Source organism: Panthera uncia, unplaced genomic scaffold, assembly GCF_023721935.1.
Source record: "Panthera uncia isolate 11264 unplaced genomic scaffold, Puncia_PCG_1.0 HiC_scaffold_230, whole genome shotgun sequence".
In the NCBI taxonomy this organism is placed as follows: Eukaryota; Metazoa; Chordata; class Mammalia; order Carnivora; family Felidae; genus Panthera; species Panthera uncia.
Genome location: NW_026059020.1, coordinates 5,698 through 77,786, shown reverse-complemented (window position 1 = coordinate 77,786; position 72,089 = coordinate 5,698). Strand labels below are relative to the sequence as shown.

General features: G+C 36.5%; 1 pseudogene; it reads left to right on the top strand.

Moving 5' to 3' along the window:
* Positions 1-44,370: 44,370 nt before the first annotated feature.
* On the top strand, positions 44,371-46,329 carry LOC125917728 (ferritin light chain-like; annotated as a pseudogene).
* Positions 46,330-72,089: the final 25,760 nt, after the last annotated feature.

Genomic DNA, 72,089 nt, shown 5'->3' with positions numbered 1-72,089 from the left:
CTCTCTCTCTGCCCCTCCTCCATGCTCTCTCTCTCTCTCTCTCTCAAAAATAAACATTTAAAAAATAAATAATTAATTAAACAATTTTAAAATGTAGGAACTACTTTGGAGAGACTGCTACTTTTCTCTCATTGCCAATTCTTCTTTTGAAGTACTAAACCTAACTTTTAACTGAATGAATGTATGGTCACTCATTTGGGAAAAGAAAGAAAGAAAAAAGACAGTTGTCAGACTCGCCTCCTCATAGGTGTGGCTGTATCAGTAAGTTACAGCCAATGAATGTAAGTGGAGGAGATGGCTCTAATTTTTAAGAAGCATTCTTAAAAAAAAAAAAAGAAAAGAAAATACCTTTCTTAATCCTTTTCCCACTTTAACTGGCTGCAATGCAGACATTATGATCTGATCTGGAGCACCCATATTGGACCATAAGGCATGCTTGAGAATAGAAGTCACACCTACTAAAGCAGTGAGACACATGGATCCTGGGTCCCTGACACCATAGAGCATCATGCCTGCTCCTGATGACCACGTCAGCAAAGATTACCCGAGTAGCTTAAATTAGAAAGGATCATTTCTTACTCTTGATACTTTTCCATCTTGGGTCAATAAAAGGCTCTGCTTCATCTTGACCTGAATCAGAGACCAAAGCTGATGAAAACTTCACCGCATTGGACTCTCATCTTCAGAGACAATAGAAAGACAAGAGAATGAAGTATGCATCAGATCTTACAGGGTCCCCCTCCGAAATGACACAATGCTTCCACTCATAATTAAGTGGCTAAGACAAGTCAGGTGGCCACGTCTAACATCAAGGGTATGGAGAGGTATCGTCGTACCCAGTACCTGAAAGGAGAAGAATCAGAAACATTACTGAAGAACACTAATGATGATCACAACCTTCTGCTGTGGCACATTTAAGTGAGAAAAATGTTTCTACTTGTGTAAGTCATTGTTAGTTTGTGTTTCCTACCCCTCATGACTGATTCAATTTAATTAACATACTATCAGACAGTGTTGGTTATGAAGATGAAAGCCGATGGGATGTATGAAGTGCCTCACACAGCCTGGTACGTGATAACCACTGGGTAAAAATAAGCCACATCATCACCATTTTCATTATAACAGAGTATTGCTGTCGTCAGAGATGAATGTTTTAATCTGGGTGTAGAATTCACACTCCTGTTCCATGTATTTGATATCCCCAAGTCAAAAATCATTGTCCAAAAATTAACTGTGAGGAAAGTAATGTGTTTGGCAGTTGTAGTTTTGGCAAGGATGTGGGATATAAGGAAGCTCTCCTGCTGGAACTGTCAATACTTCTCAGCTGGAACATCTCAGGAGCCTGTTTCAGAAGAACATGATGAAGTACTTCTATCTGTGCCAGAATGCAGCATCTCAAAGAATTTCTAGATCTGCTTACAAGTAAAGATGCCTTCCCTAGTACAGTTTCCCAAATTTTCCCACAAGGGAGAAATCAGGCTCTACAAAATCTCAACACATATTTTTGCCTTCATACAGACACGCACAGATTTTCTGACTTAACCCTAAGATCTTAGGTTCTTGGAAAAATTAAAAATACATACTCTTTGAGAAAAATTTGGACCCCAGATTTAATTCTATACCAAAGTGGGTTGATTTCTTTTGCAGACTTTGGGATATCAAGATAGAGTCAAGATATGGGGGAGGAGTTATAATGAGAAAGGCTAATTTCTTCTTTTTATTTAGTTCCTCTAGTAGCATTATTTTCTGTTTTTACTTTTAAATAAACTTTCACTTTTGCAAAAAGAAAAAAGGCAACATGACTCTCTTTCTCATAGGCTAGAATATTACATTCCATTTTGCATCAAGAAAAGAAAGAATGTAAAACCCCACCTCTCACCATGCATGTTATTGTTTATAGTGCCCAAAGCTTTATTGTTTACTAATCCCAAGTTTTTCACCCATATAGCCACATGCCATGATGTTTCGCCTGTCTAGAATACAGTTATCTATAGTAATCCACAATGCTTTCTCTAAAAAGAAAATGTGATCATGATTCATACTTATTTAAAACTCTAAAATGGAATGACAAATAAAATAAACTAGGTCTCCAGTCCTCTTCGTTTGAAAATCTATAGTTCACTTTACTGATTACTGGAGTCTGTTCAACAATTTTTGACTCAAGAAGCACTACTATATTTTAGCCATCTTGAATTATTCTCTCTCTCTCTCTCTCTCTCTCTCTCTCTCTCTCTTTTAATGTTTATTTATTTTTGAGAGACAGAGAGACAGAGTGTGAGCAGGGGAGGGGCAGAGACAGAGAGGGAGACACAGAATCCAAAGCAGGCTCCAGACCAGACTCTGAGCTGTCAGCACAGAGCTCGATGCTGGACTCGAACTCACAAACTGTGAGATCATGACCCAAGATGAAGTCAGTACTTGACTAACTGAGCCACCCGGGTGCCCCATTGAATTATTTTCTCAATACAATTTTCTGATGTGCAAAATCAAATGCATTGTATACTCACACGCATTGGATTAGATTTGTTCACTGATAGCAAAAGTTATTTGCTTTAAAAGCAGTTATATAGAGTGGGACTTTTAAAGCACCTACTGTTCTATATAATATCCATACTAAAGGTGGTGGTAATTTATCCCAGCTTATGACCTTTGTTGTTCATTTTCATCTAAAGTCTCATTGACATAGAATATAAATAACAGGAAACCAAAAGTAGAGAATATGATCTGGAATACTGATTTACTTATTATATGATGTAAAAAGAGCAAAGAAAAAAAGAAGAAAAAGAAAAAAGAAATTCCACCTCCTAATATGATGTAGTAGATCATAGGTCAATGCTCTCCCTGCCACTCCTAGAGATAGCTGGATAAATTACAAAACTCAGGTATTAAAGGTTTCAGGGATTTCTGTAAGTAAGGAGGATTATTAGATGAACTAAAATGCCAGAAAGAATGGAACTTTTTCAAGATAAGCTGGTGATTACCAGCTGTGTCTTTTCTCTATGGGCATTCGGCAATCCTCTGTGTAAGGTTTATGCACTTGTCCACACTTCAGGCTTTCCTAGGCTGAAAGTCTCTAATGGGGAAAAGAGACACTGACAATGTTTTAAGTAGCTACATGGAGCTGTAGAGGATAAGAATGGGGCTTAAAACTTCTAAAGTTCTAGCACTATCGGAAAAATTATAAAATCACATTCTGTATTAAACTGTAATAAGCCAAGGACAATGTTGCAACTTCTAGAGTTACCATACAATAATAGCGATAGAATGTGTAGCATTTTAATGAAATGTTTAAAAATTGCATATTTTTTGAAAATCTGATCAATCTAAAAGAAAGCAAAAGGAAAAGTTGAAAAGGAACATAAGAATGGGCCAAATGCAGATAACTAATGAAATAATAATATATTTCCAAATAAATCAATAATTAAAAGTAATTGGAAAAAATATCCTAATTAACAGAATGGACTACAAGCATAGATGAAAATGAAAAACCCTAGAAGTAACAAAAAAGGGTGGGGACTCACAGCAACTAGTACATAATCTCTATAACTTACTATGGATCCTACTAACTGGTTCAGAGCTCTATTTGTGACCCCATAGTTCTCCTCACCCATGGACCCCCACAAATGGCATATGAGCTTCCACAGAGGGCACTTGTGAGCTCCTAAAGACAGTACATAATGATTATCAGCTGGCTTGACTCTACGACATTGGGAGAAAGTGCAAAATCTTGAAGATTTCAAGGCACTTCCGCAGGAAAAAGAAACTATAAGGCTATCAACACCTGGCCTGGCTTTGTGAGATTAAGAGAAAACATAAAAACCATAAGACTTTTTCCTAAAGAGGGAACAAGAGCAATGGAGCAGACACATCCATAGAAAAGGTCTGAGAGACAGACCACCAGAACCTCTAGTCAGGCAGACTGGTGAAATTCTTTCCTGAAGCCAGTCAAAAAAACTAGAGGAGGTGACTGATTCTTCAAATGTGAAAATAGCAATGCAAGACTTCAAAGTATATGAAGAACCAAGGAAATATGACACCACCAAAAAACAAACAAAAACAAAATAAAGTTCCAATGGTTGATCCCCTCCCAAATGGAGATCTATAAATTTTCTGAGAAAGAATTTAAAATAATTGTCTTAAGGAAGCTCAGTGTTATAATATAACACAGATATATGGCTAAATGAAAAAAAAATACATGAACAGAGTGAGTTTAATAAAGAGGTAGAAATCATAAATAAGAACCATAGAAATTCTGGAGCTAAAGAATACAATGGTTGAACTGAAAAAAAAAATTGTGTAAAGAGCTTTAATAGCAGACTCAATAGAGCAGAGGAATCAGCAAAGTTGAAGGCAGATAATTTGAAATTACTATAATAGAAGATCAACAACAAATAAGAATGACAGAGAAATGAAAAAATCCCACAGGGCTTATGGTAAACCATTAAGTGAATCAACATAAACATTTTGGGAATCTCAAAAGTATCAGAGAAAGAGAAAGGGGTAGATATCATATTTAAAGAAATAATGACAAAATATTTCTCAAAACTAGGGAGGGAAATGAACATTCAGATCCATGAAGACCAAAGAAATCCAAACAGATTGAACATAAAGAGGCTTTCACTAATTATTATTATTATCTTCACACATTATCATCAAATTTTTTAAAGGCAATGACAAAGCATTTTGAAAGCAGGAGAAGACTTATAACATACAAAGGAACCAAGAAAACATATGAACATTTAAAACTCACTGATGAAGTACAGTTAAATTCAGAATACTCTAGTACTATAATCATGGTGCATATCTCACTTTTAGCTCTAATATAGAAAGTAAAAAGACAAAAGATTATAATAACTCTACCCATGATAATTTCTTAATGTTACATAATATAACAAGATTCAAGTTGTTAATGGTTACGTAATATACAAGATGTAAATTGTGACATGAATACTATAAGATGTCAGGAGTAGAGAAAAGCAAAAATGTACAGTTTTGTGTGCAAATTAAACTCAAGTTTTTATAACCTTAAAATAGACTGTTATAAGATATTTAATGTAAGCTTTATGGTAATCACAAAGAAAAAATCTATAGTAAATACACAAAAGATAAAGAAATTAAAGCATACTATTATTAAAAACCACCCAGTAACAAAGTAAGACAGCAAGAGAAGAAAAGAACAAAGGAAGTACAAAATAGTCACAACACAAAACACTAACAAAATGTCAATAATAAGTCCTTACCTATCTATAATCATTTTAATGTAAACTGATCTTCAATTAAATAATATGGAGTGACTGAATTAATAAAAAATATAAGACCCAACTATATACCACCAAAGAGATACTCACTTTAGCTTTAAGGATTCATATAGGTTAAAAGTAAAGGGATAGAATAAGACATATCATACAAATAGTCAATGAAAGTGATCAGATATGGCTATACTTATATCAGACAAAATAGACCTTAGGTTGAAAATGTCAGATACAAAGAATGACACTATATAGTGATAAAGGGGTTAATGTATCATGAATATACAATAATTGTAAACATAAGTGCACCCAAAATCAGACCACCTATGACATATAACTCAAATATTAAAAGAATTAAAGAAAGAAATTGACAGCAATGCAATAATAGTAGACTTTATTACTCCACTGTAAACAGTGGATAGATCATCCAGACAGAAAAATCAATAAGGAAACCATGGAGTGGAACAACACTACAGACAAATGCACCTAACAGACATACAGACCATTCTATCCAAAGGCAGCATAATACACATTTTTCTCAAGTGCACATGCAATAGTCTCCAAGATAGATCATAACAGAACAAGTCTTTAAAAATTTTAAGAAGGTTTAAATATCTCAAGTATCTTTTTGGTCTACAGTGGTATGAAATAACAAGAGGAAAATCGGAAAATTCACAAATATGTGTAAATTAAACAACAACACGCTCTGAAATAACAGGAAGGAAGAAATCACAAGGAAAATCAAAAAGTACCTTGAGACCAAAAAAAAAACCCCACAAAACAGGATGGAAATACAACATACCAAAACTTATGGGATGCAGAAAAAGCAGTCCTATAAGTCCTAAGTTTGTAGCAATGATGATTACATAAGAAGAAGAAGAAGAAGAAGAAGAAGAAGAAGAAGGTGGTCTCAAAAAGCCTAGTTTTACACATCTAGGATCCAGAAAAAGATGAACACACTAAGAACAAGATTAGCAGAAGGAAATGATAAAGATTAAAGCCAAAATAAATTACATAGGGACTAGAAAAACAATAATAGATGTAAATGAAACTGAGTTGGTTTTTTAAACAGATAAATTTAACAAACTTATAAATAGATTAAGAAAAAGAGAGAGAAAACAAAATAAGGAAACGAAAGAGAAGAAACTATAACACCACAGAAACACATAAGATCATAAGAGACTACTATGAAAAATTGTATGCCAATAAATTATAAAAGAAAATAAAAGAAATGGATTAACTCTTAGAAACATACAGCCTACCAGGACTGAATGATGAAAAAATATAAAATTGGAAAAGATCAATTTCTAGTAAGAAGATAACAAGTGCTGGCAAGGATGAAGAAAAGGAAACCCTGATGGGGATATAAATTGCTATAGCCATTATAGAAAACAATATGGAGGCTCCTCAAAAGTTTTAAAATAGAACTACAATATGATCCAACAACCCCACTTCTGGGTATTTATACAAATAAATTGAAATCAGGATTTTGAATAAATACTTGTACTCTCATGTTCAGCGCAGCATTATTCACAATAGCCAAGATACGAAAACAACCTCAATGTCTGTCAACAGATGAAGGGAAAAAGAGATTAGATTTGTGCTTTCAGAAGTGAAGGGGTGGGGGGAGGGGGAATTGAAGGAAGATGGTCAAAAGGTATAAACATCCAGTTATAAGATAAATAAGTTCAATGGTTGTAAAGTACATGATGACTATAGTTAACACTGCTCTATGGTATTTTTGAAAGTTGTTTAAGAGCATAGATCCTAAGAGTTTTCATCACAAAGAAAAAAAACTTTTTTTTAAATTTTTAAATTTTTTTTGTGTGTGTGTACCAATATGAGATGATAGATGTTAACTAAACTTTATTGTGGTAATCACTTCACAATATATTTAAGTCAAATCATCATCCTGTACACTTTAAACTTAGACTAACAACCCAGTAGAAAAATGACAAAGATCTTGAAGTATATTTTATAAAAGAAGATATACAAATGGCTAATAGACCTGTCTAAGGGCAGTCATAGGGAAATTAAAATGAAAATCAGAATGTTATATCAGTACACATTTATCATAATGGCTAAAGTTTTTTAAAAGACTAAAAGTACATGTTTGGCAAGTATGTGGAGTAACTGAAATTGTCATAGATTCTGATACAAATGTAAATCAGTAAAACTTCTATGGGAAACCACTTGTATACTACTGCTCAACTTGTACATACCACATGACCCAATGTAACATATAACAGAAATGTGTACATATGTAAACCAAAAAAAAAAAAAACAAAACCAAACGAACAAGTACTAGAATGTTCATAGTAATACTATTTATAAGAGTTTGTATTGGAAACACCAAAAAATACACCAATAGTTTAAAGGATAAACACATTTTGATGTTTACACAATTGGACAGTATTACAAAAGCTCGAAATTATGTTCAAAAGCATAATGTTGAGTGATTGAAAGAAGCCAGACATAAATAAACAAGAACTGGATGCTTCCACTTATAAAGTCCCAAAACCAACAAAATTAATGTACACCATTAGAAATCCTGGAGGCAGTGTCTAGATGGAGCTTCCTCTGATTACTATATGGGCTTGTCTGCATAGTGAATGAAATGTGCATTACTTCAATAAAAGTGTTTTTATAAAGCAAAAAAAATTTTTCAGAGTTTTCAATATCTTTATTGAGGATTTTCTATAAATATCTCTTTATTTTTCTAGTTTAATAATGGCAGATTTCCTTTCTTCCTTTCTTCTCCCAATTTCTTTTCTGTATAAGAAAATGGATATGATAGGGGAAGCTGGGTGGCTCAGTCGGTTAGGCGTCTGACTTTGGCTCAGGTCATGATCTCGCACTCTGTGACCTTGAGCCCCGTGATGGGCTCTGTGCTGACAGCTCGGAGCCTGGAGCCTACTTCTCATTCTGTATCTCCCTCTCTCGCTACCCATCCCCTGCTCACTCTCTGTCTCAAAAATAAATAAACATTAAAAAAAAAAGCTTAAAAAGAAAATGGATATGATATTCAAAAAGATAGTCAAATGGGGCACCTGGGTGGTTCAGTCAGTAGGGCATCTGACTTTGGCTCAGGTCATGATCTCACAGTTCATGAGTTCGAGCCCCGCATCGGGCTGTGCGCTGACAGCTCAGAGCCTGCAGCCTGCTTTGGATTCTGTGTGTGTGTGTGTCTCTCTCTCTGCTCCTGCCCTGCTCGTGTTCTGTCTCTGTCTCTCAAAAAGTGAATAAATGTTAAAAAATAAAATAAAATAAAAAATAAATAAATAAATAAATAAATAAAAATTTAAAAAAGGATAGTCAAATGATAAGGAGACTATAACACCCTTTAGGGAGAAGAGCAGGTTGGGAAGCAGTCGATGTGGATTTAATAATACAGGTGAAGGGTCAAGGACAAAAAAAGAAAAGGGAAATCTCAGGAAAATGTTCAATAACCCTATAGTAAGTTCTCAGCGTTTCATTTTACCACCCAGCATATAAAGTAGACATTATGGCAACTCCTCTCACTATTCTGAATCCTTCTGACTGTAAAAATCTCGCAGTTCTCATTTCAATTTTAACTATATTATTCATTGATCTTAAATTATTTGCCAAGAATTTCAGTTCCATCATCATTTCAGCCTTGAAAAAGTCTGTGATTTTACTAACAACAATAAACCTCTTTTGAAAGCTATCTTTGTTTCTAAAATTGCAACAGAGAAACAAGCTATTGTAATAATATATTTAGCACCATAGAATTCATTTATTCCCAATGCATTAAAAACCTTAAGATCTAGTTCCTATTTATTATTAGAAGTCATAATTTTTCACATTGCGGATGTTCAAGAATTAATATAGCAATGTTTGGATGATCTGAATGTATTTTAAGTGAATTGTTCTCCATTTTCCACCTTTCATGCCTCTGTTACATGCATCGCTTTCATTTTCTATATATGTTCCCATGATTTGTTTTATACATAAATATATAAATATATATATTACATTTACTAATATTTATTCCTTAATATAAAAATCCACATTATTTGTGATAATTCTTATAAATTATTGTAAACTTAGAAAATACACAGACAATTTTACATGTTTTAGCTCTGTGCCTCAGTTAACTGTTTTTGTGACAGGTGTCAAATGCACCCTAAATTAAGTAATTCAGATACCATGAAGATAATCTGTCTTAGCAAACTGAGTTTCCTAGAAAACCAAAATATAATTTTTCCGTAGTTGTTTCATTTTTTTCTATTTTTTCTTTTATCTCTGTTTATTTTTTCATTTTTTAAAAATTTTAATTCAAGTTAGTTAACATATAGTATTGTATTGATTTCAGGAATAGAATTTAGTGATTTATCAGTTACATTATAATACCCAGGACTCATCCCAACAAGTTCCCTCCCTAATGACTATCACCCAGTTAGCCCATCCCTCCACCAACCTCCCTTCCAGCAACCCTCAGTTCTCTGTATTTATGAGTCTCTTATGGGTTGCCTCCCTCTCTGTTTTTATCTTATTTTTCATTCCCTTCCCCTATGTTCATCTGTTTTGTTTCTTAACTTTTACATATGAGTGAAATCATTTGATATTTGTCTTTCTCTCACTGACTTATTTCACTTAGCATAATACATTCTTGTTCCATCCATGTTGTTGCAAGTGGCAAGTTTTCATTCTTATTGACGGCTGAGTGATAATTCCATTTTGTGTGTGTGTGTGTGTGTGTGTGTGTGTCCAAATGTATATATGTGTATATACACCACGTCTTTATCCATTCATCAGTCGATGGACATTTGGGCTCTTTCAATAATTTGGCTATAGTTGATAGTGCTGCTAAAAACATTGGGATGCATATGCCCTTTCAAATCAGCATTCCCATCAACAGTACAAAAGGATTCCCCCTTTCTCCAAATCCTCACCAATACATATTGTTTCTCGTATTGTTAATGTTAGCCATTCTGACAAGTGTGAGGTGGTATCTCATTGTGATTTTGAATTGTATTTCCCTCATGATGAGTGCTTTTGAGCATCTTTTCATGTGTCTATTTGCCATCTGGATGTCTTCTTTGGAAAAGTGTCTATTCATGTCTTCTGCTCATTTCTTAACTAGATTATTTGTTTTTTGGGTGTCGAGTTTGAGATGTTCTTTATAGATTTTGTACTAACCGTTTATCTGATACATCATTTACAAACATCTCCAATTTTGTCAGTTGCCTTTTGTTTTGTTGACTGTTTCCTTCACTGTGCAGAAGATTTTTATCTTGATGAGGTCCAAATAGTTCGTTTTTGCTTTTGTTTCTCTTGCTTCTGGAGACATGTCAAGAAAAAATTGGTGTAACTGAGGTCAAAGAGGTTGTTGCCTGTTTTCTCCTCCAGGATTTTGATGGTTTCCTGTCTTATTTTAGGTCTTTCATCCATTATGAGTTTATTTTTGTGTACAGTGTAAGAAAGTGGTCTAGTTTCATTCTTCTGCATGTTGCTGTCCAGTTTTCCCAGAACCATTTCCTGAAAAGACTGTCTTTTTTCTATTGGATATTCTTTCCTGATTTGTTGAAGATTAGATGGCCATACATTTGTGGGTCCATTTCTGGGTTCTCTATTCTGTTCCATTGATCTATGTGTCTATTTTTGTGATGATTATAGCTTTGTAATCCAGCTTAAAGTCTGGCATTGTGATGCTTCTACCTTTTGTTTTCTTTTTTCAATGTTACTTGGGCAATTCAGGGTCTTTTCTGTTTCCATACAAACTTTAGAACGGTTGTTCTAGTTCTGTGAAGAATGCTGGTGTTATTTTAATAGGAATTGCATTGAATGTGTAGATGGTTTGGGGTAGTACAGACATTTTAACAATATTTGTGGGGCGCCTGGGTGGCGCAGTCGGTTAAGCGTCCGACTTCAGCCAGGTCACGATCTCGCGGTCCGTGAGTTCGAGCCCCGCGTCAGGCTCTGGGCTGATGGCTCGGAGCCTGGAGCCTGTTTCCGATTCTGTGTCTCCCTCTCTCTCTGCCCCTCCCCCGTTCATGCTCTGTCTCTCTCTGTCCCAAAAATAAATTAAAAACGTTGAAAAAAAAAATTAAAAAAAAAAACAAAAAAAACCCCAATATTTGTTCTTCCAATCCATGAATGTGGAATGTTTTTCCATTTCTTTGTGTCTTCTTCAACTTCCTTCATACGTGTTCTGTAGTTTCAGTGTACTGATCTTCTACTTCTTTGGTTAGGTTTATTCCTAGGTATCTTATGGTTTTTATATGCAACTATAAGTGGGATTGATTCCTTGAATTCTCCCTCTACTGCTTCATTAGTGGTGCATAGAAATGCAACAGATTTCTTTATGTTGATTTATATCCTGCGACTTTGCTGAATTCATGCATCAGTTCTAGCAGTGTTTGGTGGAGTTTTCCATGTAGGTTGTCATGTAGTCTGGGAAGAGTGAAAGTTTGACTTCTTCCTTGCCAATTTGCATACCTTTGGTTCTTTTTGTTGTATGATTACTGAGGCTAGGAGTTCCAGTACTATGTTGAATATCAATGATGAGAGTGGACACCCCAGTCGTGTTCCTGACCTTAGGGGCAAAGCTCTCAGTTTTTCTGCATTGAGGATGATATTAGTTGTGAGTCTTTCAAATATGCTCTTTATGATGTTGAGGTACGTTCCTTCCATACCCACTTTCCTGAGGGTTTTTATCAAGAAAGGATGCTTTATTTTGTCAAATGCTGTTTCTGCATCTATTGACAGGGTCATATGGTTCTTATCCTTTCTTCTACTAATGTGATATTTCATGTTGATTGATTTGCAGATATTGAATGACCCCTGCAGCCCAGGAATAAATCCCACTTGATTGTGGTTAATAATTCTTTTAATGTGTTGTTTGATCCAGTTTGCTAGTTAGTATCTTGCTGAGAATTTTTGTATGCATGTTTATCAGGGAAATTGGTCTGTAGTTCTCCTTTTTAGTGGGGTCTTTGTCTGGTTTTGGAATCAAGGTAATGCTGGCTTCATACTATGAGTTTGGAAGTTTTCCTTCCATTTCTATTTTTGTAACAGTTTCAAAAGACTAGGTATTAATTCTTCTTTAAAGGTCTGGTAGAATTCCCCTGGGAAGCCATCCGGCCCTGGACTCTTGTTTGTTGGGAGATTTTTGATTTACTGATTCAATTTCTTTACTGGTTATGGGACTATTCAAAATTTCTATTTCTTCCTGTTTAAGTTTTGGTAGTTTATATGTCCCTAGAAATTTACCCATTTCTTCCAGATTGCCCAATTTGTTGACATATAATTGCTCATAATATTCTCTTATAATTGTTTGTTTTTCTGCAGTGTTGATTGTGACCTCTCCTTTTCATTTGTAATTTTGTCTATTGGGTCCTTTTTCTTTTTGACAAGTCTGGCTAGGGGTTTATTGATTTTGTTAATTCTTTCAAAGAAACAGCTCCTAGTTTTGTTGATCTGTTGTTTGTTTGTTTATTTCTCTGATATCCCTGATTTCGGTTCTAATCCTTATCTCCCTTCTTCTGCTGGTTTTGGTCTTTATTTGCTGTTCTTTTTCCAGATCCTTTGGGTATAAGTTGTGTATTTGAGACCTTCCTTCCTTCTTTAGGAAGGCCTAGATTGCTATATACTTCTCTCTCATGACGACCTTTGCTGCATCGCAAAGGTTTTAGACTGTTGTGTTTTCATTTTCATTGGCTTCCATGTAATTTTTTATTTCTTCTTTAATTTCTTGGTTAACTCATCCATTCCTAAGTAGGATGTTCTTGAACCTCCAAGTATTTGTGGTCTTTCAAAATTTTTTCTTGTGGTTGATTTCAAGTTTCATAGTGTAGTGGTCTGAAAATATGCATGGTATGATCTCGATGTTTTTGTACTTGTTAAAGGCTGATTTGTGACCCAGTATTCTATTCTGGAGAATATTCTTTGTGCCCTTGAGAAGAATGTGTATTCTGCTGCTTTAGCATGAAATGTTCTAAATATATCTTTGTTAAGTTGATCTGGTCCACTGTGTCATTCAAAGCCATTGTTTCCTTGTTGATTTTTTGCTTAGATGATCTGTCCATTGCTGTAAGTACAGTGTTAAAGTCCCCTAATATGATTATATTATTATCATTGAGTTTCTTTATGTTTGCTATTAATTGATTTATATATTTGGGTGCTCCCAAGTTGCTGCAGGTGTCTTATAGGTAGCATATAGATGGATCTTGTTTTTGTTTGTTTTTTTGTTTTTTTGTTTTTTTTGGCTTTGGTGTGTGTGTGTGTGTGTGTGTGTGTGTGTGTTTTAATCCATTCTGATACCCTATGTCTTTTGGTTGAAGCCTTTAGTCCATTTTACATTTAGAGTGATTATTGAAATTATGAATTTAGTACCATTGTGTTGCCTGTAGATTTGGTGTTTCTAGTGATGTTCTCTGATTCTTTCTAGCCTCTTTCCTTTTGGTCTTTTTTAAAATTTTTTTCTCCACTCAAAGTAACCCTTAAAATTTCTTGCATGACTAGTTTAGTGGTCACAAACTATTTTAATTTTTGTTTGTCTGGGAACCTCTTTATCTCTCCTTCTATTCCAAATGACAGTCTTCTGGATAAAGAATTCTTGGCTGCATATTTTTCCCATTCAACATATTGAATATATCCTGCCACTCTTTTCTGGCTGCCAAGTTTCTGTGGACAGATATGCTGTGAACCTGATCTGTCTTCTCTTATAGGTTAAGAACTATTTTCCCTTGCTACTTTAATGATTCTATCCTTGTCTGTGTATTTTGTGAATTTGACTATGATGTGCCTTGGTGATAGTTGGTTTTTGTTGAATTTATTGGGAGTTCTCTGCGCTTCATGCATTTTGATGTCTATGTCCTTCCCCAGATTAGGGAAGATTTCAGCTATAATGTGCTCACATAAACCTGACCCTTTTTATCTCTTTTCATCTTCTGGGATACCTATGATATGAATGTTAATCCTGTAATAATTCACTGAGTTCTCTAAGTCTTGTATCATGATCTTTTACCTTTGTTTCCCTCTTTTATTCTTCTTCATTATTTTCCATAATTTCATCTTCTGTATCACTGATTCACTGCTCTGCTTTGTCCATCCTCACTGTCATGACATCCATTCAAGATTGCATCTCAGTTATAGCAAACTGAATTTCAGCCTGACTAGATTTTAGTCATTTATCTCTGCAGATAGGAATTCTCTAGTATCTTCTATGCTTTTTTCAACCCCAGCTAGTGTTATTATAATTGTGGTTTTAAATTCTAGTTCAGACATCTTATTTTTATCAGGGTTGATTAAATCCCTGGCTGTCATTTCCTCTATTCTTTCTTTTGGGGTGAATTCTTTCATCAAGAAAAAATAATTAATAAAATTAAAATTAAAAATTAAAAAAAAACAATCAAATAAAGGGAGCTAAATCTTAAGTGTGTTTTGGTCTCATTGAGAGAAGCTGCCAGGATCTTTTGCTCAAATTATGCAGATTGTTACATTAATCCTCAAATCAATTTCCTGGTTTTCAGAATGGTTTGATGCTGATCTAGCTGTGTTTCAGGGATGAGACAAGCACAGGGTCCCCATACTACTCCACCATCTTCTTTTTTCCCTGTTAAGAGAAAAAAGACCAAAATCTCAAATGTTTTTCAACTTGTTTTATAAAAACAATTTAGCTTTCATTTTAACATTCAAATCTGATCAAACTTCTTTTGCCATTTAAAATATTTAATAGAGTAACTCCTACTAGAATATGAGTATTATAGTCATACTTAGGAAGTAAAAAAGTGGGAAAAATAATACAGTGTGATTCCCACCCTCTCTTAATATACACCATTAAAAGAACAGGGCTGAGAATCACAAAAGTGCAATGAGTGAGATACAGAAGTTACGAGATTTTTTAAAATAACTTCTTTAAATTTGCTAATAGAATTGAACTTTCAGGTCTTGTATGGATTTTTCTCAAAGACAGCTTTCTCTGTATTGACCAAGACAACATTTTTTTAAGTTTATTTATCTATTTTGAGAGAGTGAGCAGAGGAGGGGCAGAGAGCAAGCGAGTGAGAGATAATTCTACACAGGCTCCACACTGACAGTGTACTGCCCAATGCAGGGCTCAAACTCATGAATCATGAAATCATGACCTGAGACAAAAATCAAGAGTCAGACACTTAACTGACTGAGCCACCCAGACATCCCTGACCAAGACAACTTTTAATATTTCTTTAAGCTTCAGACTGGCTCTTTCCTGATTCTTGGCCTGATTTCCCATTTCTTAAAGCATTTATTTAAAAAAATAATAATAATAAATAATTGTAGATTTTTCTCTGCTTCTCAAAGATGTAAACTTTTTAAAATCCTCTTGCCAGTTTTATAACCTAGAAATGTTATTCTCAGGACTTAGGACCTTCTCTTTGAAATGTAAACACCAAGAAGAGAGCATTCCTATTTCCCAGTCTCTGTGCCGGGGTAGGGGGGGTGAGACAAGGTGTAAAAGCCTAACTCTGGTGCACGTTCTGCTCCTGGTTGTAAAACTACCTCCTGTCATAAAAAAATACTAGGTAGCTTACTTTTCCTTGGATAAAGACAGTTAACAACGCAGATGGCCTGTGTTCTTCCTCTCACCATAGAGCTTAAAAATCGTCCCACTCTTTTTTTCAGTGGAATTGAATTCAAACTGTGTTCTGGTTTCTCTCCCCTATTGCAATAGTTTTGAACAAAATCTTCCTTGTCTCTTTAACTTTACCTAGTGCATTTTTTGCTTTGACAATATCTACATTCATTTATTTTTGTAGTACGTACATAGCCACCACCTTGCCAAAGATCTACAGTTGATGTATTTTTTCCTTTAATTAGATTAAATGAAAATTTTCATGGAACATTTTATTGTTACCTAACTCTATACTGGCTTATCAAAAATGTTATCGACATGTGACATATTAAATTGCAAAATATATTTTTTTAAAATCCAGATGATGGTGCAATCCCACTTACTTTTAACTAAGTTGTTCATAAAAATAAGACAACTATCATTTACTGAGTCTTTTCCTATGCCAGGTATTGTGTATAGTTAAAAACTCTATAAAATAGGTTCTATAATTACCCACATTTTTACAAACAAGGAAAAGAGGTTAAATGACTTGCCCAATGTCACAAAGGTAATAAATGATACATTCAAATTTAACATAAGTCTGTCTGATTTCAAAATGAATGCTTTTTCCATTAGTCCATATTCTAGACTTAGAATCACAGAATCATTAATTTGAACAAACTAATTTAATATAAGGTACTGTTTAGGAATTTATACCGATTCGTCAAACATAAGCATCTGTAGGTATTTCATTTGAGTAGGAATTAATTGCAATAAAACTTTTATAATCAGCAAGCTAGTATATGATCATTATTTGGGTATTTGCAAATTAAAATAAATCTAGACACCTGGTTTTATCACCTATGAAAGCTCTTCCACTTATTCTATAAATATTTTATTCATTTCAAAATGAAATAGGAAGAGTGTTAAACTCTTTGAGAAAATCCATCAGAAAAATTCTACCTGATAATCAAAGGGTAGAAGAATTTTACCATAAAATTCAGGAAGTTCAACAGAGAATCACTGAGATCAAGGAAAAAGCTTAATTAAATTTGACATCTATATTCAGTAATGTGTCCTTGTTCTCCCCATCTCTGTGTTGTCTTTGGGGTCTGTACTTATTGTGACATATCTTTTGGGGATATGGGATACTTCAAAGTGGCAGTTTAGGGTAACCATGTTGAAGCAGTTGCTTTGACATAGTCACGTTGATGAGCGAATATTCTGATGAGGTTTTAAAAACAAAACTTTGAACTCATTTGCCCTATTTCCATGTAATTTATAAAACATTCTTTTTTTTTCTTTTTAACTTACTCTTGAGCCTTGCCTCATTGCTGAACATCTCACCCAATCAAATTCCTACCTCTTGAAGAAAGATGGAAGATAGGGTAGGCATGAACATGGAAATTATTCATGTGAAAAAACAGTGCTCCACTCAGATTCCCTATTCATGGTCAATGTACCCAACTCCTAGCTACCAGGAATATGTCTCCTAGCTACTGGCAGCTCAACAGCTACTTCCCTCATGGTTATAGGGAAATAATTTGCTCAAGGTTACACTTGGCCCCAGAATGTGGCCATAGCCAGTGACTGGCTGATGAAAGAACACTTAAATGTGAGGCATCTTTAAAAGGGCATGTCAGCCCTAGAACATGCAATATGATTGCCTAAGGCCTCCATTGTAAATGGACTGCTGATCAGCTTCCTCCCCTGTCAATTTCTGCCTTCCTGTTTTTTGTTATTGTTTTGTTTTGTTTTGTTTTGTTTTGGATGGGTATATTGCCCAAGAGCATTTCCAGGGAACTAAGCCTATGACATCACTTGAATTTTGAATGGTTTAGGACTCAAATTCTCTAACATTACCCTTAATATTCCATTGAGAAATTGATTTTATGTTTCATACTGGCACATCATAAGATTTTTATTCTTAGTTAAAAACACCAAATTTTATCTGTATTTGTAACTGGCTAGTAACTCTGTCTATTTATTTGGCTCACATATTGTGAGAGTAGAGGGCAGGATGGGAAGGTAAGAGGGATAGAAGAGGTTAATTTTGCTATAGTCTAATTCTTTTTTCTTTATGTCAGATACTCAAATTTTCAACTATAATATCAGAGTTCAACATAAATAATTTCTCATTATAAATACAATGCAAACTATTAAAATTTTGAAACAAATAAATATATTAAGAGGAAAAGTCCTACTTAATTGAGTTTAGAGACAACAAATAATGAGTTTTGTGGCAGACAGTGTAAGGGCTTATCGAGTTTTATAGTACAGTCTCTAATAGATATTGTCCCCAGGACGCCAATGAAAATACAAAAAACTTGGGAGGAAAAAGTCTTGCCTTTTAAACTATACTTATTCAGATTCTTCCCCTGATATTTCAGTATATCCACATGAATACAACATTGTTTAGAAGTCTGATAAGTCAAAGGCTGTATATATACACTACTGCAATACCTGGCAAATAGCAAACTGTCAACATATATTTTTTAAGAAAATTAATGAATGATGACTCACACGCAGTAATGGACTAGAAGGAACTAGCTGTGATAAAGCAACATTTTTCCAGCCTGATTGGCTCTGCCACAGAAGAAGAAAAACAACATGTACCTAGTCAACAGGTATATATATTTTTCTTTTTCCCCCTATTTTGGGGGATATTTGTGTTCTCTCTAAAATGTTAATGGTGAATATCAGAGCACAGTAAAGTATATACTGAAATGCACTAAATAATATGGAAGTACAAAAATTTATAAAATAGTATGATAGCTCCCATATACCTACCACCCAGATTTAACAGATATTAGAATTTTGCAATATTTACTTCAAAAATTTTACTTAGAAATAAATATAACAGATGTAGCTAACACCCTACTCTTCTCTTCCAAGTTTTCTCCTTCCATTAACAAAAGGCAACGCTATTATGAATTGTGTATATCGTGCTCATTGAATGTTTTATATTTAAAAACATTTACATGGTTTAAAATGTATATAAATGATATCATGCCATATGCATCTTTTTGCAGTTTGCTTTTTTACCATAGTCACATATGTAGATGTATCTAATTTATATTAATTAGTATGCTTTCCAAAATGAAGAAATTACAGCTTACTTTACTAAGGGATTGTTGGGCTATTTGTACTTTTAAGACTCTTAAATATACTGTTTTAATAAACATATTTATACATATTGTCTTTTATAAATGAGGACACATTTCTCATTTAGAAATAGTTAGAAATAAAATTTTTGGTTTGTAGATTATGCATATCTTCAATTTCACTAGGTAGTGACAGTTGCTCTCCAAAATTGTTCTATCAATTTACACTTCCACCAGCACTGCATATTAATTTGCTACTTCTTCCCAATCTTTGCCAAAATATAGTGCTAACTTGAGCATGAAGTGGTACTCATTGTGGTTTTAATTTAAATTATCCCACCATTAGGAAAGTTAATCATATGTTTGTTGGATATTGAGGTTTCCTTTTGTGCGATTTGCATGTTTATATTTTCCCTATATTTTGGTTTTTTTTCCTATTGATATGCAAGACTTTTATTTAATATCCATGATATTGCATATATATTTTCTTAATTGGTAGTTTGTTATGGCTGCTGCTATTCAAATGTTTTTAATTTTAATGAAATCAAATTGGTTCATATTCCCTTTGTGGCTTGTAATTTGTATATAATAGTGATTAAAGAGCATGCATTCAGGAGACAGCCTGTCAGGATTAAAAACCCATCTCTGCCACATACTGGGGAAATGTTTTTGCAAGTTGAATGCCATTTCTTCATCTGGAAATAGGAGTGGTGATAGAATTTACTTCTAAGGTCATTATGAGGATTGAATTATCACATGCCAAGTGCTTAAAACAAGGCCTTAAAACAAGGGAAACCGTTCTCCCAGTGAGCATTAGTGATTATTATAACTGTTATTATTAGTAGTGGTGGTGGTAATACTATTACCATTAAAGAAATACTTCTCCAGCAGTTTAAGTGTCACATCTATTGATTTTGTTATGTTCAATTTTGATTTTCATGTTTGGATATTTCACGTATCCAGATTTGGTTGAAATATGAGAAAACATTTATTTTTATATAAATATTCAATCGTTCTAATCCAGATCATTTATTGAAGAGTCCACCAATTTCCCACTGAGATGTCATACTACCTCTGTTATATTTATGTCAATTCTATTTATTAATTATGTATTCTATTGTAGTAGTCTAGCGCCCTGTGTAAAACTACCTGGATTTACTTACTATAGATTTTTAAATAATTGTTACCTAGAGTTAACTTCCATTTCTTATTATTCTTCACAAAATTCTTCATGATTTTTGGAACTTTATTCTTCATGTGAATTTTAGGATAAGTTTATTAAAAGTCTCTGAAAAGTCTTTTGGAGTTTCAAGTGAATATTTGAGAAAACATACATATTTTAATATGAGCCTCCCCATGTATGAGTATACGGTAGGCAGTTTTCTAAAGGTTTCCTTTGTTTTAATCCATTTAATTTTTTTTTAATTTTTTTTTTAATGTTTATTTTTGAGACAGAGAGAGACAGAGCATGAACGGGGGAGGGGCAGAGAGAGAGGGAGACACAGAATCGGAAGCAGGCTCCAGGCTCTGAGCCATCAGCCCAGAGCCTGACGCGGGGCTCGAACTCACGAACCGTGAGATCGTGACCTGAGCCGAAGTCGGACGCTCAACCAACTGAGCCACCCAGGCACCCCTTAATCCATTTAATTTTTAAGATAAAGGAGGTAAAGGCCATTTTATCCCCATCTGCAGTTGAAAGTATGGACTTGATCCATATATGAGTAACACAAAGATGAAAAGACTATGTCCCAGTTCTCAAGGAGTTCAGAGAAAACAAAAACATGTAAGCCAACAATGTCACTAAAAGATAGATGTAATTATGATGAGGAGAAGGTACAAGATGAAATGGAAGCAGGATGGAGTCTTGGGAAAAGTATAAGTGTGTAACAAATGGACAAAGGGTAGGAATTCAAAATCTAGTAAAAAAAAATCATGACAAATAACATAAAATCAGGATAAAGTTTTATGTGGAATGGGCACTGCAAATGCTTATTTATTCTTGGAATATAGAAGCCAAAGAAGTGAAGGAGAATGAAGGCCAGAATGATGAAGGAACTGTTGAAGTCAAATTTGAACAGGAGAGTAAGATTTGCATGCTAGTATGACAGCACTGTGGGAAGGACAAGAGTGGAGTCAGGAACAATAGCAAAGAAGCTACTGCCATAGTTGAGGGAGGTAAGGGTGCTTGTAGTAGGTATCTGCCGTGTTAATAGAATTGGTCCGTCTTGCTTCTGATTAACTGGTGCATGTAGTAGAGGGTGGGGAGGCTAAAACAGCTTCCAGATTTCTGGTTGGATGACTTGGCAGGTGACAGTATAATTCACCAAGCTATTTCAAGGGGTCCTTTTATAAATTAGTCTCTCTTCTTTGATTGGTCCTACTCTGCAGCCATAAACAGACACAGTTGGTTCCCACTTAATGTATTTATGTATAAGTATATATATATATATATGTGTGTGTGTGTGTGTGTGTGTGTGTGTGTGAGTGTATATATATACATACACACACACATATATATATATATATATACACACATACACACACACACATATATATATATATACACATGAAATATTCCTGTAATATCCTTGTGTACCCTGAAAGCATCAAGGCATTGCATAGGAACATATTAAGAGAATACAGCTATAAGATTCATTTTAGAAAAAAGGCAATGGAAGATAAGGACTGCATCTACCTTATAATTTCACTTATATAGTAAATTATATAGTACCCTTATTGAATATTAGTTGTCATAGGACATTTGAAACAAATAAATCAAAATCTGAGAGTAATATAAATGTATTAAGGACTTAGTATTTAAACAGGTCGGCCTTGAAGATATGGCTATACATAATACAAACAAGGTTGTCCTCTTCATTGACTAACTTTCAGGGCCCTCTAATATGTCAATATATTATATAGGGATAATCCATGCTTTTTACAGCAACCTAAAGGTCAAAATAGAGTTCAATTGAAACTACTATTTCTCCATTTGTAACCTTCCTTGAATTAGGGGAATCTCTCCTCTCAGTTTTTGGAGTCTCCAAAAGATGTCTCACATCTGCTTTTTATATAAAGTTCCTTACACTCTGACTTCTCATGCTCTCACTTACGCACTCGATAATAAATTTGATCACATTAGTTAAGATGCCATGCTTCCCAAGGGTGCTAGTGTTATTAGTGCTTGTTATTGTCTGCATTGAGGCTCCTGATTTGCTACTGAGGGCAGTGACCTTTGCCCATAGAGCACCCATGCCTGATGCTGCTGTAACTGTGCAACATCTTCTTTCAAGAGTTAGCAGATGACTTGTCTTTCATTATATCCAAAGCTCCTGGTCCCAGTATGATTTGCCCTCAAGCTCTGAAATGCATTTTTTTCGTAGATATGTCTTCTTCTAGTAGGTCTACTTTTTTGCACGTCCTCTCTGCAGGACTCGAGATTGCAGCTAAGAAAGTTGTGTGGGAAGACAAACTACAATATTGATGCTATTCTGTATTAAGAACCACTTCATTCCTCCAACCTTGACCACTGCTCTTGAAAAGAACAAAGGAAAATTGGTTCTCTTTTTCTCCAGGATTATCTGTTCCCAAGAGAAAGTTAACTTTCAGTGGAGACCTCATTCCTGCCCAGAAGTTGCTAGTTAGACAAACAAACAAAATTCAAGCAATATTTGGGAACTAAGCCACTTATTTCACATGGCAACCATCAAGATTTTTCTGTTCCACAGTCCTTTAAAACATTATTGTGGATCCAAATGAACTAGTAAGAGAGTTTCAAGAAAATAAGACTGTATAGCTTCTTTCTCCAACATTGTGTTCTAAATTTATAAAGGAGCCATTTGTTGCAATATCTGCAAAAATGTTGTGGATGAGGAAATAATAATGGTTGTGATTTTGCACAAGGTAATACTAATTACAAGATAAATTAACCATTTAATAACCAGCATTCCAAGGAAGAGACAAAAGTCCTAAATTACAGTGTTTGATGGTTTTTATGTGGTTTGGCTGATTTTAAGCTACAGTGTGATGTGACTGATCATGCAGTTAGGAAGAGCTGCTAACAATACACTCTCATAACATGAGCCAGCTCAGACACACTTTTGATTAAACTTTATTTATGAAGTTTTTAAGATATTCGGGAGAGATGGTTTGACCTATAGAATATCCACACCAATAATAAGCCACCCCATACTAAGAATAACTTATATTTCATAATGTCTTACTGCAGAAGGCAGTCTTTTCTTAAAAAGGAATCCCTCACTTTCCATACTGAGGATTTTAATTGACTGCCTAAACCATTGCTATGTGATAGAAAATAAATGGCAAACATCTATAGACTACCAAATTGGTGTATAATCTACTATGTCCATCTACCTGGGTTTGACAGGAACTAAAAGGAAAAAGAAAGATTATTTCTTTCTTTGAGTCATTCAAGGAAAGAGATGTAAACTGCAGAGGAGCTCTACTCTAAAGTCTCCACTATTTGTGAGACAAAGGTTACTTCCAGAAACTTAAATCATCGTATGAAAAGTGAAAGCAGGTGACCATGTCATATCCCTTTAACATGACTCTTGCTCAAAAGTAATAGCTCAGTTTCACTCATAGACAAGTGAACAAATACACAGAAGGCAATAGAAAGATGTAGCTTTAAAGACAGAATCACTTTTGTCTCCAAAATATAGGTCGAATGAGTGAGTCATCGCAGAAGTGGGAGATGACATATGAAACTGTTAATCTCTTCTAACTACATATTGAACCCAATTCTGACTCACATAGGAGCACATGAGGGGCAGAGCCATAGAGATAAGGCACTGGCCTTGCCTTTCAAACAGAAGCTAAATAATATTGTCTGGGCTTTTTATGAGTTCACCCCCATTTGAGAGATTGACCTGAGGTAAACTGCTTGGGAAATAGTATTTTCCTTAGATAGGCTGAGGTTTCTAACAGAATACTGTAATGCAATTTTTGACAATTCTTTTCCCTTCTTATTTTCTTACTACTGACAGGTAACAAGAGACCAGACTAACCTTTGGCTACTCCTTTAAGCACTATCTAAACTTAGCTATCTCCTGTTCAAATACACTAGAACACAAATTATTGTTAGGTGGCAATAAACTTAACCTGATAAACTCATTCTAAACACTATTCTATTCTCAGTTATTGGCCAGCAGTCCAAGGGAAACCTGACCTTGGCCAGAACATGGTGATGGATCTCAAATGATGGCAGCTGAGGCAATTAGGCAACTCTGACCCCCACAGCAGTCTCTCTTGAAAGAAATATGAGGAACACACCTCCTCACTGCCACATAAGCATCTCAGAAACTGTTTCATATGAGAATCAACCAGAAGTAGGAAGACTTATCCACCTAAAGACAATAATGCTGAACCAGCACAGGCATGTTTCATGTAGGTCCGAGCATAGTGCAGGGAGCTGAAAAGCCTACCTGGCTAATACTGACATACTGATAAGGGAAGAGAAAATAAAGAAGTTAAACTCTCTCATTAAAAAAAAATAGTGGGGGGCTGACATGAGGTGATATGTGCACTTTATTTTTTCCCGGGAGCCATCCCCTCCCCCACCTTCCTGGGAAATGAGTGGGTAAAGGAGTAGAGAGGCTATCAAGGATAAGAAAAAGCTTGGAAGGAAAAATGAGAAGTGTCAAAAAGTGTGCATGGTAGTTGTTTTTGTTATCTTTTGTTGTTTAATTCTATTAGCGTACATAATTCTGTGGATGAAATTGATACTTTTCTACTTGACAAGTTGTTTATTGCCCATTTTTTCCTCCCCCTCCCTATTTTTACTCCTGCAAACCACTTAATAGTTAAAAGGAATATGTGGACATATCAGTTTTAAGATGACAAAAAATCTTTTACAAGATTAGAAAAATTGATTTAACACACATTTTCAAAATTTGATTGAATGTCAAAATTAGGTATATTTCATAAGGGGTTAAGAGTAGAAATTCAAATGTACAAGAAGAGATGGTGCTGAAAAATAGAGTAGATATTGGGTAACTATAAAACTAGAAGACTACTGTGAACAGAAGAAGAAAGAAACCAATTGATATCTGCAACTAGCAGACTATTAATCTTGGCAGTTATATTTTAGAACTTTCATTATCTCAGTAAAACCTGTGAAAATCAATACCTGCAATGAGTGTGACTTTCCCTGATTTCTTATGTCATAGTTCCTGTTACCTTCCATATAAACTCTCTCGGGTGGGACACAAATAAAATCAGACCTTCAATGATGTCATTTAGTGTAGTCTATCATTTTTGTTTGTCTCATGGTTTTGTTGATTGTTACAGTGCGAACACGACACAAACACATCCAATTAGTATATTTCAAAATTTACAAAAATTATCTCCGACTAAATAAAGTGCCACTTGTTATGTGACCACTTTTCCTAAAATACTTTGTCAGGCAGTCTACAACAAAAAATAATTGTCATCCAGGTAGGGCTGAAACCACTTCTATTTGTGACTGTCTGTACCTTTACTTCACTTAAAGTGAATGCTTTCACTTTACCAGAAATTTTTATTTTATTTTTTTATTTTATATATATATTTTATTTTATATATATATATATATATAGAGAGAGAGAGAGAGAGAGAGAGAGAGAGAAGGGCAAAGGGAGTGGAAGAGACAGAATCCCAAGCAGGCTCCACACTGTCAGTGCAGAGCCTGATACAGGGCTCGAACTCACGAACCATGAGATGATGACCTGAGCGAAAACCAAGAGTTGGACGTTCAACCAACTGACCCACCCAGGCACCCCACTTTATGGGAAATCTTTAAAGAAATTAGTACCATTCTGGATTTGCAACTTAGTAAGCTTTCTTGATATAATATTTAATTTATAGCTACCTAATTTGGAGTCATAAAATTCTTCACAGTATTTTCCTACCATCAACAACTTTATTTTTGGAAATGTGTTTGATTATCCTTAAGGCAATAGAATCTGAACACATTTAACTGTTCTGGCAAGTTTCTTCCACTTTTTAAGATACTACCCTTTTTTTCATCCTCAATATATTAATAGGTATATTATTTGATTGCAGTTTTGTTTTCATAAAAAGTTATGAAATAGGGGCACCTGGGTGGTCCAGTCAGTTGAACACCTGGCTCTTGGTTTTAGCTCAGGTCATGATCTCATGAGTTCAAGTCCAGCATCAGGCTCTGCCCTGACAGAGCAGAGCCTGCTTGGAATTCTCTCTCTCTGCCTCTTCCCTTCTCTCCCTCTCTGTCTTTCACTCTCAAAATAAATAAATAAAAACTTAGAAAAAACTTATGAAATAAATATACTAAGTCATGAACCTGCCAAATTTCCAGATAACACCTTCTTCTGCCATTTGTATATTCTAAATCATCATGTAATTTCTTTTCTATCGCTCACTCTGAGCCTATCTTATGTTTTAGCCCACATCTTTCCTTATTTTAGTTTACATAACAACTATAACATGGATTTCTTTTTTCTTCAAGATTCCATTGATCTACTGTAAAGTACCAACACTTCTATCATAAGCATCTGCATAATGAGTACATTATGTTCATAGGAGTACAGAGTTTTTACATTCATGTGGTAATAAGAACTTTGAAATCCCTTTAGTAAAATCAAGGTGAACAAACCTGTCAACCAAATAAAATGATAAAATAATCAATTATATAGCAATACATCTGATATGATAATGTAATAAAGAGTTTTTGTAGTATGCATGGAGTATATAACAGTAAAGCCAGGTGATATAAACGCTCCTTTTAGAGTTTCCATTTTATTTTTTGAGATTCACTGTATGTCCACTCATTCATCCCATCTGCAAACAATAGTGAGATACACTGAAATGTGGGCATTTAAGTCTCCAAAGAGGCATTCTGTATTGAGAAGGGAGCATGGTTTAAAATAGGCTATTCCGTAGCCTAATTTTATCTTCAAAACACTTGACCCTCTGTGGTTGCAAACATGGTTTCCCAAGTTCTAAGATATTGGGTCCAAGGAGGCCTTCATAAGAAAAGAGATAATTATGGTCCGTAGAAATATTGCTCCTAATTAGCAATATCTTTGGCCTCTGGTGTATAATTTAGTCAAATTCTCAAATTTAAGAGTCAGGTCTTGCTAAACAGTTACCACAACCAAATGTTACACACCTTTGGAAGTAATTTGAACAACCAAACAACCTCCTCCGACGTTGTATTTTTTAACATTTTTTTCTATGTCAGATGTTTTTGTCCAACTTAGTTCTATTTACACAGTATGCTTCAAAAGAATATGACTATGTATATTTTAGAAGTATACACCACTTTACATTTACTTTTTGCTTATTAAAATTATCTGCTCTCAAATGGTTGCAATTAGATGCAGTTTTATGGAAAATTCCAATATTCACAGGTCTCCATTTTTATCAACTATTTTCTATTATATAAAACACATTAAATAAATTTAAAAAGCAAACAAATCTACATTTAGAAATTTCCTAAGCTAAGGATAACTGGTAAATCAGAAGAACACAAAACACAGACGGAGACCGAAGAAGAAAACAGAGGAAAGCAATGAAAAGGGAGAGTATTCCCATAACCTTTGCTAGGTCTGGACAAAGGCAGAGAAGGGCTGCTGAGCCAGAATTTTGTGATTCATTATGTTTAAGAGTAATGGTCTGTTAAGAAAAACTAGTGTATTTATTTACATCTTCCAAGAAGTGTGTTTTCCAGGAATTAACCAACTTAACTAGAGGGCAGTATGTCTCCAGGCTGAACAATATATTGAGCATTTCTTATTTCTAAGTTGTGTAAATATCTTAAGTGGCCAAAAGCCTGTCTCTGACTTACTTGATGGCAATAAGGTAGATCTCTGATTTTAGACCTTGGCATTCTTTATGCATGTCTGTGGCTGATGGAATGTTTAGAAAATGAGAGTCAGAGGTTAATTGATTTGATTACCAACTTGAGAGACAAATCAATCAGCCAAATAGGTTAGCCAAATCAACGCAAATCTAACCCAGAAAGCATTGTATTTCTAACAATAAATATAGTTATCTCTCTCTCCTAATTATGATTCAGGGACTGTGATATAATGAAATCACAAAGTACTTCTTTCACATGTACAAATGATTTGCTTAATGTGTATGTAAGATTCTTCCCACAATTTTACTGTACTTTGACAAAAATAGTTTTAAAGGAGGCAGTAAAGAAACCCAAAGCTAATACTGATCTCTCCAGTCAATTGCTTATGCTCAGTTACACTGTGAAATCATTAGGAATTAGTGATCCAAGAACTTTGCTATATTAGGCATGAAAGAGCAAGTGTTTTCAATGCTTAACCTTGTCTGTCCATCAGAGCCTAGGGGAGGTTGCAGAAGATGTCCAGATGATTAAAAACACCATTACTGTCTGGGTAATGGTAATGCCATTACTGAGCTATGTCTAAGTAACATGCAATAAAAGCGACATAGTAACAATTTTCCAATTCATTTACTAATCAAGTAAACAAACAAATTTTGGGGGCATGAGTATTTAGGGTTGCTTTAGTTTGTTCAACTAAATTACCTAGCTTGACCATGTTCATTGATCATATTCACTGGACAATTTCAGTCTTGATTTGATTTGGAAAAAAATAGCCTGCTTGTTCTCATCCCATTATCCTTTCATCTATCATAGTCCTCTTATTAACATCTCATCTACTTTTGGAGGCAAATTTTACTGTGTGAATCTCTGACCCTGACTTTGTTTCAATTTTCTATGCAGATTTAAATGCTTTAATCCAGTTATATCATCTGGTTTATTAATTGTTCTATCTTCCCGGTCATATTCTTTGGTATTTTGGTAAAATCTCCACCCAGCAAAGGAGAAGGCTGAAACCCTCTTCTTTCCTTGGGACAGGCAGCTGTAGGGCCTATTGGCCCCTGAATTAAAAACAAACAAACAAACAAACAAAAATTTCTATCTAAACTGAAGAGAGGCTACTGGCACAGATTTGGAAGTCCTGGAGTGACCTAATCATGTACATGAAGGGAGAGGCCCCACTCAGTACAGTATTTCTGTCATCATGGTCATTTGGTCAACTTAGGCTATTCTCTGTCCTGGGAGGAATAGGTACTTTGTCTGCAGAATGAGTGCTTCTAACCTTGATTCTTTAGCACTAGGCTTTTCCAAGAAGCTATATGCATACTCTTAGCAACACCTGCTAAACAATTCTGGTATATCTGGATAGATCTACATATCTTTCTTGAGAGGGAACATAAGTAACTGGCTATTGAAATCTTCAGATAAAGGTCTTTTGTGTGGGGTCCAATAGTTGTCAAAAGCATGTGAACCCCTGCTGTTGGACTGATCCTGCATCCTTCCCCTGACTTCAGATGAGAGTGCTGTTTGTCCTATGACCCTTCCCATTGCCTATTTACACGATAGATGCTCTCATGAATGCCTATCTTAGTATCACCTGACTACAGCTTTGTCCAAGGTTGTCTCATCCAGTAAAGGATTTGTTCAATTAACCACTGGCTAGCTAATGAAGAGACAATCAGTAATATACCTAAGTTTACTAACAGACAAGGTCTCATTTTTTTTTTAATATTTATTTATTTCAAGAGAGACAGTGCATGCAAGCAGGGAGGGGGAAGGGAGAGAGGGACAGAGAGAATCCCAAGCAGGCTCCATGGTCAGCACAGAGCCCAATACAGGTCTCAGTCTCACAACCATGAGATTATGACCTGAGCTGAAATCAAGAATCAGATACTTAACTGACTGAGCTACTCAGGCGCCCCAGGTCTTTTAAATGAATCACTGGCAACAGTGTCATACTTTACAGAAATTATAAAACTAGGCCATGTAAAGGCTCACACAGAACTGTTCAGCTCACATTTAGTCTGGGTGCTTCCAACTAATAGATATTACCCATTGTTTTTCTGGGTGCATTCCAAGAGTCAGGAAGTCTCAAAGTCAGAACAAACTAGCCAGATGAGAAGCTTATTGAATCCTATCCTGTGAATAATAAAAAAAACTACAAGGTATTCTCAAAATCCTTATTATATTCTTATATTCATAACATTTATAGAGAAGGTTTGAAATGTAAGTTTTATTGGTCCCAGTAGGGTAGAACCCATTCACAGAATATGAAGATAAAAATAATGACAATATGGAGTATTTATTACATGCTTACTATGTATCTAGTACTGTTCTAAATGCAATATTTATATCAACTCATTTAATCCACACAAAAACCCCTAAAGTAGATATACTGCAGCACCAGGGAGGAAATTGTGGCATAGAGAAGTTAAATAACTCTAAGTGGTAGAGCCAGAATTTGAACTAAAGAGCCTGGTTCTGAAGCCCATGCTCTTAGGTGCCTCGCTTAATACTGCATCAAAAACAAAAACAAAAACAATCCCAATACTATATAATTTTTAGTAGCTCCTGGCTATGAAAGAAATCTAGCACTCTTTCAGTTCTTTCTGAGTCTTAGAACTATAAGTCAATTAGAGGCTGAGTCTAATGCCTTGATAGTCACATCTAGTTATAAACTAATCAGAAACCATTTGGGAAGCAAGACTACCAGAATCGGAAGAGAATGAAGCATGGACAATCCTGTACTTCTCTAAATGGGAATCTCATTTAAAAGACAAACCTTATACATTGTGAATATAAACTGGGCTGAGATTTTTTTTTTTTTAACAGTTAAAGATGTCTACGAGCAGGTAGTTCCTTCAATGAGTTTACACATTGGGAATATATAATGATTCTTTTAGTTATTAGCTCTGTGGCTATGAGCATGTTACTTAATCTCTTCATGTCATAGTTTAGTCATTTGTACAGTGAGTCATTTAGAAAACAGTACATATATGACAAGGTTTTATAATAATCAGGTGAGTTGATAGCTGTAAAATGGTTTGAAAATTACCAGAGATATGGTAAATGCCACGAAAATAGTACGCTCATATCATTATTATTATTATACAGAACTGTCAACCATTGTGGTCAGAAAAAAGTTCAAATAAATAACTATGATATCGTTCAAGTTTATGTTTTATCCATGATTCCATTACCATCTCCTCTCAGAGTCTGCTGGTTTCTTTTTGTAAGTAGAAAGGTGCCAACTAGTATTCCAACAGTCCTTAGGATCTTGATTTCTTCTTATACATTCCCAATCTGCCCATACTGATGTTTTAGGTTCCAGTTTGTTATTATCCCCAAGCTTAATTCAGCCTCAGAATCCCAAAGGAGAGACAGAGCAATCACACAGCCCTCCTATCTTGATTCCCCCATTGGCACTGTGCTCTAGGCTTCTCGTCCATTCTTTGGGACTCCACAAAGCTGTTCACCTGCCATATAAGCCAGGACAGCTGCATCCGTAGGGGAGACCATCAGGCATACAATCTTATCCCAAATAACTGTTGTGCTAAACACCCTTACTCTCATTTTGCCCTAACCAATAATCAAACCTTATTTCCCCTAACTCCCACATACACCAGTCACTAACTTATTAAATTACCTGCAAGTTTTCATCCTTTCTTTATCCATAAATTTGACATTTGTGATTTTACTTCTCAACTCTGAACCTTGGCTCACCTAAAAAGAATCCAGATTCTCCAGCCTTTTTTTTTTTTTTTTTTTTTTTAATCCAAGCTATGCTGCTTCTAGCTGCCAGGAGAACTACTCCTGCAAATTAAAGAGTCCCCAGCAACCTGACTATCCAGTTCAGCTCTAGGGACAATGCCCTGAGAACCAGGTATCAACCTAGATACAAGCTATGCATTCCATTAAATAAGAGGTGTCGAATGAATACAAAGTGCATGATTTTAGTTATGCAAAAATTTTTGTATGGCAAACAATATTTGCAATATTTTCATGTGTTTAATAATGCTCCTTTACAATTTATAACCTTTATCCACAAGAGGCAATACATGCAAAAAAGAGAGAAATTCTCCTGTATTAAATGTATGATGACAGGAGAGGAGAAGATGGCGGAGTAGGAGGACGCTGGGCTCACCGCGCGTCCTGCCGATCACTTAGATTCCACCTACACCTGCCTAAAGAACCCAGAAAACCGCCAGAGGATTAGCAGAACGGAGTCTCCGGAGCCAAGCGCAGACGAGAGGCCCACGGAAGAGGGTAGGAAGGGCTGCGAGGCGGTGCGCGCTCCACGGACTGGCGGGAGGGAGCCGGGGCGGAGGGGCGGCTCGCCGGCCAAGCGGAGCCCCCGAGTCTGGCCGGCAAAAGCGGAGGGGCCAGACGGACTGTGTTCCGACAGCAAGCGCGACTTAGCGTCTGGGAGGTCATAAGTTAACAGCTCTGCTCGGAAAGCGGGAAGGCTGGAGGACAAAGGGAGGGAGAGCTGCTGAGCCCCCGGACGGCAGAGCTCAGCTTGGCGGGGAACAAAGGCGCCAGCGCCATCTCCCCCGCCCATCCCCCAGCCAAAATCCCAAAGGGAACCAGTTCCTGCCAGGGAACTTGCTCGCTCCGAGCAAACACCCAACTCTGTGCTTCTGCGGAGCCAAACCTCCGGCAGCGGATCTGACTCCCTCTCGCTGCCACAGGGCTCCTCCTGGAGTGGATCACCTAAGGAGAAGCGAGCTAAGCCTGCCCCTCCACCCCCCGTGCACCTTGCCTACCCACCCCAGCTAATACGCCAGATCCCCAGCAACACAAGCCTGGCAGTGTGCAAGTAGCCCAGACGGGACACGCCACCCCACAGTGAATCCCGCCCCTAGGAGAGGGGAAGAGAAGGCACACACCAGTCTGACTGTGGCCCCAGTGGTGGGCTGGGGCAGACATCAGGTCTGACTGCGGCCCCGCCCACCAACTCCAGTTATACACCACAGCACGGGGGTAGTGCCCTGCAGGTCCTCACCACTCCAGGGACTATCCAAAATGACCAAACGGAAGAATTCCCCTCAGAAGAATCTCCAGGAAATAACAACAGCGAATGAACTGATCAAAAAGGATTTAAATAATATAACAGAAAGTGAATTTAGAATAATAGTCATAAAATTAATCACTGGGCTTGAAAACAGTATACAGGACAGCAGAGAATCTCTTGCTACAGAGATCAAGGGACTAAGGACCAGTCACGAGGAGCTGAAAAACGCTTTAAACGAAATGCAAAACAAAATGGAAACCACGACAACTCGGCTTGAAGAGGCAGAGGAGAGAATAGGCGAACTAGAAGATAAAGTTATGGAGAAAGAGGAAGCTGAAAGAAAGAGAGATAAAAAAATCCAGGAGTATGAGGGGAAAATTAGAGAACTAAGTGATACACTAAAAAGAAATAATATACGCATAATTGGTATCCCAGAGGAGGAAGAGAGAGGGAAAGGCGCTGAAGGGGTACTTGAAGAAATAATAGTTGAGAACTTCCCTGAACTGGGGAAGGAAAAAGGCATTGAAATCCAAGAGGCACAGAGAACTCCCTTCAGACGTAACTTGAATCGATCTTCTGCACGACATATCATAGTGAAACTGGCAAAATACAAGGATAAAGAGAAAATTCTGAAAGCAGCAAGGGATAAACGTGCCCTCACATATAAAGGGAGACCTATAAGACTCGTGACTGATCTCTCCTTTGAAACTTGGCAGGCCAGAAAGGCTTGGCACGATATCTACAGTGTGCTAAACAGAAAAAATATGCAGCCGAGAATCCTTTATCCAGCAAGTCTGTCATTTAGAATAGAAGGAGAGATAAAGGTCTTCCCAAACAAACAAAAACTGAAGGAATTTGTCACCACGAAACCAGCCCTACAAGAGATCCTAAGGGGGATCCTGTGAGACAAAGTACCAGAGACATCACTACAAGCATAAAACATACAGACATCACAATGACACTAAACCCGTATCTTTCTATAATAACACTGAATGTAAATGGATTAAATGCACCAACTAAAAGACATAGGGTATCAGAATGGATACAAAAACAAGACCCATCTATTTGCTGTCTACAAGAGACTCATTTTAGATCTGAGGACACCTTTAGATTGAGAGTGAGGGGATGGAGAACTATTTATCATGCTACTGGAAGCCAAAAGAAAGCTGGAGTAGCCATACTTATATCAGACAAACTAGACTTTAAATTAAAGGCTGTAACAAGAGATGAAGAAGGGCATTATATAATAATCACAGGGTCTATCCATCAGGAAGAGCTAACTATTATAAATGTCTATGCGCCGAATACCGGAGCCCCCAGATATATAAAACAATTACTCATAAACATAAGCAACCTTATTGATAAGAATGTGGTCATTGCAGGGGACTTTAACACCCCACTTACAGAAATGGATAGATCATCTAGACACACAGTCAATAAAGAAACAAGGGCCCTGAATGATACATTGGATCAGATGGACTTGACAGATATATTTAGAACCCTGCATCCCAAAGCAACAGAATATACTTTCTTCTCGAGTGCACAGGGAACATTCTCCAAGATAGATCATATACTGGGTCACAAAACAGCCCTTCATAAGTTTACAAGAATTGAAATTATACCATGCATACTTTCAGACCACAATGCTATGAAGCTTGAAATCAACCACAGGAAAAAGTCTGGAAAACCTCCAAAAGCATGGAGGTTAAAGAATACCCTACTAACGAATGAGTGGGTCAACCAGGCAATTAGAGAAGAAATTAAAATATATATGGAAACAAACAAAAATGAAAATACAACAATCCAAACGCTTTGGGATGCAGCGAAGGCAGTCCTGAGAGGAAAATACATTGCAATCCAGGCCTATCTCAAGAAACAAGAAAAATCCCAAATACAAAATCTAACAGCACACCTAAAGGAAATAGAAGCAGAACAGCAAAGGCAGCCTAAACCCAGCAGAAGAAAAGAAATAATAAAGATCAGAGCAGAAATAAACAATATAGAAACTAAAAAAACTGTAGAGCAGATCAACGAAACCAAGAGTTGGTTTTTTGAAAAAATAAACAAAATTGACAAACCTCTAGCCAGGCTTCTCAAAAAGAAAAGGGAGATGACCCAAATAGATAAAATCATGAATGAAAATGGAATTATTACAACCAATCCCTCAGAGATACAAACAATTATCAGGGAATACTATGAAAAATTATATGCCAACAAATTGGACAACCTGGAAGAAATGGACAAATTCCTAAACACCCACACTCTTCCAAAACTCAATCAGGAGGAAATAGAAAGCTTGAACAGACCCATAACCAGCGAAGAAATTGAATCGGTTATCAAAAATCTCCCAACAAATAAGAGTCCAGGACCAGATGGCTTCCCAGGGGAGTTCTACCAGACGTTTAAAGCAGAGATAATACCTATCCTTCTCAAGCTATTCCAAGAAATAGAAAGGGAAGGAAAACTTCCAGACTCATTCTATGAAGCCAGTATCACTTTGATTCCTAAACCAGACAGAGACCCAGTAAAAAAAGAGAACTACAGGCCAATATCTCTGATGAATATGGATGCAAAAATTCTCAATAAGATACTAGCAAATCGAATTCAACAGCATATAAAAAGAATTATTCACCATGATCAAGTGGGATTCATTCCTGGGATGCAGGGCTGGTTCAACATTCGCAAATCCATCAACGTGATACATCACATTAACAAAAAAAAAGAGAAGAACCATATGATCCTGTCAATCGATGCAGAAAAGGCCTTTGACAAAATCCAGCACCCTTTCTTAATAAAAACCCTTGAGAAAGTCGGGATAGAAGGAACATACTTAAAGATCATAAAGGCCATTTATGAAAAGCCCACAGCTAACATCATCCTCAACGGGGAAAAACTGAGAGCTTTTTCCCTGAGATCAGGAACACGACAGGGATGCCCACTCTCACCGCTGTTGTTTAATATAGTGCTGGAAGTTCTAGCATCAGCAATCAGACAACAAAAGGAAATCAAAGGCATCAAAATTGGCAAAGATGAAGTCAAGCTTTCGCTTTTTGCAGATGACATGATATTATACATGGAAAATCCGATAGACTCCACCAAAAGTCTGCTAGAACTGATACATGAATTCAGCAAAGTGGCAGGATACAAAATCAATGTGCAGATATCAGTTGCATTCTTATACACTAACAATGAAGCAACAGAAAGACAAATGAAGAAACTGATCCCATTCACAGTGGCACCAAGAAGCATAAAATACATAGGAATAAATCTAACCAAAGATGTAAAAGATCTGTATGCTGAAAACTATAGAAAGCTTATGCAGGTAATTGAAGAAGATATAAAGAAATGGAAAGACATTCCCTGCTCATGGATTGGAAGAATAAATATTGTCAAAATGTCAATACTACCCAAAGCTATCTACACATTCAATGCAATCCCAATCAAAATTGCACCAGCATTCTTCTCGAAACTAGAACAAGCAATCCTAAAATTCATATGGAACCACAAAAGGCCCCGAATAGCCAAAGTAATTTTGAAGAAGAAGACCAAAGCAGGAGGCATCACAATCCCAGACTTTAGCCTCTACTACAAAGCTGTAATCATCAAGACAGCATGGTATTGGCACAAAAACAGACACATAGACCAATGGAATAGAATAGAAACCCCAGAACTAGACCCACAAACGTATGGCCAACTCATCTTTGACAAAGCAGGAAAGAACATCCAATGGAAAAAAGACAGTCTCTTTAACAAATGGTGCTGGGAGAACTGGACAGCAACATGCAGAAGGTTGAAACTAGACCACTTTCTCACACCATTCACAAAAATAAACTCAAAATGGATAAAGGACCTGAATGTGAGACAGGAAACCATCAAAACCTTAGAGGAGAAAGCAGGAAAAGACCTCTCTGACCTCAGCCGTAGCAATCTCTTACTCGGCACATCCCCAAAGGCAAGGGAATTAAAAGCAAAAGTGAATTACTGGGACCTTATGAAGATAAAAAGCTTCTGCACAGCAAAGGAAACAACCAACAAAACTAAAAGGCAACCAACGGAATGGGAAAAGATATTTGCAAATGACACATCGGACAAAGGGCTAGTATCCAAAATCTATAAAGAGCTCATCAAACTCCACACCCGAAAAACAAATAACCCAGTGAAGAAATGGGCAGAAAACATGAATAGACACTTCTCTAAAGAAGACATCCGGATGGCCAACAGGCACATGAAAAGATGTTCAACGTCGCTCCTCATCCAGGAAATACAAATCAAAACCACACTCAGATACCACCTCACGCCAGTCAGAGTGGCCAAAATGAAGAAATCAGGGGACTATAGATGCTGGAGAGGATGTGGAGAAACAGGAACCCTCTTGCACTGTTGGTGGGAATGCAAATTGGTGCAGCCGCTCTGGAAAGCGGTGTGGAGGTTCCTCAGAAAATTAAAAATAGACCTACCCTATGACCCAGCAATAGCACTGCTAGGAATTTATCCAAGGGATACAGGAGTACTGATGCATAGGGGCACTTGTACCCCAATGTTTATAGCAGCACTCTCAACAATAGCCAAATTATGGAAAGAGCCTAAATGTCCATCAACTGATGAATGGATAAAGAAATTGTGGTTTATATACACAATGGAATACTACGCGGCAATGAGAAAAAATGAAATATGGCCTTTTGTAGCAACATGGATGGAACTGGAGAGTGTTATGCTAAGTGAAATAAGCCATACAGAGAAAGACAGATACCATATGGTTTCACTCTTATGTGGATCCTGAGAAACTTAACAGAAACCCATGGGGGAGGGGAAGGAAAAAAAAAAAAAAAAAAGAGGTTAGAGTGGGAGAGAGCCAAAGCATAAGAGACTGTTAAAAACTGAGAACAAACTGAGGGTTGATGGGGGGTGGGAGGGAGGGCAGGGTGGGTGATGGGTATTGAGGAGGGCACCTTTTGGGATGAGCACTGGGTGTTGTATGGAAACCAATTTGACAGTAAATTTCATATATTAAAAAAATAAATAAATAAATAAATCATACAGGGAAAAAAAAATGTATGATGACATTTTTAATTCTGTAAAAAATTACAACTTGAAAAAGAATTTATTTATAAAATTAATGACTGATCCAAAGAATTTTCAAAGTTCTAATGTTCTAAACTTCATTTTGAAATAATTAAGTAATGTGAATTTCCTGAACATGAAACACAAACAATTGGCTTGAAGTCAACTTGGTAATATTTAAAATCATACATATTCTTTGAAATATTTTATTGAACTAACAGAACATGTTTCAGGTCAATTATTACAGCCGATTGTGTTTCCCATTTATTTATTTATTTATTTCCAAGTTAGTTAGCATATAGTGGCATATTGGTTTCAAGAGTAGACTTTAGTGATTCATCACTTACATATTATACCCAGTGCTCATCCCAACAAGTGCTCTAAATTTTTAAACTTTATGTTGGGAAATAATTATCTATGAATATAGATACATATAGAACATTTCCGCATGATCTAGGTCTTCTAAGCAAAAGCATTTACAGTCAATTTAAGAATTTTTTATGTAAGGTGGCATTGCAGGATCATAAAGTTTACAGATATCTCTGTCTCTTGAGATGTTCCAGAGTGGTGAAGATAAAGACTTCTCTCTGGAGAAGATCTCCTATATTCAAGAGAAAAGATCAGGTCTCTATCTCCAAAACTAGATTCAGTTCACCAGCAGTTGGGTACATATTCAGAGTTTTCTAATTCTAAGATTAATCCCATTATTTATTCTGCATGTAAAGATACCATTTGACTTCCAGCACATCACCCTGTGGGGACTGGAACTCAGGGAACTGGTGCTATGAAGTTACTCTAGCAGATGTTTTATTTTTTTACATTTGTTTGTTTCTCTGGTTTTTTTTGTTTGTTTTGAGAGAGAGACAGTGTGTGCATGTGAGCAGGGGAGAGACAAAGAGAGAGGGAGAGAGAGAATCCCAAGCAGGCTCCGCATGGGCAGCGCAAAGCCCGGGACTCTCAGGGCTCCAACTCACCAACCATGAGATCACGACCTGCGTGGAAATTAGGAGTCAGATGCTTAACCAACTGCACCACCCAGGCATCCCTCTAGCTGATGCTTTTGCTATTACTAATGAACTGTCTTTGTCTCTGACCCAGGTGTCTTGTGATTTTATATATATTGTTATGAACTGAATATGTCCCCTCCCCCATCAAAAGATTTATATTTTTTATGAATATTAGGAAGTAGGACCTTTGGGAGATAATTAGATCATGAAGGTGGAGCCCCCATGAATAGGATTCATGTTCTTGTAAGAAGAAACATGAGAGCTTTCTCTCTCTCTCTGATCCCCACCATGTGAAGACACAATCAGAAGACAGTATCTTCAAAACTTGAAGAGAGCTCTCACCAGACACCAGAAAGTTGGCACCTTGATCTTGGGTTTCCTAGCCTCCAAAACTGTGAAAAATAAATTTCTGTTGTTTAATCGATACAGTCTATGTTAATTTGTTATAGCAGCCCAAACTGATTAAGATAGTTCAGATAGGGGCGCCTGGGTGGCTCAGTCGGTTGAGCGTCCGACTTCGGCTCAGGTCATGATCTCACAGCTTGTGGGTTCGAGCCCCGCGTCGGGCTCTGTGCTGACTGCTCAGAGCCTGGAGCCTGTTTCAGATTCTGTGTCTCCCTCTCTCTCTGACCCTCCCCCGTTCATGCTCTGTCTCTCTCTGTCTCAAAAATAAATAAATGTTAAAAAAAAATTTTTTTAAAAAGATGGTTCAGATAGAGTTAGGTAAAACCTCAGACCCTTTACAGATTCTGACTTAACTTTATTGAGATATGCATTACATAAAATAAAATAAAATCATTTTAAATATTGACTTTGATGAGCACTGTACATGTATACACATCTATAGCCACTATGATAATCATCATATAGAACATTTCCATTACCCAAAAAAGTTCTATTGTGTTCATTTTGGGGCGCCTGGGTGGCTCAGTCGGTTAAGCGTCCGACTTCAGCCAGGTCACGATCTCACGGTCCGTGAGTTCAAGCCCTGCGTCAGGCTCTGGGCTGATGGCTGGGAGCCTGGAGCCAGTTTCCAATTCTGTGTCTCCCTCTCTCTCTGCCCCTCCCCCGTTCATGCTCTGTCTCTCTCTGTCCCAAAAATAAATTAAAAAAAAGTTGAAAAAAAAATTTAAAAAAAAAAGTTCTATTGTGTTCATTTCCAATCAATCTCCTCCATACCCTCAGATACAGGCAGTCACTGATATGTTGCCTAAACTATGGATTGGACTGATATTTCCTAAAATTTCATAATGGATAAAGAAATTGTGGTTTATATACACAATGGAATACTACTTGGCAACGAGAAAGAACGAAATATGGCCTTTTGTAGCAACGTCGATGGAACTGGAGAGTATTATGCTAAGTGAAATACATCATACAGAGAAAGACATATACCATATGTGTTCACTCTTATGCGGATCCTGAGAAACTTAACAGAAGACCATGGGGGAGGGGAAGGCGAAAAAAAGTTAGAGAGGGAGGGAGCCAAACCATAAGAGACTCTTAAAAACTGAGAATAAACTGAGGGTTGATGGGGGGTGGGAGGGAAGGGAGGGTGGGTGATGGGCATTGAAGAGGGCACCTGTTGGGATGAGCACTGGGTGTTGTATGGAAACCAATTTGACAATAAATTTCATATTTAAAAGAAACAACAAACAAAATAAAATAAAATTTCCTGTAAATGGAATCATGCAGTATATAATTCTGTTTTGGGCTTATTTCATTCGTGATTATTTTCATTAATGATTTCTGAGATCCGGTCATGTCATTGCTTATTATAGGAATGCATCCCTCATATTTACTGATTAGTATTCCAGTGTATGAGTATTCTACAATATGCTTATGCATTCTGCTATTAAGAAATACTCGGGCTGTTTTCCAGTTTGGAGTCACTATGATAAATCAGCTATGAGCAGTTTGCAAGTCTTTGTATGGAAACACATTTTATTTCTCTTGAGTAAGTACATAGGACTGGAACGATTAGGTTGCATGGTAAGTATGTCACTAGCCTTATACAATACTGCCAAACTGTTTTCCAAATTGTACCATTTAACATTCCACCAACAATGTATGAAAATTCCACTTGCTCCACATCCTCTCTAAAACTTGTACTGTTCATCTTCTTAATTTATCCATTCTAATGGCTACACAGGGATGTTTCACATGCTAGATACTGTCCATTTCCGTTTGGCATCCATTTCTATACTCTTCTATTCCCCCTAACCCTAAGTGTGACGGGAAACCTAAAGCTGTTTTTCTTAAACTCCCTTTGGCTAGGCTTCTCAATACAGTTTAGGTTCTTTCAGTGAGATTAATCTTAACACATTTGGAAGGTGTCACGGAAGTGGGGACTATCCTCGAACGGTGCAGTTGGACAAGTGGGCTGGGGGAGCAGCTTGATTCCATGATTTTCTCCATCTTACCAGATTCATGGGGATGGGGAAGCTAAGATATCGCGTGGTCAAGAAAGCATCCAGTTCCTGACCTCAGGGTTGCAGCCATAGTAGTGTATGTTCCTAAAATCAGAAACGGAGTGGTGACTTCCTGACTTTTATTTCTGTAGGCAACCAATGATTTTGAAATCACTTAATATTCTGAATACTTTTCTGCTTGGAATGCCTAGAGTACTTTCTGTTACCTGAACTCAGATTGACTCAACAGACATAAAGAAAAAAAAAAGTAAAAAAAAAAAAAATGCTTGTGAAATATAGACAGGAGATTTTAAGAGGGAAATGGCTCAGCATTCTGAATTTCTCCATCTTAATTCTCAGAGGGATTGTTTAATATCATGTTATCATTGTAATAATTTGTTAACAAAAATCTATCGGCCGTATATTAGCGATGCTGATATTTATTGAGAGTTTACTATGTACCAGGCACTGTAAGAATCAATTCAATGCTTATTACAAACTTAAGTCAGTCATAGTTCAGGCATTATCTTCAATCCATTTTAGCATTTCCTTTTCTGTACCAGAGGAGGATTTAAACCCAAGTCTGTCTGAAACAAATTTATACAATTTCACTTCCACCACGTGGCTTCTCAGACAAAATTTGTCACTAACCATACTTTTCTACGTCACTGGGAAAATAGGCATGTGTGCTCCCAAATCCTTGGTCTTACCTACAAACTAACTCACTCTGAATTCCTTTCTTCTTTTCAGGGTTGTAATGGAAATCATCATTTTCTCCTTCTACTTAAGAAAAAAAACCCTATTAGAACTACTATGACCCAGCCATCCCTCTTCTGGGTACATATCCAAAAGAAATGAAATTAGTACCTCAGAGAGATAGCTGCACTTCCATGTTCACTGTGGCACTATTCACAATAGCCAAGATTCACAAGTGACCTACATGCTGTTGATGGATAAATGGATAAAGAAACTGTGGTATATACATACAATCCAATATTATTCAGCCTTAGAAAAGGAGATCCTGCCATATGTAATAATATGGATGAAACCGGAGGATATTATGCTAAGTGAAATAAGACCGACACAAAAAGAAAAATACTGTGTGATATCCCTTTTATATGAAATGTAAAGAAAAAATGGATTCGCAGAAGTTGAGAGTAGAGGGGTAATTACCAGCGGCAGGGAGGTGGGAGAAAAAAATAAGAGATGTTGGTCAAAGGATGCAAAATTGCCGTTTAGCAGGATGAAGAAGTTCTAGAGAGCTAATGTACAGCATGATGACTATTGTTAATACTACTGTATTGAATAAAGAAATTTGCCAAGAGTAGATTTTAGATGCTCTCACAAAAAAAAAAAAAAGAGAAAAGAAAAAAGTTAACTGTGAGAGGAGATAGATATGTTAATTAGCTTGATAGATACATGAATTAGATACATATCATCTCACTCTATACCTATATCAAAACATCATGCTATATACTTTAAGTATATAATTTTTACTTAAAATGTCCCTATTTACCATATACGATTAAGTTAGAGATCTCAAACTCAAAACAACAGTGCATAAAATAAAATTGATGTGTATTTCTTTATTGTGTAACGTTTGGATATAAGAACTCCAGGACAGAAAAGAACTTCACAAAAAGACTGGAATTCAGACTCCTTCCATCCTCCTATTCCACCAGTCTGAGCATATAGCTTTCATTTTAGGGTTGAAGACAACTGCTCAAACTCCAGCCATCTCTTCTACCTACTAGCCCACAGGGAAAAGGAAACACTAAAACGTAAAATGGTATCTTCCTCATTCTAAGCCTACTTGCTAAAAACTGCACACACCTCTCTGCTTAGAGTCTATTGGTCATAAATTAGCCATCTTTAAGGTGAGGTACAGGAGGTGGGAGGGGGAAGTTAAGAGATCATCTTACCTGCTAAGAGACTCATTCTATAAAATGTATACAAATCCATCACGATCTATAAGGTGTTCAATGACCTGCATCGTATTGATCTCTTCTGTCTCTCTCCTAGTCTCCCTCACCTCCAGACACTGGGCAATGCATTGTTTTACACAACTCTGTGTGTGACACTGAAGGTTCAATCAGATGAGCTGCATTAGAGATAAGGACCATGACCAATAATATTGAATAAAGAACTTAGTATAGGAATTCAATGCTAAGCAGGAGTAGAGGTGGTGAAGAAGTCCACGCAAAACTGTTGTCTCTGAGCTTGACGATAAGCCTGAAGAAGTATGACTCCCTTGGGCTAGGGGTCAGACAGAAAAGCTGAATATGGAGGGGAAAAAAATGAGAAATCAGAACCACCAGGATGAGAATGTGCACCTGATTCTAGTGCCTCTGCTATCTGCTTCAATGCTAGGATTGCCCTGCAGGAAAAGCTGACTCCCCTGAGCACAGATCTGCTCACATGCCTGGCTCAGGATTCAGAGAACTTACGGGAGAAAATCCAGCAGGAGAGAAAGGAGCTGTAGGTCTGCATGTTGTCGCTTGCCAACAAAGGAAGCCAACACTGCCACGCGCTCAGCATCCCAGACCAACCTCCAAAACATAAAACACTACCGGTTCTCTCAGGTCTGGCTGCCAAATCACATGCAAATTCATCTTGTTGTCATCCACAATCCAGAACAATGCTGGGAAGGGGACGTTTGGAAAGGTAGTTAGAGCTCGGCTTAATTGGCACAGTATAAACCTGGATGTGTTATTTGGGTCTCATTTTTAAAACATACTTCTTCAAGATTCCTTTCTGTAACTCCTGAGACCAGCCTAACTACTAAAATGTAGCTCTGTAGCACTTCTCTTTTTTTCTTCAGTCATACGTAGTTTTTGTTTGTTTGTTTTTTTATTGCTTATATCAGCCCCACAAAATGAAAAAATAAAACTTTTCAGCCTGGAAAAAGGCACATACACGTTTTTCACTGGAAATAAAAAAAAGTTCTCAAATAGTGCCTGCGAAGTTAAAGATTTTCTCCATCTTCTCCCCATCTTCTCCCACCTAGAAGAGTTTTTGGCATTTATGGAATTAATTTCATTGAATTATTTCATTTGTACAATTTTAAAAATTAACTCTGGCAGTTTCCATATACACAGAAGTTTTTTCTTTCCAAAAGGTAACTTCCATGATGGCACACAGTAAAATGGAGGCCAACGTGGTGAGTGGTTGGTGAATCTCACCCAGCCCAAAGGTCTTGGATGTTTGTTACGCAGTAGATTTTCATCTTTCTTCCCACATCTTTACCGCATAAATAAATGTTGGAAGCAATGCAGTATTTTCTTTTAAAACAAATTTTTAAGTCCTTTCTGTGTTATGTAATAGAACATATAAACAAATATGTCAAGGTAATCAGCAAGAAAAATCAGTTGAGTACTCTCTGTCAGGCTGCCTGGCCCCCGTTAGCTTTTCTACACCTGTAATAAAAATATCTCTAGTGAAAGGAAACATACAAAGGACAAAAAGTATACTTCTTCCATAAAAATTAAATTTTCAAAGTTGTTCCCAACACACCTGTGTTCTCCCTAGAGAAGTCAGTACTTTGTTGAACTTAATTAGGAGTGAAATGAGTTGTTCGAGCCACAGGATAAAAAGGACCATGGGATTATTTAAAGTATTAAATTTGAAATACAATTTATATTTTTTCCAGAAAAATTTTCTGACTTGCATTTCAGAAATTTTTCAATGTATCAAAATATTGGTTGATTTTAAATATTACATGTTAACAAAGAACTTGCCTCTTTCAACTGTGCCTCTCCTCACATCAAATGTGAACTTGCCCAGTTTTTTCAGGTTGGACACATATTGAACAAAGTGCCTTTATGCTAATTTGAAATCACTCTGTCCTATGCTTAGCAATGAATTAATATCAAGATGGTTTTTCATTTTTGAAAAATGAACTGTGATTTTTTAATAAAAATAAGTCGAGTATTATTTATTATATTTGACAAGCTACTCAGCTAGCTAGGCAACATTTAGTGATGTCCCAGATAAAGATGTAGGTAACATTCTTTAAAAATAGGAGTCCCTGGTGAATTCTTAGGACTTGGCACTGTGTGTGATTGTTAGTTTTGCCTGTACCTCTGAAAAATGGCAAAACGTGAATCCGTTCATTAAAAAGCTGTCAGCCAACTGAAATTCAGAAATAGGCTACTAATGGTAATTAATTAAATTCTACTTTTTTTTCTTAGTGCGTTAAGTACATTGACTCAGTTACAAAAATGAAACCAACAACTTGTTGTTTTTAAGTCAACTCACAAAATGTTGCATCAGGTTTAAGAGAAATCAAAAATTATTTTTAAAAATGTAAACCGAATAAAACATTGAAGTATTTATTCTTTCTCAACAGATAGTATTGCTTTTAAAATGGGATGGATAAAAGCAGCACATTCTGCGGTCCTGTGGATCTGTCTCTTGCTTCAACTTTCAGATTTGCCAGAATTGTTCCACCAAGGGGAAGGGTGCCTTCAACCCTCTGGCTAACAAGCACCTGCACGCCTCTTACACCTACCTGTCTCAGGCTTCTATTTCTACCACCACAGGGCAGCTCTGGAGTGTGTGGGCCCCTTCTCTTGGCCCTGAGGAGAAGCACAAGCACGCTGGGAGTCTCTGGAAGATACTAGCCCAGTATAGGCTCCACGCCCTCTTCCAGGACGTGCAGAAGCCATCCCAAGATGAGTGGCGTAACACCCTGGACACCATGGAAACTTCCCTGGTTCTGGAGAATAACCCAAACCAGGCTCTTTTGGTTCTGCATGCCTTGGGTTCTGCCCCCGCAGACCCCCATCTCTATGACTTCCTGTCGAACCACGTCCTAGAGGAGCAGGTGAAACTCATCAAGAAGATGAACAATCCCCTGACTAACCTCTGCAAGCTGGCTGGCCCCCAGCCTGGGTTTGGCGAGCGGCTCCTTTAAAGGCCAACCTTGAAGCACGACTTGGAGTCTTTGAAGCCCAGCAACCTTAGAGGGGCCCCTCTGACATCCCCAAGGTGCCAGGGCTTGGGCCTGAGCTTGTCCTGGGAGCTACTCAGCAGCTTTTTAACTAACCTGAAGCGCTCTGGCAGGTTGTGGGCCAAGTGGAAACAATAAATCTTTTTGTAGCCAATCAATAAAATTAAAAATTAAAAAATAATAAAATCTAGGGGCGCCTGGGTGGCTCAGTCGGTTAAGCGTCTGACTTCGGCTCAGGTCACGATCTCGGGGTCCGTGAGTTCAAGCCCTGCGTCGGGCTCTGGGCTGACAGCTCAGAGCCTGGAGCCTGTTTCAGATTCTGTGTCTCCCTCTCTCTCTGTCCCTCCCCCATTCATGCTCTGTCTCTCTCTGTCTCAAAAATAAATAAACGTTAAAAATAATAATAATAATAATAATAATAAAATCTAATGGATAAAAAAATATTTTGGGGCCTTTCTTTTGAATTATCAATTAACAGTTCACATTCCTTTTTTTTTTTTTTTTAAGTGTACTTATTTATTTTGAGAGAGAGAGCGTGGGGTAGGGGCAGAGACAGAGGGAGAGAAAGAATCCCAAGCAAGCTCCCTGCTCAGCACGGAGCTCCACTAGGGGCTTGATCTCATAACCCACGAGATCATGACCTGAGCTGAAATCAAGAGTCAGACGCTGAACAGACTGAGCCATGCAGGTTCTCCGAAAGCTCACATTCCTCTAAGCAACACTGTTATGAAAAAAAATCTAGATATGAATACATCTGGTTGCTGTATTACAGAAAACATCCAGGGAGGACTACGTTCTGTCCCTCTGAACAGATCTTCTAAACAGATTTCATCCACAAGTAAGAATTACTAAATATCCAGACATTGTCAGAAAAAGACAGATAAATGGAAATACTCAAAGTTAAATAGGAAAGACAGTCTTTCAGTTTTTACTTTGTGGTGATACGCTACTTGAGATATGCCAAGAGCTATAATGCTGTATGTGGGATAGAGTTATTACCTGTATCCTGCCACAGGATTTAGAAAAGCTTTAAGGATAAAGCAGAATTCTAAAGAAGTGAGGTACAGGTTGGGAATGAGAGAAAGGTGGGGACAAGAGGATCACGCATGTAGCAAGAAAGTAACGGCCAAAGGAACGCAGCTATATGAATTGTTACTACATTATTATGTATTAAAGACCATAAAACAGATGATACATTGATTTTTCTGCTAAACCAAACAACCTTAAAAGAGTTTCCAATTGGGGTGTCTGGATGGTACAGACGGTTAAACATCCTACTTCGACTCAGGTCCTGATCTTGCGGTTCCTGAATTCAAGCCCCGTATGGGGCTCTGTGCTGACGGCTCTTTGCTGACAGCTCAGAGCCTGGAGCCCGCTTCAGATTCTGTGTCTCACTCTCTTTCTGCCCCTCCCCTGCTTAAGCTCTGTCTCTCTCTCTCAAAAATAAATAAATATTAAAAAAAAATTTTTTTAAGTCTCCTATCTACAGGAAAGCTTCAGTGTAACAGATTCAAAATAGAAAGAACCCATAGTTATTTTACAGGGCCAAGGTTTTAATGCACCAAATGAAAAATAAACCCTAAAGGGAGGATGCAAACTAGCCCAGAGAGAAATCAGTCATATCACTCATAGGTGGTAATTGGATTTGATTGGTGAAATTTGAGTTTGAGAAGTGCTATGTTTTTTATTATGTAAGTGATCACAGCAACTTGAGACCAGATTAACTTTACCGAAAGTTTCTCCCCTTACAACTCAAATTAAATCTGCAATAGTGGTTGGGGAAACTGCCACATATACCCAAATGCTTTGTTCTCTCTGCATATCAGTCGATAAGTAAAAGCATTTTGTAAACCTACCTGGAATGCCATCTATGATAGAAAGTGCCATTGCATCTAGTAAAGGACAAAAATTATCCTTGTTCATCAGAGACCTCTGTATTGGAAACTTCTACAGAAACTTACAGTTTTCTCCACACTGGAGTGGACCTACATTCTTGAACCACTAGGTAGCTTCCTGAAGATGGGATCATGGTGTGTGCAAATGAATATTCCCTAGATGCCTAATAGAATGACTTGCACACACAGAAAAAGTGCTCTGTGTTGGATGAATGAATGAACAAATGAATTTTCTGGTCTAAATTGTGTTTATATGACTCAAAGCATAGTGACAAGAAAGGTTTGCATTAATTAGTAAAAGCAATACTCTTCCTTTCATTCTGCCCTAGTGGCAATAAGATATCCAGACTGAGATGACCTCTAGACTGTCTGTCTGACCTTATGTGTCAGCTTTAAATCACATCCTCCAAATACTCAGAATAATAAGGGTCTGCATCCGACTAGGAATGTTGAAGGAGATAAAAATCAGACTAAAACTAAGTGAAGGTTTCTGTGAGTGGTTCTTTTTTTAGACAAATAAAGAAATTCAGATGGAGGGGATACACTTATGTTTACAGATTCTTGTTGCCTGCCTGAAGCGTGCAGAATATCCCTTATTTTCTTCTGAAGTCATCCTGACATCAATAGTGCTACCCTCACAAAATGTGAAACCTAATTTGAGAGAAGATCTACCAACACTCATGAAATATAATATGGCAATGAAATATAAAGCAACAAAGAGGGGGTAGCACAAAGTCATGGAAAGCTTAATCAAGGAAGGAGGGTTGGGTAAGACCTTGAAAATAAATAAGATCTGAGTGAGCTGGGATACATCTGAGTATAGTCCATGTAAACAAAACAGTCTTTAGAAACCAAGGTTTTGCATTTGCTCCGTTCTACATGCTTCTAATAGTTTCTTCAGTCTCATTCCAGAAATTGAATCTTTACTATTTCTGTATCCCCTCGTTTCATGTCCCATCTGCACTGGAAAAAAAAAAAAAAAAAAAAAAAAAAGTGCCTCCTTCTCCTGATACCTGATTGTTCTAAGGTGCTTCAGAGAGTTTTCAAACTGTGTTTTAAGCTGATGCTTCCAAGATAAACAGGACCTCAGAGATAATACAGTTTAATCTCTTTATTTTACAAAGAAAGAAAGAAAGGTCTAGAGATAAAAGGTGACTTTTCCCAAATCACATAATAATTAGTGGCAACTCAGCCTAGAACATAAGTATCTAAAATCTGTTTAGTGGAAAAGTGTAATACTGGCTGTTCAGAATCCAAGGCTTGCTATCTCCTAAGATCAAAGAAAATTCAATATGGTGGCTTATAGCTTTCTTTTCTCTTACTAATTATCATTGTTGATATCATGAGACAGAGCAGGGGCTGGATTAGAGTCCCCTCAACCCTAACCACAAAATCCAGCATTCCTCAAGAGCTGAAACCCAGTGCCTCTTGAGTAACATATCTTGCAGGAATGTGGAAGCAGAATGTTAACCAAAGGAGGAACTCAACTACAAAGACTGGTGGACCGCAGGACTGACGTTTCCTTGATGTTCTCTGTATTATAATACTGAAAATTATGACCAGGGGTGGAGTTTAACAGGCAAATGAGGCACACAATGCATATTCTGTCCACTCTGCCAGTGCACCCAACTTCCTGTATTTCTACCTGTCCTATATGCTTAGATGTCACTCTTTTCCTGCCTTACTAGCTTCTTCAAATTTCCCAGGCCTTTGTTCTGAGAGCCAGCATGAAGGACACTTTCCTTTATGCTGTCTCCTTTCTGCTGCTTTGCCTGGAAATTCCCTTTTGGCCCCAATTTCTATTGCTTGGAGAGCCCAAGGACCAGAGTAGGTAACAATTATATTCTGATAATATAAGTACTATGATTATTGTGTGGTACATATCAATTGCTTGCAATTGTCCCTTCTCTAAACTCTGTATTCTTTTATCAGCATACAAGAATAAAACTTATAAATGTCTAGAGGTTTTAATGTATGTTCTTCAATTATGATGTGATTTCCATAGTTTCTCTATGTCAATTGCATAGATTAATATTTCAGGCATACCCTCTGGTCTCTTTATTTTCTTACGTCTAAGCAGAAGTGATTACATTATTTAACTAGCTTCATCTGTCTGTGAGTTTTCCCGTGCCATTACCTAAAGATTTTGTGTATGCCCTTTGCCTTACTCTGTAATTGTTAAAATATATATAATTGATTGACTAGGTTTTATATAATTTTTCACTTTATTCCTTACCATTGCTTGTCACATTAATTTGCATTTTCTTCACTTAGTCCTGGAATATTTCTATTTCTTCTCTGCACCTGAATTGAATACTATATGGATTCAGCAGAAAATAATATATCAGTCTATGGAGCATCAACTTAAAAGCTTTCATGTCACCCATCCTTACCAAAGGATGCCAGTGGAATCCTATGAAAGCAATTGGAGACTGTGTTTCTATACCAGAGCTGCGCAATTCAAGCAAGGCATGACCTATTCAACAATGAGAACAGCCTGATTCCAAGGAACTCAAGGGGAAACATAATTTTGTTCCAGTAACCAGTCACATAAACCAGATATTGGTCCCAGGGTGGCCAAAAGCACACAACAGTTTCTACTTATTAAAAAATTATATTTGGGGGAATGATTTGAGTGCTCATACTAGCTGCATCAATTTTTTTTTTTTAAACTTTGAGAAAAAAAACATAGACTTTATATAAGAAGGAAAAAAAAAGTCATAGAGATGTCTTTCTGGTATGACAGAGATAGCCATATACATGCACTGAAACAAGAAAGCTACAATTCTCCAATCCCTTCTTTATTTAAAGTTTAGAGATAATATTTAATGAGTCATCCAGTGGTCAATGGAAGTTCACCCAGTCTCTTATCTGCAATTCTGATATCCAAAAATCAGAAAATTGAAAAAATATATAATTAATTTTGAGGCAGTCTGAAACCCCTTATGCAGTCTGAACCCATTTAACCTCACTTACATTGATATAAACTCATTTATAATATTTATTTGTCCTACCTAGTATGAATATTCACAAATGTCCCTGCAGAAATATTTTATTAATGTGTTTGATTATCCAATGGCACTATTCTTCTCTGCTGTTTGTAGTACATAATAGACTACATTACTTTTCTAAAATGTAAAGATATTTGAATTCCAAACACATCTGGCTATACAGACATATATTAATATTCTTAATGTATATAGCAATATATAGCTTTCAAATCCTTTTCACATGTATGATTCTCTATCCTCTTGAAAACGCTGAAAGTCATAGACACTTTCAGATTAAGAAGTTGAGACTTGGGGTAGCTTGGTGACTTCTCCAGGATTATGAAGCCAGCAATAGCCAAGCCTTGAACTTATGACTGAATTAAAGTTCAATCATTTGATTTAACCTAATGAGTGCCTGCTGTTGAGTGCCCACTGCACAGTAGGGTTCTCTCCACTTTCCCAAATCTGATTCATTATCTGAAGTTGTTTAGTATTTGAAGAGAAAAGCTATTCACAGATTTTAAGGAAAAATTTCTAACTTCGGCAAACATCAGCAATTATTAAATGTAGGTTCAAATATCATAAATGAAGCTGGTATCCTTTCACTTTATCATGCAAATGTTGAGACTCATACATTGTCTACCACTCAAACAATCCGACTACCTATTGAAATCTCTCTTCTTTATGAATATTTCTGATGGTTTTAGTTAGCAAACAAACTAAATCCTAAAAAACAATAGTTTTCCAATTCTGAAATGAATGTAAGATTCATTTTAAGAAAGTTCTGTATAGTCTGTCTTTGTAACTATATCTCAAATCTTGCTTGTGTTTCTACCTAAGATAATGAGAACAGCCTGATTCCAAAGAACTCAAGAGGGAAACGTGATTATGTTCTAGTAATCAATCATATAAACCAGATATTAGTCCCAGGCTAGCCAAAAGCACACAACATTTTCTACTTATTAAAAAATTGCATTTCAAAGTATGAAAGTTCGTTTTCTTGGCTCCTGTAGTTTTTCTTCTTTGTTAATGGAAAGGATACCACTTAGGCCAGGCATTTTTGTGTAGTGACCACTAAAAAAAAACAGTTCCAATCTAAACAGTGAGTGGATCAATTCACCAAAGACGGCAAGACATTCCTCCAGAACAAGTGTCCACCTAACACTTAAGCAGTGTTTCCCCTTTCTTGTTCCACAAGTATGGGTAAGGCCAGCTGACTGCTAGCCTCTGCATCACCATCACAGAATTCCTGAGTTAGAAGTACCCTTGGAGAACACTGACCTTAATGACCTTATGAAGAGAAGCCCAGAGAAGAGAGGAGTCTTGCAATTGGTCACATAAACAAGTCACCAAGTAGAAGCAATTGAGTGAGACCAAAAAAACACCCACGCCAAGAACTTTTTGAAATAAAAGCAATTGTCTTCTGAACCCAAACTACTGACTGGAGTAGGGTGGGGAGGGGCACCAAGAATGGGTTTTTCGTAGAGTAATTTGGGGATTCCTAGGACAAAAGACAAGAAAGATATTCCTACCTCTTTCCTTGCTTTCTTTCTAAGAGAAGCAAGCTGATATATAAAGCATAATGGGGAAATAGAAAAATTTTTAAATGTTGTCACTCTTAATGAGCTAGCTATATCAACTAACATATGGGTGAGGAAAAAGTAGATTAAAAATGGATTAGGTTTAGAAGAAACCACGCAAAGTTGGAAAGAAATACCAACCTTGAGCCCATGAATACTTTCACCACAAACCTGTTTTATTCCAGTTGCCTATATATTCCACAAAATCCGATTCCGTAAAATCTATTCTATTACTTTCTCCTTGAATCTGTAATTTCTGACCAGTGTTTGTACCATTTTTTAACCCTACAAGTTAGGTATCCTTCTTGTATTTTTGGTACAGTCAGCACACATTTAGATTTACCAGTAAGCCTGCCATCCTTGAACTGGTCCCCTCATTTTCTGCCTGGTGCCTGGTCACATGACTGCCCTGAAGCTGAAAATTTAACCTCACACAAATCACCTACATCAAGACAGGGGCAGGGGTGTTTTCACCAGAAAGAAAAATCACCTAGATGCTGATACCAGAGAAAAGGGAGAATGGATTCTGGGCAGGCAAATAGAGCAGATGTCCACTACAGATGGCCTGGCAGAGCTGAGCAGAAGCCCCTCTCGCTGCCATTCTCCACACCGCACCTAGATTTAACCAGAGCTGGTCTGCCACTCTCATATGAAGCACCCAGGGTGTTTTAATTTCAGGAGTTTTACAAGATGGGAAAAGGAGACCATTTTGAAATGACTAAGTAGAGGTAACTAGCCCAAGCGGGACTATTATAACCACAATTCCAACAATTTCATGAATATCAAAACAAATGGCAAAGCAAAGAAATGTTCTGGAGGAGATTTAGCAGGTCAGCAATTCGTACCGGTGTAGGCTGACTTAATCAGCTCCTGCCACCAGAGAGGAAATAACAACAGGCTGTTCTTGAACAAAATAACGGAGAATTACAATTGTCTAAAAAGCCATCCAACCTGGTAGCCCTGAAGTGTCTCCTTTAGTGAATTTCTCAAGTAACAACCCAGCAGGCAATGGGAAAGGGCTGTGTATCTCCCAAGGTTCTGAGCCTTGTTTCTCAGCTGGTCTGCCTGTGGGGGCTTTGCCTGTAAGGTTTGCCTGAAGAAATAGGGTAATGTGATTTTGAATGTGCTGAAACACGTATTCATTAGAGAGAAATAAAATTGTCTGAAATTTTTAATGGGTATTTTCAGAAACTTTAAGATGTTTAGCCCTTGCCCAGCACTGGCTTCTCACTGTACTGCAGAGAAGCTATTAGGGAAATGATTTAAGCACTTTTGGGTAATGAAGGTTTTTGTGTCTATTAGTGTGCTTCTAATTGCATAAAGACGGAGGTACTTGGAGTGATGGTGCTACATACCCAATGACCAAGAAAAGAGCAATAGAGACAGCACGGTCTGTTGGATTAAAAACCCACAAGGTTCTACCATCCACCCCTGCTACCAATAGAAAGTTGCTCAGCTGTGCCACACCGGAACTCCTCCATCTGTAGGAAGGCATAAATTACCGGTAACATAATGACAATAGGAATGTCATCCACGGGATGTAGACATATTATATAGATATATACATATTTATTATTTATAGTACCCTTATGTGACTACATCAAATATGAAAATTGAATAGGAAAAAATATGTGCTACTCGGTAACGTGGGCTAAGACTGAAAGTCTGAAGCATGATTATTAAAGGAAATGAAACATTCTACTGCTACAAGAGAAAGGAATTGAGAAGATAAATTATGGCCATCTTATGAACAAGCCTAGAATTAAAATGTCCCAAAATTCAAAACACGGGACTCTAAAGGGAACTTGCTGTGCAGGTTGTCTGAGTCAATGAATTTGTCATTGTAGATACATTCACTGCATAAAATGTGAGCCCTTTTAAAAAGGGGAGCTGAAAACACTATGGTTGTTGCTTACCTGGCTCATGCAATGGCACTCTCCCCTGTTACTCCATCTACTCCTCTGATCGGCCTTTATTAATTATTTTCTACTCCTCTGTCTGGCCCTTATGGGCTCAGGATTTTCCTGGGATTCCATTTTCAGGTCACTTTTCATACTGATCTAAACCCTTTCTTTGAGGCAATGCCAGTCATCCGTGATTTCAAATCCAGCTCTTTGCTACCTGTGCCCCAGGTGAATACTCCAGATCCAATTTGCCAGTTGCCCACTTGAACTGCAACCCTGAAAAGGCTCAACGGTACTCCACATTTCATCTGTGTTCAATGAATCTCATTTTTCTTTTCCCTTCTTCCCCCTAATTTATTCTTCCTATAACTACTAATTTATTAAATAACAGTTCACTCAAAGCCAAATACCACTTCCCTACACAGACACTCTATTCACTCTCAAGGTCTATAAGTGGTATTATCAAAACACAATCTCCCTCGTTTCTATTACAAATGCCTTAGTTAAGGATCTAATTACTTCTTTAAAATTTTTTTTAATGTTTAAAAATAAAAGTTTTTGAGAGAGAGAGAGAGAGAGGCAGAGTGTGAGTCAGAGAGGGGCAGAGAGAGAGAGAGAGAGAGAGAGACAGAATCTGAAACAGGCTCCAGGTTCTGAACTGTCAGCACAGAGCACAATGTGGGGCTTGAACTCAGGAATGGCTAGATCATGACCTGAGCCAAAGTCAGACGCTTAACCCACTGAACCACCCAGGCGCTCCATGATCTAATTCCTTCTTACTTACCCCTCCACCTATGGTCTCTTCTTTCCAATCCACATCTATTTTCCTAAACTGCAAATCTACATCACTGTCTTTATATCTAGTATCTTTTCAATGACTACAGAAAAAAAATCAAACTCTTTTTAAAAGGCATTCTATGCATTTTCATCTAGCCCAAGCTGATCTCTGTCTTCAACATGTCACCTAATTCTTTGGACAAATTTCCTCTAACTCTGGGCACAGCATGTTTATCGATGCAGCCATGATGTTATTCCTGGTGTGCTCAGATTCCTTCCCTCCAACCTTCTCCTTGAAGAAAGCTTATCCATTGTTTAATATGCACATTAACTAATACCTCCTTTCCCATGACTCCACAAATGATTGCTTGCTCCTGGCTAGATTCCTGTTCGTAGTCTCTGTTACTAGTTATCAGGTAGCAGTGAAAGTGTCTGTCAGCTTCCGCCATCTCTTCCTGTTCCACTCTGAGCTCCTCAGTGGTAAAGATAGATTTTATTCATCTGCTATGCACAGACCCTCTCACTCAGTACTGGGTAATGGAATATTAAATAAAAAGCAAGAGAGTTAAGCCAAATACATGACTAAAAAAAAAAAATTAAGTAAATCAGATCATCTAGGTTTATGTCCTAAATCGTTAACTACCTTAATGATCCTGAAATATAAGCTTTATACTTCTGTCAGTATGAGTTTCTTCATCTGTCAAAAGAGGGAGTTGGACTAGGTGTCTGACAAGTTTTCTCAGCACTTCTATCCCATAATATCCATAATTCATAGTTGAAGTTTCATGCCTAATTTTTTTTAAGTTTTATAGAAATCTACCATATTCACTCATGAAAAGACAGTATTGCAAAGAGTCAGTGCCCCGCCCAATATCAAAATATTTTGTAAAGTTTTAAAAATGTAAGCAGTGTGATCTTGCCATAGTACTAGACAAATAGATTGCTGGAACAGAATAGAGAACTCAAAATTGATCTATGCATAGGTGGTAAGGAATAACAGAATAGGACGCACTAAGCAGTGGTTAAAGAATAAGCTAGTTAAATATGCTGTTAGGAAAATTGATCATCCCTACGGGAAAAATAAACTTATATGACTATAATACAACATACCCAAAAGTATATTACAGATGAATTAACGACCTAAAATATGGGAGATGAAACATTTAAATGATTATAAAATAATATACTTCTATAGTGTTCGCTATATCTTAGACACTCTTAAGTGCCATACGGACATTAATTCTATCAATAACCCTAGTAGGGAGGGAAATTCATTTATCATTTTTTATTATTCAATTTACGGAAAAGGATAATTATGGAACAGAGAGGTTAGTAAATTTACTGATAATAAGGGACTGCATTAGGATTTGAATTAAGCATTCAAATTTCTTGCCTCAGAAACTGAGCTCTTAAGCAAACTGCCAGCAATGAGAGACAGAAGGCTTTCTTTTAAAAGAACTGAAAAGCACAATAGCAAAGAGAAAGACATGCAAATGTAACTAAAAACTTTTTTTTTTAAGAATAAGTCAATTTCATGTTTTAAAACAAACCAGCCTGGGACAAAATACTTGCCTCACAAATGACTTGTAAATAATTGCTCTAACCCTAGATATAAATAAGAAAAAAAAAATCACCCAACAAAAGAGTACAGACAGTATATGAACCTACAACTTTAGAAAACCTAATCAAACTCTAATAAGTAAATGAAAAGACACTCAATACCACTGATAACCAGATAAATTAAAAAAAAAAGGAGATAATATTTTTGTCCTTCGGGCTGGAAAAAAGTCACTATAATTATAGTCTAACTACTGACAGATACTCTCCCTAAGAATGGAAATTGATCAACCAATTTGTAAAGCAATTAGGCAACACATAAAAAAGTTCAAAATGTGACTACTGTTAAAAAAAAAGTGACCTAACATCTTCTCTTGTTAGTATCTATTCTAGAGAAATCACCAGTACATAAAATAATGAAAATGTACATAGATATTCATTGCTACAATGTTTGTAATAGTAAAATATTGGGAACACTCTAAGCATATATCAGAAGAAAATTGGGTAAATAAAAGATGATATAGATAGATAGATAGATAAATCTAAAAGCAATTTTTGCATAAAAATAAGAGTTGTTCAATAGTGCAAAAACAGAATTCAATTGATATAAATGTGTAAATCACATAAAACAATATTATAAATTCTCTATGCCAACATATATGTTCATTTACAAGTTTATTTTTAATAAAATAATATATACCAGTTAAGATACGATTGTATCAAAAGAAAAAAGAAGTGGGTAGGTAGAAGCTGGTCAGTTTTATCTCCAATGTTATAATTTTCTTTAAGTTATTGTGTTTGTATATTACATAATTTTGAAAAAACATGAAAAATAAACTATTTTCTTTAATTATGACACAGATCGTATTATGGAAACCTATAGAAATTTCAAGGACTTTCAAAGTTAAATCTTAACAACCAGGTTGATGCAAATTATTGGAATTTTGAAAATATCAAGTAGGAAGCAGAAAGGGATGAAAACTTAAGCAAACATTTTTTTTTCCCATCTATCATAAGGAAGTGTCATTAAATTATATTTTAAGCTACGGAAATGCTATTACAGATATAAAAGCAATCTGTGGTAACTGGAGGAGAAATACGTATCCACTAGCACTCTGATAAACTGCTAGGGTTTCTGCTTTTTTATTTCTTATTCTTTGGAAAAGCATAAAGGAACTGATAAGATGGTTTAATTAAAAGAAGTAGAAAAAATAGTGTCCTGGGAGATAGCCTAATAATACTGCCATTACTTCCACATGCGCTCAGCTCTAGGTCTTATTGCCTATCTGAAAGAATACAGCATATTATGAAGCAAAATTCTTTTTTCTCTGTGTTACTTTTATCCCTGAAATATACATAAGAGAAGAAAGGTAAATTTCCTTTTCTGCTCTAATTTTAAAAAATTCTGTTTGCAAGATTCACGTATTTGTTCTAATATAGACACTATGTGTAATTATCTCATCAACTGAGCAAACTATTTACAATCTTAAAAACAAAGCCTTATGCATAATTTTATTTAAGTCAATTTGTGATTCATTCATCTGTGAAAAATAGAGGCATGACATTTATTTAACAGCAGCTAGTGTGCTATGGGCCATTTTTCCTCCCTTGGCCAGGATACATTTTTCTTGGTTGGAATCTCATTGCAGTCTTTTCTCTGGGTAGAGGTGCAGTTTCATATTCTTTTATAGAATTCAGAGTTTGGTCACATGGCATAGAAATATCATTCTAGTTCATGCACCGTATCTTCACTCCAATATTCCTGGTGATCAGTGTGCATGCACAGCTCAGTTTCTCTTACTATTGGCACAGCAAACACTTTCTAATTTAGAAATGTCACAGCGAGTTAATATGACCCATCAGTGACTACATCGTATAAGTCAATGTAAATTACCTGATTACATAGTGTAAACACACACACGCACATGCACACACACGCTATGCATATAGTACACATATATATGGATGTATATATTCATTTATGTATTTCCATTTGATTACTGAGTAATCATTCTTACTCTATACTCTGCACTCACACACACACACACACACACTCACACATTCTTGCACATTTATGGGGTCTCAGGTGGAGTAAAGCAAGAACTGACACAATGAACATAGCTGAAAGAGAAAAATAGGCTAATTTTATAATTATTATTTTTTTATATTTATTTTATAATTATAAATATAATTATAAATATTTTATAATTATTTATAATTATTATATTTATTATTAGGCAGAATTGAGGCTTAAAGAAATTAAATGACTTTCCAAATGCATACACTATACATCTACAATGCCCAAATCATTCTTCCTGGAGTTAAATCCACATAGCCAATGTATAACCTCTCATTTTATTCTTTATTCAGAATTCTTTTTTAAAGTTTTTTATGTTTATTAATTTTTGAGAGACAGTGCATGCTCAAGCCAGGAAGGGGCAGAAACAGAAGAGAACAGAGGTTCCAAAGTAGGCTCTGTGCTGACAGCAGAAAGCCCGATGCAGGCCTCGAACCCATGAACCCTGAGATCATGACCTGAGCCGAAGTCGGATGCTTTAATGACTGAGCCACCCAAATGCGCCTTTATATGGAATTCTTAATGTAGAATTGGGTCAGAAAAACAGCGGGCTCCTCTAATGTTCTTCTGACTTTGAAGGAAACAGGTGAGGGAAGAAACGTCATATCCACCCAGACGGATGAAACAATTAGAAATGCCACAGATGCACGTCAACCTGTGTATTATTTACGTATGGCCATATAATATATCCAAGGAATGTTCAGATTCAAACTGTATTACAGCTATCCTTAAAATTCTTACCTCAGGCAACTAAGTGGCTCAGTCGTTAAGCATCTGACTTTGGCTCGGGTCATAAACTCACGGTTGGTGAGTTCAAGTCCCACGTCGGGAGAGCTTGACCCCGCTTTGGATAAAAAAACATGAGCCCTGCTTCAGGGCAGCCCCGCTTCTCTGTCTCTGTCTCTCTCTGCCCCTTGTGGGATTCTCTCTCTCTCTCTCTCTCTCTCTCTCTCTCTCTCTCTACCTTTCACTCAGTTGCTCTCTCTCTTTCCCTCTCAATAAATACATACATACATACATACATAAAATTTTCACCTCATTAAATGTTTTCATCTTTACATGATTCTCTTTCCCAGAAAGACAAAGCAAAGAAAAAATACAGATAAGAAGAAATGATTAAACCACCTGATGTTGATTTTCTTTTATACTGTCTCTTAGACCCGAGTTTACTAAGCACAGTTTCAACCAAAATGTTACCATTCAGTATTGGGGTTGAGATTTTATAGTATTATCTATAATACTAAAGCCAACTTTCCAGACTCTGGCACAATTGGTGGCAAGACCTCACAGTTTCGCTGAGTTGGGCCCCGGGCCTTAGGTAGTACTTGGGACAGAATTTTAGAAACTCTAGAAAAAACTCGAGTTACTTATTGAGAAAGAATCAAGTAAATATTAAATGTTAAAGCTTCCTTTTCTCTTTCTCTTTTTCTTTGAAAGTGATACCAAGAGTTGAGTTACTAATAAAATCATAACCATTAGCCTGCTCAAATTTAATATACACATTTTCTTGTGGTCTTGGACTTGGAGAGGTGACTTAACACTCACGAGGGCAGAATTTTTCTTTTATTGAGGTGGAACATAGCCTTAAACATAGTATATATGCATATAGTCCAAATTAAAATTCTTATTTTGATATGAACACATATAAAAACTATTATTTTGCTGATATTTTTCAGAATTGTCTTCATAGTCTATGGCAAGAGAAAAAAGAGAACATTTTTTTAATGTCTATTTCTTCTTACTTTCACTAAGGCTTTCAACATACTTCCAGAGAATTTTATGGCGGATTTAATGCTGAAGAAAATGTTATCTTATTTTTAGTTGAATAAATTATTATGCCCCCAAATAAGCCTTTCCTTTTCCTTTAATTTGCAAACAACAGTATAATACCTTGTTACAAACTTGCAGCAATTTCTTCTCAGAAATTCGGGAGGAAAGTGACCTCCCTCCTGGTAACTATAAAATTTGTTTTGACAACCTCTGAACATGGGCATTCCATAGTCTGGAATTTTTGATCATCTGAACTCTTCCTCTCCACAGAAAACATTTCCCAATTGTGCGTTAACTTCCCTTGTACACTGAGCAAAAACAGACCTCAGTATATCCAGAAGCATCTTTGCAAGGATCTGGAGTTTTCATCAGTGATTTTTGTTTATCAAGTTCAACCCGGATGGAATGCCAGTGGACTAGTGTATTATTTACTAGAATGTACTCAAATAAGTATATATGTGATGTCACGAATTTTCCACGCAACACCTTTTCACTGCCAACTGCTTGTCAAAATATTTAGAAGTACAGGTTCCACCACCAATTTCTCAGGTGGCACCAAATTACTTTAGGTAGCAAATCCTTAGCATTAGCAAAGAATGTGTGCAAAAATCTTCTAGAGGACCTGCTTTCATGGCTAACATCATAGCCTACCGTATCATTAATTTCTATATCCGGAAAAGAAAATAATAACACCAGAATAACACAGTTCCTATGAGGTTTTCATGAGGTCAAGAGGAAGAGCTGAGATTTCTGGATGGCAGTGAAACAGAGTCCCGGGCAACCTGACGGCATCTGCCCTCCAGCCCCAGAACAGCTGCTTCTCCAATTTGTTCTTCAACCAAACTTACATGACTTTACCTGATTAAGGTAATCAAAAGTCAGAATGTTAAATATATGAATACAAAGATTATACTCCATTTCCCTTTTTTGCAAAAATCCTGCAGCTTGTAATGAATGATCTTTTATATACTTCACCTCCTATCAGCTGGCATGTAAGGTCCTTCATGACTGTGACACGATCTCTATCAATATCCAGTAACATTGATTACCTTGCTCTCTTGCAGACACGAAACCTCCAATAATCACGGAACCCAAAAAAAGGCTGGATTTCCTCCTCTCCTACCACCAACACCAGAAGCAACAACAAAAATAAAATACCTTTTATTTTATATATCAGTGTCTCATATCTGCATAATCTTTGCTTCCTTGTTTTTTATTTCCTACTATTCATCATTAGCCTTGCAACGTTATCTACAAATATATTTTAAATCTTGCTACTTTTCTCCGCTGCCTTTCAGTGCTAAGACCTAGAGTTTCAACCCCCTCCCTTCCCTGGATCAATGCAAGACTTTGAGTTGGGCTCCTTGCTCCCATTGGCATTTCCAAGTATTGTTCATGCACCTGAAGGGGCACCATTCTTATAACAGACATGGTATATTTGTTTATTTATTACAACACTTTTCTTAGGATGGAAGAATTGTCATATTCTGACAAAATCTTAATAATATGATAATACACATTTTCTGACAGGTAGAAGTGAAGTGTCTTAATAGATACTTTTTTCTAATTTACAAGAAAGCATTATGTGGGTTATTGGCATCTCTATTTCCTGCCTACAATCTATTCTCCACACAGCAAGCTGGAATAATCTTTTTTTAAACAGGTGCGAGATTATGTTAATCCTCTGTTTAAAACCCTGCTATGATTCTCATTATATCTTGAATAAATTTCTAATTCCCCACCATTGCTCCTCAGTCCTTAAAGAACTTGACCCTGGCCTATTTGCACAAGCTCGTCTTAAACCTATCTGCCAAATGTTCATCATAACTTCAGCCAACCTGGCTTCCCTTCATTTCCTCGAACATGAAACACTTTCCCTCGTCAAGTTTTATGCACTTGCTGTTTCTTCTGCCTAGAAAATTATTTTCTCTTATCTTCACATGGCTGGCTCTATTTCAATCTTTTCATCTTTGTTAAAATATTACCTCTTTGGAGAGGCCAACAGCATTAACTTTCTAAAGGAGTATTCTTTTCCCTTCCCAGTTAGTCTACCTTATCACCCTACTTGTGTATTTCATAGAATCTGTTGTAAGCCACAAACACACTTTTATTTAGTGGCCATCTTTTAATCTTTGGCCTTTCTCCGATAAAATATTAACCCATGTAATTAAGAATGTCCCACAATTATCTCAAACACCACAAATGGTGTTTGGCGCTTAGCAGGCATTCACTACATTAAAAAAAAAAAATATTCTAACTCTTTTGGTCTTTTAGGTGACTTCTATGAACTGAATTATTTACCCCTAAAATTCCTATAATAAACCTCTAATCCCCAAAATTTGGATCTTTAGAAGATGATTAATGTTAAATGAGGTCATAAGGGCAGGGCTCTAATCTGACAGATCTGATGAATTTATAAGAAAAGTCTCTCTCTCTCTCTCTCTCTCTCTCTCTCTCTCTCTCCACACACACACTCAGAGGACTGATTATGTGAGGTCAAAATGGCCATCTGCAAGTCAGGAAAAGAGCCTTCAACAGAAAAGGAGCCTTGTTTGGGGCGTCTGGGTGGCTCTGTCCATTGAGCATCTGACTTTGGCTCAACACATGATCTCACCATTCTGGAATTCAGGAACCAAATCAGGCTCTGTGCTGACAGCTCAGAGCCTGGAGCCTGCTTCAGATTCTGTGTCTCTTTCTCTCTGCCCCTCCCCACTTGCACTCTGCCTCTCTGTCTCTCTTTCAAAAATAAACATTAAAAAAAATAAGAAAGAAAGAAAGAAAGAAAGAAAGAAAGAAAGAAAGAAAAAGAAAGAAAGAGAGAGAGAGAGAAAGGGAGCCTTGCCAAAACCTCAATCTTGGGTTTTCCAGCCTTTAGGGCTACTTGAAAATAAATTGTTAAGTCACCTAGTCTGTGACTTATTATGACAGGCCATAGTCTTATTATGGCAGGCCACACAGATTAAGAGAGTGACCAGTGCTAAGCACTGTCTGTATGCCATCTGTGTATTGAAGCATAGAGTTATTGCCTAATTTTTTTCCCACTGTATCCCAAGTGTCTCACTAAGCCATAATAGGACATGAAAAAACAAAATGTGCTTTATGACCATATTTATGATCATATTTGATTTTGATTTCGATTTTGAAAACACTAAATTCTTGAGAACTATAGAAGAAATACAGTCAAATGATAGAGAAGAACTAGGATGAACTGCTGGTTCATGAGTAACAAAATTTAGATAGCTCTGCTCTCTTCATTCTCACTTGTTGACATGCTTTACATTTAGAGGATCCAACTCAAGTATGTTCTCCTTCTATCCTTCCCAGCACATTTAATTAGCCTTCTTGCACCCCCTAGGCCCAATGCATATACTCTTCTGTGGTACTGATTCAATTCTGCCTTGTTGTTAAGGTTATTAGTCAATACCTGATCTCTTCCACTAAGTTGGAATCTACTTTGGAGTCAGGGATTTGCTGTGTCCAGAAATCGTCCTCAACGATTTTTATTTTAAAGTGAATGAGTGAATAAACAAAATAAATGAATAAGCGAATGGGGAAGAAAGAAACACTGATACAAAAGTAAGGCAATTCCTCCCAATTGTTGGAAGTTACATCCCTGAAGATACCTCATTAGCATGCCTGAGATTGGCAAATTTGAAATTCCAGAAAATAAGTAACAAAAAAATATATATATGTATGTTTTCATGTATGTATACATGTGTGTGTATATATATATATATGTTTATATATATATGCATAATATGTGTGTATATGTTATGTAAAATTTACAGTGATATTTTCTCACTCTGACCCTCCTGTCTCCTTAAGATAACTCTTGACTACATTCGGCCCACCCAGGGAATCCAGAATATTCCCATCTCAAGACCCTTAACTTAATCACATCTGTACATTTCCATTTGCCACTTTAGAAAACACATTCACTGATTCTGAGGATTGGGATGTGGACATCTTTCAGGAGCCACTATTTTATATACCACACAGCCTATTGGACAATAGTAGCAGAGCTTATGACCATGATTTTTTGGAACTGGCTATCAAAAACTAGTGAGGAAATCAATTTCTCATGATCTAGAGAGAGTGAGGGCAAAAAACTTTTTCATGTTCTCTTTAAGAGCCTGCACCAAAAGTATATAAATATCAAAATTTAAGTTAGTTTGCAAATATTAAACTGTGTTAAGTTCAAATAAGCATTGATTACAGATACTTAAAAGAAAAAAAAAAAAAAAACAAATCCTAGGACTTTAAATAGAATAACACAGGGGAGCCTGTGTGGCTCAGTCAGTTAAGCATCCAACTCTTGATTTGGGCTCAGGTCAAGATCTTGCGTTCGAGAAATCGAGCCCTGGATCACACTCTGTGCTGGGAGTTTGGAGCCTGCTTGGGATTCTTTCTTTCCCTCTCTCTCTCTGTCCCTCCCCTTCCTCTCAAAATAAATAAATTAACATTTTTTTAAAGTTAAAAATTAAAAATGGAAAAACATACACACAACTGCTTAGTTAATATTTATTCAGTATTTTCTGTATTTTATATATACATATATATGTATATATACATGTATATATACACATGCAATATATACAAATATATTCTTTATATATATATGGAGAGAGAAAGACAGAAATTAACTACAGAAATCTGCTGACTGCAAGCTAGAGAAAAGTCACTGGTGTAATTCAGTCCAAGTCTAAAGGCCTGAGCAAGAGTCCAAGTCCCCAGTATTAGAGGGCTGTGGGAATAAAGCACAGTCTGAGTCTAAAGGCCCCAGAACCAAAAGCAGTGATATCTGAGGACTGAGGACAAAAAAGATGGATGTTGCAGCTTAAGCAGAGAGGGCAACTTTGTCTTTCCTCCACCTTTTTGTTCTGTTCAAGCCCTCAGCGGGTTGGATGATTCCCATCCACATCAGTCTACCAATTCAAATGCTAATCTCTTCTAGAGACACCATGACAGACTCATCCAGAAATAATGTTTCACAAGCTATCTGAGCATTCCTTAGCCCAGTCAAGTTGACACATAAAATTAATTCTTGCAAAGTGTATGTACATGTGTATATTGTAAATCCTTAAAGAAAATATAAAAGAAACAATGCAAAGATAATTAGATAAAATGCCAATCGATGTTTTAAAATGTCAGTAGAAAAGAAATAGTTATATCTGAATAACCAAAAAGAAAAAAGAAAAAAAGAAAAGAAAAGGCAATAACAGGGAACAGGACAAACAAACAAAAGAGATGGGAGAAACTGAAAATATATAAAATTGGTAGATATTAATCCAACCACCTTATAATTACATTTAATGAAAATGGTCAGAACAATTAAAATTCAGTGACTGTCAAATTAAGTAAGAAGAAATCAAGATCCAAGAATATTCTGTCTCCAAGAAAACCAATTTAAACATAATGACATATAGGTAAAAAGTGAAAGGATGGCAACAAATTTGATGATTAAATACAAATCAAAAGAAAGCTAGAATAGCTGTACTGATGTCAGAAAAAAAAGTAGACTTCAGAACAAGGGAAAATACTGAGAAAAGGGGCCAATACATGACTATAAAGGGTCAATTCATTAAGAAGAAATAAAACTTCTAAATATATATGCACCTAACAACAAAGCTTCCAAACTCAAGAAGCAAAAATTTAATAAAACTGAATAGTTAAAAAGACACTTATACCTAAAGACTTCAATACTTCTCTATCACAGATAGAACAATTGGATGGAAAATCCTATCAACCAGCTTGATCTAATAGATATTTATAGATCAATATCCAACAATAGCAAAATAGATATTCTTTTCAAGTACATGTGGAACATTCGCAAACACAGACCATATTCTTAGACACAAAACAAACCTTTACATATTTAAAAGGATAGAAATCATACAAAGTATTCTCAGGCCATATAGAATTAAACTGAAAATCAGCAATAGAAAGCAACTAGGAAATTCTCAAATATTTGGCAATTAAACAACATAATGTAAGTAATTCATGGAACAAAGAGGAAGACTCAAAGGAATTAAAAAATATTTTTAAATGAATGTAAATAAAAATAAAATATCAAAATTTGTGAAGCTAAAGTAGTGCTTGGGGGAAATTTGCAGCACTAAAATATCTCTATTGGAAACAAAAGATCCCTGTGGTAGTTTAAAATACATTGTCAAATTCTTTGATTCTCCTCCCTTTCAAGAGGTGAAGCTCCTTCTTTGAGGATAGACTAAAGGTTACTTGATTTCATGATGTATTACAAGGTCACAGTAATTAAGACAGAGTGGTATTGGTGTCATGATAGGCAATCAGATCAAAGGTCCAAAATATAGTCTGGAATTAGACCCACAGACATATACAAATAACAACTGTGACAAAGATACAAATACAATTAGGTAGAAAGAGCATAGATAGCCTTTTTAACAAGTAGTGTTGGCACAATCGGACTTTCATTCATCACAAAAACAATAAAACTTGACCCATACCTCACTCCTTTTACAAAAATTGGCAAAAAATAAATCATACCTAAAGAACTATAAAACTTCTTGAAGAAAACATTGGAGAAAATCTTTGTGACCTCAGATTAGGCAAAAAATGCACAATATATAGAGGTACCTGGATGGTTCTGTCAGTTGAGTTGACTCTTGGTTTTGGCTCAGGTCATGATCCCAGGTCATGGGATTGAGACCCACATCAGTCTCCATGCTGAACGTGGAGCCTGCTTAAGATCCTCTCTCCCTCTCCATCTCCCTTTGCCCCTCTCCCCTCCTTGCACTCTCTCTCTAAAAATAAAATAAATCTTTTAACAAAAATGCACAATGTATAAAAGAAAACCATGATTAAATTTTACCAAAATTAGGAACTTTTGTGCCCTGAAAAGAATGAAAAGAGAAACCATATGTTTGACAAAAGACTAGTACCCAGAATATGTAAAGTGGTTTCAAACTGAACACTATGGTGACAAACAATACTGTTTTAAAAATAGGCAAAAGATTTGAACAGACACTTCACTAAAAAGGATATATGAATGGCATATAAGTCTATGGAAAATTGCTCAACATCACTATTCAGAAAATATGAATTAAAATCACAGTGAGATATCATTAAAGGCTCATTCAAATGACTGAAGTTTAAAGGGAATAAAATAAAATTAACAATAACAAACACCAGTGAGGATATACAGCTATTGAAACCCTCATACATCGTTGTTGGGAATGCAAATGGAACAGCAATTCTACTCGTAGGTACTCATCCAAGATAAATTAATTTTAGTTCATACCAAAACTTGTGTATGACTGTTTAAAGCAGCTTCATTCATAATTTCCAAAAACTTGAAGTAACCCATATGTTCTTCAACAACTACATGAATGAACAAACTGCAGTACATCTATAGGATGGAATACTCAGTAATAGTAGGGGGAAAATGAAGAATACAATATGGATGAATATCAGACGCATTATGCTAAGTATAGGAAACCAGACCCAGTGTGGTAGGGTCCCCTCCCTAAGGAGAAAAAACAAAACAAAACAAAACTCAAGACAACCTGGCTATATGTGTACGTGACAACATCCCTCATGATCTTGTAACAGGAGACCAGTTAATCAGACTGCATTTTTCTGTGTGTTAACATATATGGGAAACAAAGAAATATAGAATATATAAAAAATCTATGCCACATGGCGTTCGGGACTCAGTTCTTCGGGTACAAACCCAAGTGAGCGGTGCCGACACGAATGAAGTTGCTTCCTGGAAAGAAAAGCCTCAGTGTCACAACACTCTGTGTGAGAATCCTGCTACACCAGAGGCTGCATGAGACGTGATTCCATTTAGAAGACTTTCTAGAAAGACAAGACTGTCAGTACAGAAAAGAGATCAGTAGTTTCTAGGGGATATGAGGTAGGAAGAGAGGTTGTTTACCAGGGAGTACCCCGGGGGAACTTTTGGTTGGTGGAACCATAGTCGTAGACATTTGTGACAGTATGAACTTTTCAAAATCCATAGAGAAATCTGTGATGAAAACAGCTTTCCTTTTCTTTATAGCAAACATTTCTTTCACAGAACAGTTACCATTGAAAAACAAATAATTCTCGAAGCAGATGCATACACACACACACACACACACACACACACACACACACCGTCATTCCTTATTATTCATGGATTCCATATTTGCAAATTTGCCTGCTAGCTAAAATTTATTTGGAACCTCAAAAGCAGTACTTAGAATCCTTCATCGTCATTTATGGGCATGGGCAAATACAGGATTTTGAAAAATTTGAGTCACATGGTCTGCACCTTCCCAGATGAGACCGAACAAGACAACACTTTGCCTTCTTATTTCAACTCTCATACTGTAAATGAGCGTCCTTTGGGGTGTCTATCTAGTGCCACATTTTTCACATTTTTGTGCTTTTTGTTGGTGATTTCATTGTTTACAATGCCCCCCCCCCCCAAGAATACTGCTTCAGTGCTGTCTCATGCTTCCAAGGCTGGGAAGTCTGTCATGTGCCTTAGGGAGAAAATATGTGCATGAAATAAGCTTCATTGAGGCTGGAGGTACAGTGTGGTTGGCCATGAGTTCAGTGCTCATGAATCAACACCATCTAGTATACCAAGAATCTGTTTACAAAAACACACATAAAACAAGATTATGTACTGATCATCTAATGAAAATGTTGTGATCAGAGGCTCCGAGGATTCGCCCTAGGAGAAATGGTTCAGTATTCATTATGTCAGTGTTCACAGTGACATAGGACATAACCACTGTGACTAATGACAGCCAAGTGTATTATATAGGTTTATATACATGTATAAAAGATATACATAATTATATATTTGAAATAGCATTACATTTAATTCTAAACCTTACAAAAGTCAATAAGTGACCATTTTTTAAACTCCTAGACTAGGTTTCATACTTGTATAATCTTGTATAACTTGTACAATGCTGAAATCATTTTTGCAGTCATATCCCTTCTGGAGCTTATTCTCAGTTCAAAGACTTTATGTAATAAAGTTTGGCATCACAAGTCACTTTTCTGTGGTCTTCTTCAAATTTCAAGTTGTTCAGTGATTTCCAGTGGGAAGGGTACAGCTTAATTCCCTCTTAGCGGTAGTGTGATTGCAATGGACATTTTGTTCAATTTACATTTTATCAGAACCCCGAATCTAATCTCTCCCTCTCTCAACCAACAGAAAGAATGAAAAGATGAGAAAAAAAAGTCGCATATTTCCTTCTATCTAGTCTCTGCTCTTAACTTTCAATAAACAAAACCATATAGTGTTTCTACCTGTATTTTAGGATCATGGTTATCATCATTTATTCTATAATTAGAAAAGCATTATTGATTAGTCTTTCTTAAAAGTAGAGAACTTTTCTTTATACATGAAAGTTCAAGAATTTAACTATGCTCTACAGGGGTTACTTGAAATACACTCACATCTCTCTTAAAAGCTGATGTTGCATTCAGCACCAGTAAATACTTCCAGGCTTCGTTAGTTAAAGGGACAAACACATCTGAGATGGAAATTTAAACATTTAAAGCCACTGAGGTTTTTTTAAAAGGATATTTAAAGTGTTCTCAGAAAATCAATTACAATTAAACTGTGATAATGTTTGAGGAGGTGGCAAAGAAGAGACATCAAAACCAAAGCCTTCCCAGGGAAATGAAACATAATTCCTTTTTCCTCCCTCCTTCCCTCCCTCCTTCCTACCCCCTTTCCTCCTCCCTTCTTTTTTCCTGCCTTCCTTTTTCCTTGTTCTTCCCTTCTTTTTCCCCTTTTTTCTTCCCTTCGTTCTTTCCTTCTTATTTTATTCATTTACTGAATGTTTATTGAGCCCTTTGCAAGTTTATATTCCATCCAGTTCAGTCTCTCTAACTTTATTTTTTATAAGGATATTTATTAGGACTAGTTCTGAACCAAAATGGGAAGTTTGTCTTCTCTGACTCTCCCCTTATGGTACCTACAACAGGTATCTCCCGCACCAGACTCAGAGAATCTCTTCTCCTCATGGCAGCCAAGTAGGGTACTTACAGCTTATCCAAGTTTGAAGGAGAAAATACACGCTGTACATGCTTTTATTTTCCCTCTGTGATGATGATAGTAACTTTGTAAACTTTAAATAATAGAGCATTTGTGATCTTTTTAAATTCTGTTGTAATTTCTCTAAGGTCTAATGATTGGGAGCATTGAGTCTTTTGGAAATACTAAAAGAGCTAAGAAAAAAAAAAATCTTAGGGAAAACGATAAGGAATTGCTTTGGAAATATCGGAGTACTGAACAGCTCTTGCTTATAAAATGGAAAAGACTTAGGAAATTCCACGGAGATAGAATTGTTTCTGGCTAAGGGCTTTATGTAAGGGATTTACACATTTTCTACTTTTTTTATTGTGAGTCATGGAATACATATCCCGTGAAGAATGCACATATGGGACTGAAACACTTTTACGTGCGTGTCTGGGCGGCACTGGAACTCTTTCAGAAAATGAATACGAACCAGTGAAAATTGTCAAATATTTAACCCATTGTAAAAATGGACCTTGGGGCTACTGAACACACATTGGGAAAATAGCAAGATTTGGCTTAGGACTCAGACTGTGGGAGGAGATGGTCCTCTGTCCAATTTTACATTTCCTGGTAGGAAATGCTGGGGCATGCAACTTCAAAGGCCTTTTGTAGGGTATTACTCTATAAAAGTCCATTTCCAGCCATGCTATTATATGCAGCTATTGAAAGCATGTTTAGAAGTGTTTTAGGGGAGAAACGGACACCAACTAGCTCCTTTCACTCTGAATAAAGGTTTGTTAATGCAATTAATTCAACAGATTTTTACTAAAGGACTCCTGATGGAGGCATTGCATTAGACACCAGGAGAAAATGATGAAAAAGCAATGGTCCCTGTCCCTACCAAAGAGCTCGTTGTTTATCTAGGCCAAGACATACCAAAAATAAACCAACAACCAAATAATTAAATGGCAAAATATATGCTATGTTATTAAATTGATTCAAACATATGTGCTCACATTCATACACGTACTGTGGCTCCAACTAAATTTCACAATCATTTGGCTTAACTCCATTGTTAACCAATATGCTTTGCTTTTATCATCAATATACTGTAGCCTTGTATGATAGTTCATATCATCAGAATATGCCATATTTTGAAATTTGCTATAATGTCATTCTGCTTTTTCCCAAAAAGACTGTCCATACTATTATGCCCATTACACTGTAACTTTGATTTAGTAGCAAGAGGCAGAATTTTTCACAGAGTATTAAACCACAGATCTGTAGGTTTGACTTCTAGGCTCAGTCATTCATTCTTGGTATGATATTGACACAATCATCT